This window comes from Narcine bancroftii, unplaced genomic scaffold, assembly GCF_036971445.1.
Source record: "Narcine bancroftii isolate sNarBan1 unplaced genomic scaffold, sNarBan1.hap1 Scaffold_646, whole genome shotgun sequence".
Classification (NCBI taxonomy): Eukaryota; Metazoa; Chordata; class Chondrichthyes; order Torpediniformes; family Narcinidae; genus Narcine; species Narcine bancroftii.
The window spans coordinates 17,735-80,771 of NW_027212165.1; the positions used below are offsets into that span (position 1 = coordinate 17,735).

A 63,037-nucleotide genomic window follows, 5' to 3' on the forward strand; every position below is an offset into this window, starting at 1 on the left:
TGGAGTGGTAAAAACAGAATATTTGGCAAGACTTACATCAGATCATTCACCATGTATTTTTAACTATCACAATAACAGAAAAATAAGAAAGTGTGAATAGATGGTGTCCCAATGCCACACTGTTGAAAGGAAAGATGTTTGTGAGTTTATTAAGAGACAGATAGAACTATTTTGTGAAACTAATCTTCATTTTATTGATAATAGCTTTTTAATATGGGATACACTTAAAGTTTACCTAAGAGGACAAATTATCTCTTATATTAAAAAATCATATGAGAGAACATGCTAGAGAGTTGGATAGTTTACAGAAAGTCATAACGAAACTGGAAAAAGAATATCTAAGAACAGGATTACAAGAAAAATATAGATAATTTGAGAATAAAAAAAATGAGATATAACACATTACAAATGTATAGAACAAAAAAATTATATTAAAAATTAAACACAAATATTATGATTTAGGAGAACGGGCACATAAAGTTTTATCTTGGCAGGTAATGGCAGAGGAGTCATCTAGAATGATAAATACAATAAAAACAGAGGCTTAAATTATAATATATAATCACAAAAAAAATACCTTTAGACAATATTATATGAAACTATATTAGGAGATGAAAATGTTATGGGCAAATTTCTAACAAATATAGAACTTTCAAAATTAGAAGATCAAGGATGGGTGGATTTAGATGCCCCTTTCACAAGAGAAGAAATTGAGAAAGCCTTGGGCGCTTTACAAGCTAACAAGTTTCTGGGGGAGGATGGGTTTCTTCCTGAGTTCTAAAGATAATTTAAAGGTTTATTGATGGCTATTGTTTATTTTTTGGAAAGTTTTATTTTCCATTTGCATCAATAACAACATGATTGATCATACAGCATAATAAAATGATGCAAAAAGAATACATAATTTTATATTCTCTTCCCTCTTACCCTCCCCCTCCCTCCCCAAAAAAGTAGAAAAAAAAATTAAAAAGCCAACCTGAATTTATCATTTATCATTCATTGATTCATTACATTTAAAATTTACAAATATAATCTTAAACCTGAATTAACTAGGGTGAACTGGAGTGGGAGCAGCGAACGCAGTAGACAAACTTTTACCAATAAAATCCATTTCAGGTTTCCAAATCTTATAAAAAATTTCCGGTTGATTCTGCAAATTATACATTATTTTCTCTAATGGTCTACAATTTTGTAATTCCATTTGCCATCTATTCAACCCCACATTATTGTCTAGTTTCCACGCTATGTCTGCACATTTCTTTGCAACTGCTACACTTAGAAACATCCTCTGATAAATATCCCCTAACAAAAATATTTTTGGGTCTTTCAAACTTGTATCTTCATAACTTGTCCCAATAAAATACTCGTATCTTCCCAAATATTTTATACTTTACACACTGACAAACTCTATGTAAAAAGGTTCCCATCTCTTGATTACATCTAAAACATGGATCAAAGCAATTAGAATTAAGTCCGTGTAATTTATGTGGAGTATAAGCATCGAGTCCACACTGCTGAAGATCCAGCTGCGTTGGGTGGGTCACGTCTCCAGAATGGAGGACCATCGCCTTCCCAAGATCGTGTTATATGGTGAGCTCTCCACTGGCCACCGTGACAGAGGTGCACCAAAGAAGAGGTACAAGGACTGCCTAAAGAAATCTCTTGGTGTCTACCACATTGACCACTGCCAGTGGGCTGATATCGCCTCAAACCGTGCATCTTGGCGCCTCACAGTTCAGCGGGCAGCAACCTCCTTTGAAGAAGACCGCAGAGCCCACCTCACTGACAAAAGGCAAAGGAGGAAAAACCCAACACCCAACCCCAACCAACCAATTTTCCCCTGCAACTGCTGCAACCGTGTCTGCCTGTCCCGCATCGGACTTGTCAGCCACAAACGAGCCTGCAGCTGACATGGACATTTACCCTCTCCATAAATCTTCATCCGCGAAGCCAAGCCAAAGAAGAATATTAGTGTAAAAAATTAAATTGAACCATTTGATATCTGACATTAATTATGTTGGTTCACTTTCATAACATAGTTTTGACCAAACTTCTTCTTGGATTTAAATCTCTTTCCCATCTCAATTTGTATTTAAATAGATCTGTTTTCTGTATAGACTCTTGCAATTTTATATACATGTTAGAAATAAATCTTTTAATAAATGTATCAGTTATTAAATATTCAAATTGACTTTGATCCGGTAATCTAAAATTCAATCCTAACTTAGTTGATAATAATTGTATTATTTGGTATATTATATTTATCTTTCAATTGGTCAAAAGTAAAAAAAAACCCAAAAAATAACCCTTTATCCTTTTTATTCCACAGTTATACCAAATATCAAAAAATGAATGATTAACTGTGAAAGGAATTGAAGGATTTTGCTTTATTAACATTTGGGCTGTTTGGTCATCCTTCAATCCTCTTTCCACATGGATTCCATTCCATGTATATGTTTCAGAATTGGTGTATCCATGTTCTCTTTCAACAGTTCTTCAAGCCATTTATACAAAACATGTTCAGAATTATTTTCTCCTATTTGACTCATTTTGATCGGTCCCCATGCTGTCTTTTCACCAGTCTGATAACAGGAAGACAAGAATCTACAAGAATCTAAGTTGAGCCGCTTTGTAATCATTTTTAAAATTGGGCGATCAATGTTGGTACAGAAATTGGTAATGATTGGAATAGGAATTGTATTCTAGGAAAAATATTCATCTTTGCACAATGTATCCTTTCTATTAAAGAAATTAGTAAATCCTTCCATCTTATTAAATCTTCTTTAATTTTCTTCAGTAAAGGTATATAATTTGATTTAAATAAATTATTCCAATTCTTATCAACATTAATTCCTAAATATTTAACTGCCTCCTTCCACCATTTAAATTTTGTAATTTTCTTAGCTTGAGTATAATCAGCCTCAGTCATTGGCATCACTTCACTTTTATCAATTTATTGATGCCTTGGACTGTATTGAACTGGGCAGTGGAGACCCAGACTCTATAATTACAATACCTATTTCAGGCATTACCAATACAATTAACAGAGAAATTTTTCAAGGATTTAAAGAAAATAATAAGGAAATTTTTATGGAAAGGGGGAAACCGAGGATAGCACTAGATAAATTAACAGAATGGTATAAACAAGGAGGCTTACAACTGCCAAACTTTAAAAATTATTATAGAGCCGCACAATTAAGATACCTATCAGATTTTTATCAAACAAGGGAAAAGCCAGATTGGACTAGATTAGAACTAGATAAAATAGGGGAGAAGATACCCAAACATATATTATATAAATGGGATGAAAAATTGGTACTATGTAGAAATTCTCCGGTATTGCATCATCTGCTCAATATTTGGAAGAAGATTCATGTAGAAAGGAATAAAACAAATTACCAACTACCAAAACTAATACTGACGCAAAATTAGCTAATCCCTTTTACAATAGATAACCTTTCCTTTAGAGAATGGGAGAAAAAAGGGATCAAAAGAATAGAGAATTGTTTTTCGGGAAATAAACTATTATCCTTTGAACAATTGAAGGATAAATATAATATAACTGATGATGTTCTTCTTCTTCTTCTTCCTCTGGTTTCCTTGTTTTCTTTTTACTCTCTTCTTTCTTGTTCTCTTTATTTTCTTTGTTCCCTTCCTGTTGTTGTGTTGCAGCTACAATCCTCAGCTGTGGAGATCGACTCCTCAGCTGGTCCCCCCTCCCGTCAGTGTTTTTTTTTTCATGCGCATGCGCGGTTGCGCAGTTTTACTTGGCTCCGCGAGCCATTTTTGTAGTCCCGAGCTCGGGACTCCCACTGACCTTAGGGAGCGGGTTTCTCTCTCCGCAGTGGGCCTCCTCGGACAGGTAAGGCCTTCACCTTCTTCTTCCGACGTTCTTTCTTCTTCTCTTCTTCCCGTTGCTTTCGACTTTTCTTTCTTCGCTGCCATTTTCTTCCCACCTTTACTTTCATTTTGTTTTAATTTTTATGTTTGTGCCTTTGTGTTTTGTGTATTTTTTTTAAACTTTTCCGGAGAGGGCTGGAGTTCCCTGACCGGCCACTACTCCATCACGTGACTCCCCCAACTGAAATCCTACTTGAAGGACAAATTGGGAAACAGTCTGAGGTTACCAGAAGGAAGTAATTTTTAATATGTGATTACAGATACAATATTAATCAAAAAATTTATAACAAACATGTATATTAAACTACAAGAAAAGGAGAATGAGGAAACAAATGGTAAAACCAAACAAAATGGGAACAAGATCTAAGCATAAAGATAAAGAATGAAACATGGGAGAAACTATGCTCCGGAACCATGAGAAATACAATAAACACAATGTTACCTATGATACAATATAAGTGGATACACAGATTATACATTCCACCTCAAAAGTTAAATAAATGGGACCCAACAGTATCAGACAGATGTTTTCACTGTAAAAAGGAAATGGGAACAACAGTTCATGCAATCTGGACATGTGAGAAAGTGAAAAAATTTTGGGAAGATCTAAACCAGATACTAAATAAAATCACAAAAAGCAATATACCAAAAAACCCAGAGATCTTCCTCCTAAGTAATATAAGAAACAAAGAATTTGGACTTGATTTGGATGGAGCACAAAAAAGATTTGTTATGATAGCCCTAGCTGTAGCAAAAAAATGTATTATGTCAACCTGGAAATTAGAAGATAATTTGAGAATACAACAATGGTATATAGAAATGAATAAATGTATTCCATTAGAAAAAATAACATACAATTTAAGAAATAACATTACAATATTTGAACAAATATGGGAGCCATACATGAAACACAATAGAGAAAACCTACTGTGGACATCTACCACCTAAAATGACAGAAGGAGAAGATAATAAAAAAAACTGACTCAGTGGAATTTCTTGTTTGTTTTTATTGAGTGACAACATTGTTTGACGGGTTTAATGTATCTTAGATTCTGAACTTTAAATAAGTGGGAGGAGAGGTGAGGGAGGGAGGGAGGGGAGGAGGGAAGGGGGGAGAAAACGACACTATATATTTGAAAAGGAAAATGTATGTATCTTGATCAATATGGTTTATAGTGTGAAAAATAAAAAATTTTAAAAAAAGATTCTGAACCACAGCAGGTGTCTGGTCCTGACGATCGCAGATAAAAGGTTAGGCACTTGTGTTAATAATTATGATTAGAATATGGCATGAAATAAATGAGTGTATTGAAAAAAAAGCAGGGATTTCACTAAGAGAACCATTATTTTTGATTTTATCAACAAACAATACCAGATTATCATCACAGATAAGTAGTTAAATATGAATCATTAATACATTCCAAATATGACCCCTATCGCCCCTTCCCTTCAAACAAAACCCCTAATGAAGAAGAAAAAAGGTGAAAAGGGGAAAAAAGTAAAAGAAAAAGAAAGAAGGAAACAGGAGAAAGAAAGAAATAAAGAGAGAAGGAGGAGAAAGGGAAAAAGAGAAGGCACGATCTAGATTTGAAATCCAATTAAACAAAGAAGAGGTCCAATTATTTTTTATATCTAAATTTCAGTAAAAAGGAATAAATATAAATAGAATAAGTATTGATTTATTAAGTGTTCAACCCTCCATTTTGTAAGGAAGGGTCCCGTACCTGCAAAATCATGTTGTGTTTATTCCTTAAGTTGTAGATGGTTTTTTATTTGAGTAGGCATAAAACATACTTAAGGGTTGATATGCTTTTGTTGTCGGCCCATATTCAAGGGAAAGTTAGGAAAACTTTCTAACTTCTTGTAGAAGGCATGACCTCTACAAGAAGGATGGGTTACACCTAAACCCAAAAGGGGTCAATATATTGGCAGCTAGGTTTGGTACAGCCGTTGGGTGCGGTTTAAACTAATTTGGCAGGGGGGTGGGAACCTGTATGATAGGGCAAAGGACAGAAAAGATAAAACAGGAAAAGTTAGGTTAGGCAGCGAAAGTAAAAAATCAGAAAGAGCAAGGAGGGTGAAAAAAGCAAATCTGAAGGCTTTATATCTTAATGCAAGAAGCATTTGGAACAAGGTAGATGAATTAGCTGTGGAAATTGAGATAAACAAATATGATTTGATTGGGATTACAGAAACATGGCTGCAGGGTGGGCAAGCCTGGGAACTTAACATCCCGGGGTATACGATATTTAGCAGGGATCGGCAAGAAAGAAAAGGGGGTGGGGTAGTATTGATGGTGAGAGAAGGGACTGACACGATTGACAGAAAGGATATCAACTCGGATGATGCGGAATCTATATGGGTAGAACTGAGGAATAGCAAGGGGCGGAAAACGTTAGTGGGGGTGATATATAGGCCTCCAAATATTAGTGTAGAGGTGAGGGAAGGCATTAAAAGAAAACTTTTTTAGCTACATCTTCCAACACTTCAGAAGTATACAATTTTTCATAAAATGTACAAAACTCATCATTAATTTCCAGAGGTTTATATGTAATTATTGTGTTTATTGTTATTGTTTATTGTTCTAGAAGCTTGCTCCGTCTTTAACTGCCAACCTAAAACTTTATGAGCTCTCTCACCAAACTCATAATATCGCTGCTTAGTTCCCTGCAATAACTTCTCAAACTTATAAGTTTGTAACGTTATGCTGTAGTTTCATATTAACTAAACGTGCTTTCTTAATGTCCGTAGAATCTAGCTGTAAATCCTTTTCCAAAATCTTTATCTCCTTCTGCAATTTACTCATCTCAGCCATATGAACCTATATTTACTTTCAAAAAAACCTGTATTTGACCCCCTATAAATTTACAAAAGTCAGGATTTCTCAACAATAAAGAATTAAATCTCCAACAATAAACATTCTCAATTCTCTCCGAACCGGTACATGTAATTAACACCAAAGAATGATCAGACAAAATCGTACTCTTATATTCAGCCTTCAAATCATGGCCTTGTAATTGTGCTGATACTAAAAATAAATCTATTCTCGAATAAGAGACATGACAGAATGAGTAAAAGGAAAAATCTTTCTCCTTAGGATTTAGCTTTCTCCATATATCTACCAAATTCATATCTTTCATCAACACCATTAGCTGTTTAGCCATTTTGGTTCTAATAACCAAATTGGAAGGTTTATCTAATATTGGGACTAAATAACAATTAAAATCACCTCCTACCATAATTTTGTCATATGCCTGATCTAAATTAAAAGAAGGATCCAACATAATCCTGAATTTAAATAAAGGGAATTATGATGGTATGAGACGGGAGTTGAGTAAGATTGATTGGGTGGTGTTTATGGGGGAGTTGACTGTGGATAGATTATGGAAAGCATTCACAGATCTAATGGAGAAATTGCAAAAATTGTTTATACCGGTTTGGCATAAAAATAAACCAAAAAAGATGACTCAACCGTGGATAACAAGGGAAATTAGAGACAGCATTAGGTCCAAAAAAAAGTACCACAACCGAAGACTGGGAGCAGTTCAAGATGCACCAAAGGGATTAATCAAGAGAGCAAAAATAAATTATGAAAGTAAGCTTGCGGCAAATATAAAAACCGACTGCAAAAGCTTTTATAAATATGTCAAGAGGAAAAGATTGGTGAAATCCAGAGTAGGTCCCTTGCAGTCAGAATCAGGGGAATATATAATGGGGAATAAGGAAATGGCAGACCAATTAAATTCTTACTTTAGTTCTGTTTTTACAAGAGAGGATACAAATAACCTCCCAAGGATGTTGGGAAACATAGAGACTAATGCAAGGGAGGAACTGAAAGAAATCAGTATCTCTAAGGACATGGTCTTGGGGAAATTGATGGGATTGAAGGCAGATAAATCCCAAGGGCCTGATTATCTACATCCTAGGGTACTTAAGGAAGTGGCCATTCAGATAGCAGATGCTTTAAGAATTATTTTCCAGAACTCGATAGACTCAGGATCAGTACCCATGGATTGGAGAGTAGCTAATGTTACCCCACTATTTGAAAAGGGGGGTAGAGAAAAAGCGGGGAATTATAGGCCGGTGAGCCTTACATCAGTAGTGGGCAAAATGATGGAATCCATTATTAAGGATGTAATAGCGGAGCATATGACTAGCAGAGAAGGGATCAGATGGAGTCAACATGGATTTACAAAAGGTAAATCGTGCTTGACAAATCTATTGGAATTCTTTGAGATGGTGACAGGTAAAATAGATGGGGGAGAGCCAGTGGATGTGGTGTACCTGGACTTCCAAAAGGCCTTCGATAAGGTCCCGCATAAACGACTGGCTTCCAAAATCAAGGCTCATGGGATTGGGGGCAAAGTATTGATGTGGATTGAGAACTGGCTGGCAGGTAGAAGACAGAGAGTTGGGATAAATGGCTCATTTTCTGAGTGGCAGGTGGTGAACAGTGGGGTGCCACAGGGATCTGTACTGGGCCCCCAGCTGTTCACAATTTACATTAATGATCTGGATGAGGGGATTGGATGTAATATCTCCAAATTTGCAGATGACACTAAGCTAGGAGGGGTTATGTGCACGGAAGAGGGCGTCAGGAAGCTCCAGTGTGATTTGGATAAATTGAGGGACTGGGCAGATACATGGCAAATGCTCTACAATGTGGATAAATATGAGGTTATCCACTTTGGTAATACAAACCGGAGGGCAGATTACTATTTGAATGGCAATAGATTAAGAGATGGGGAAGTGCAGAGAGACCTAGGGGTACTTGTACACCAGTCTCTGAAGGCGAGCATGCAGGTACAGCAGGCGGTTAAAAAGGCAAATGGTATGTTGGCCTTCATATCAAGAGGGTTTGAGTAAAGGAACAAGGATACCTTACTGCAGCTGTACAGGGCCTTGGTGAGACCCCACCTGGAGTATTGTGTGCAGTTTTGGTCACCTTATCTAAGGAAGGATGTTCTTGCAATGGAGGGAGTGCAGAGGCGATTCACCAGGCTGATACCTGGAATGGCAGGAATTACTTAAGAGGAAAGATTGCGCAAATTGGGATTGTACTCGCCGGAGTTTAGAAGGTTGAGAGGGGATCTCATAGAGACATATAAAATTCTGGCAGGACTGGACAGAATGGATGCAGATGGGATGTTTCCAATGATGGGAAAATCCAGAACCCGGGGCCATGGTTTGAGGATAATAGGCAAACCATTTAGGACCGAGATGAGGAGGAACTTCTTTACCCAGAGGGTGGTGAATCTGTAGAATTCATTGCCACAGAGGGCAGTAGAGGCAGGTTCATTAAATATATTTAAGAGGGAATTAGATATCTTTCTTCAGTATAAGGGTATTAAAGGTTACGGAGAGAAGGCGGGGACGGCGTACTGAACTTTATGATCAGCCATGATCTCGTTGAATGGCGGAGCAGGCTCGAAGGGTCGAATGACCTACTCCTGCTCCTATCTTCTATGTTTCTATGTAAAGCTAGATTACTTATCTGATCATTCACCCCTGTTATTAGCAATAGAACTAGAGGACATCCCACCAAGAACATATAGATGGAGGTTAAACTCCATGCTACTTAAAAGACAGGAAATTAGAGAATTTATTGAACACCAAATTAAAATGTATTTTGAAATAAATATGGAAGCAGTGAAAGACAAATTTATATTATGGGATGCAATGAAAGCCTTCATTAGAGGGCAGATAGTAAGTTATGTAACTAAGATGAAAAAGGACTACAGTCGGGAAATAGAATAGTTGGAAAGGGATATAGTAAGTGCAGAAAAAGAACTAGCAACAAGGGATGATATAACAAAAAGAAGAGAATTGACAGACAAAAAAAAAAGAAACATTATAAACATATAAGGTGGAGAAGAACATAATGAAAATAAAGCAAAAGTATTATGAGCTGGAGAAAAAACACACAAAATATTAGCCTGGCAACTTAAAAGAGAACAAGCTAAAAGAATTGTATTGGCATCAAGGCAAAAGGACAAATAAATAATCCAATGGAGATTAATGAGAACTTTAAGGAATTTTATGAACAATTACACCAAACTGAGAACGAGGGGAAAGATGATAAAATAGAAGCGTTTTTATCTAAAATTGAACTGCCGAAATTACAAGGAGGAGCAAAACAAACTGATAAAACCATTTGAAATAGAGGAAGTACAGGATATATTAAAAAAGCTGCTGAACAATAAAACACCTGGAGAGGATGGATTCCCAATAGAATTCTATAAAACATTTAAAGAGTTATTAATTCCTCCTCTCCTGGAAGTAATGAATCAGATAGAAGAAACACAAAACTTGCCAGATTCATGTAAGACAGCAATAATTACAGTAATACTAAAGACGGGGAAGGATCCACTAACACCAGCATCATATGGCCAATGTCTCTACTTAATTCAGATTATAGGATAATAGCAAAATTATTAGGAAACAGATTGGCCGACTGTGTACCAAAAATAGTAAAACAAGAAAAAAATATCAATAAAAGAATTACATAAGAAATTGAAGGAATATGGAGAAATATCGGGGTACAAGATCAATGTAAATAAAAGTAAAGTGATGCCAATGAGTAATGCAGATTATGCAGAATTTAAAATAGAATCACCATTTAAATGGCAAACATAAGCAATCTGATACCTAGGTATTAGATTAGATAATAATTTAAGCCACCTGTACAAATAAAATTATCAGCCACTAACAAAGAAATTGCAGGAAGACTAAGAACATTGGAAAGAATTACCACTAACATTGATAGGGAGGGTAAATTGCATTAAAATGAATTTTTTTCCCAAAGATACAATACTTATTTCAATCGTTACCAATTCCCTTAACAGAGAAATTCTTTAATGAACTTCTTCTTTCTTTCTTCTTTGGCTTGGCTTCGCGGACAAGATTTATAGAGGGGTATGTCCACGTCTGCTGCAGGCTCGTTGGTGACTGACAAGTCCGATGCGGGACAGGCAGGCATGGTTGCAGCGGTTGCAAGGGAAAATTGGTTGGTTGGGGTTGGGTGTTGGGTTTTTCCTCCTTTGTCTTTTGTCAGTGAGGTGGGCTCTGCGATCTTCTTCAAAGGAGGTTGCTGCCTGCCGAACTGTGAGGAGCCAAGATGCACGGTTGGAGGAGATATCAGCCCACTGGCGGTGGTCAATGTGGCAGGTATCAAGAGATTTCTTTAAGTAGTCCTTCTACTGGTAAAGAGCATAATAAGGACATTTTTATGGAAAGGGGGGAAACCGAGGATAGTGTTAGATAAATTAACAGAGAGGTACAACCAAGGTGGTTTGCAGTTACCAAACTTTAAAAATTATTATAGAGCAGCACAATTAAGGTATTTATCGAATTTTTATCAGACAAGGGAAAAACCAGATTGGATTAAGATAGAGCTAGATAAAATAGGGGAGAAGGTACCGGAACATATATTTTATAAGCGGGATGAAAAGCTGATACGATATAAAAGCTCACCAGTATTGCATCATTTACTCAATATATGGAAGAAGATTCACTTAGAAAGGAAAAAAAAGGGGAGTCACGTGATGGAGTAGTGGCCAGATGGTGAACTCCAGCCCTCTCCAGAAAAGTCAGAAAAAACAAAGGAAAACACAAAGGCACAAAAATAAAAATTAAAGAAAAGTGAGTATAAAGGTGGAAAGAAGATGGCGACGAAAAAAGAAAAATCGAAATCAACAGTAAGAAGAGAGGAAGAGAAGACAACGGAAGAAGAAGGAGAAGGCCTTACCTGTTCGAAGAGGCCCGCGGTGGAGAGAGAAACCCGCTCCCTCAGGTCGGTAGAAAGTGGACTACAAAAATGGCTCGCTGAGCCGAGTAAAAGTGCGCAACCGCGCATACGCGACTCCTCGCACATGCGCGATGCGCATGCAAAAAAACACACCGACGGGAGGGGTGACCAGCTGGGGAGTCGATCTCCACAGCCGGCAATGACAGCTGCAGAACACCTGCAGCAAGAGGGGAACACAGAAGACAACGAAAACAAGAAAGAAGAGAAGAAAAGGGCAACAAACAAACAACAGATGGCCAACCCAGAGGAAGAAGAAGAGGAAGAGGAAGAGTACAGTGAAATAGAAGAAGAAGGGAAAGGCAAGATAAAGGATATACTTTCTCTTATTAAAGAATACATGGAGTCATTTAAAGAATGGCAAGCGCAAGAATTTAATGATTTAAGAAGAAGAATAAACAATACAGAAGAGAAAATTAATAAAATAGATATGACAACAGAAATCAGAAAGAGAATGGACAAGATGGAAGAGCGGGAAGCAGCAGTAGAAATGGAGGTAGAGGACTTAAAAAAGAAATTAGAGGAATCTAATAAAAAAGTTATAGAGACACAAGAACTGTTAGCTCAGAAAATAGATATAATGGAAAATTATAACAGAAGAAATAACATAAATATAGTGGGCCTTAAGGAAGATGAAGAAGGCAAGAATATGAGAGAGTTTATAAAAGATTGGATCCCCAGGATCCTAGGATGTCCAGAACTACAGCAAGAAATGGAAATAGAAAGGGCACATAGAGCAGTGGCCTTTAAACCACAACCACAACAAAAGCCAAGATCTATTTTAGTAAAATTCCTAAGATATACTACAAGAGAAAAGGTACTGGAGAAGACAATGGAAAAAGTAAGAGAGGGCAACAAACCACTGGAGTATAAAGGGCAAAAAATCTTCATTTATCCAGATATAAGTTTTGAACTCCTGAAGAAGAGAAAGGAGTTCAATACAGCAAAGGCGATTTTATGGAAGAAAGGGTATAAATTTATACTAAAGCATCCAGCGGTATTGAAAATATTTATTCCAGGACAACAAAACAGACTATTCTCGGATCCAGAGGAAGCACGAAAATTTGCAGAACAATTACAAAATAGACTGAGGGATGAAGACGTGTAACGAGAGTACAAAAGACTGCGAACTAAAAAGACACATAAGTTTTGAACTCCCGACGAAGAGAAAGGATTTCAATACATCGAAAACGATCTTATGAAAAAAAAACTATTCTCGGATCCAGAGGAAGCAAGGAAATTTGCAGAACAACTACAAAACAACCAGAGAGATGAAGATATGTAATAAGAGTAAAAATGACCACGATTTATATGTATGTGGGTAAAGAGGTATATGTGTGTATATGTATAATGTGCATACATGAATGTATCCGTATTTAGAGGAAAATATAGATAGTATAGACAAGAATTAATAAGGGAATGAAATGGAATAGAGGGAATAAGGAGGGAACTAAAAGAGTGACCTTTGTTACATATGAAAAGTGAAATCTTTTCTGGGGGGGGCTGGGTGGGGAGGAGTTGCGGTCACTGCAAAATCAGCTGACGCTTGCGAGTGAATTCGCAAATCCAAATGGAGAGGGGAGATGTGGTTGTCCGACAAGGGATAAAGGACAACTCAGGAGGGGAAGGGGAGATTGGGGCTAAAGTAGTTTTAAATAGGAGAATAAGGAAAATGTTTGATGTTTTAGGAATGTTGTCTTATAAAGGGTTCAAAACAAGAAAACAGAAATGGATAAGAAGGAAAGGTAATGATGGAGAAACGGAAAGGGAAGATAAACAAAGTATAAAATGGCTACGTTGAACTATATGACTTTAAATATTAATGGACTACATAACCAAATTAAAAGGAAGAAACTGCTAAGTTTACTGAAAAAAGAAAAAATTGATATAGCATTTGTGCAAGAAACACATTTAACTGAATTGGAGCACAAGAAATTAAAGAGAGATTGGGTAGGACGCGTAACAGCAGCATCGTATAATTCAAAAGCAAGAGGAGTAGCTATATTAATTAGTAAAAATGTGCCATTTAAAATAGAAGAGGAAATAATAGATCCAGCAGGGAGATATGTCATGATAAAATGTCAGATATATTCGGAGTTTTCGAATCTACTCAATATATATTCACCTAACGAAGAAGATCAAAAGTTTATGCAAGATATCTTTTTGAAGGTAGCAGATACGCAAGGGAACATATTAATAGGAGGGGATTTCAACTGGGAAAAAAATTAACAGAAAGAACAAAGTAACCAAATTTATAATTAAATCGATGGAAGAAATGCAACTTTTGGATATATGGAGGAAACAACACCCAAAGGAAAAGGAATATTCATATTACTCGGCTAGACATAAAACATACTCAAGAATAGACCTATTTTTGTTATCAGCTCGTATGCAAGATAGAGTAAGAAAAACAGAATATAAAGCTAGAATACTATCGGACCATTCACCCTTAATATTGACAGTAAAGTTAGAGGACATCCCTCCAAGAATGTATAGATGGAGATTAAACCCCATGTTACTAAAAAGGCAGGATTTTAGAGAATTTATTGAAAAACAAATAAAAATGTATTTTGAAATAAATACGGAATCAGTGGAAGATAAGTTTATACTATGGGATGCAATGAAAGCATTCATTAGAAGGCAAATAATAAGTTATGTAACCAAGATGAAGAAGGACTATAATCAGGAAACAGAGCAGTTGGAAAGGGAAATAGTAAATATAGAAAAAGAATTAGCAATGAAGGAAGATACAACTAAACGAAGAGAATTGGCGGATAAAAAAATAAAATATGAAACACTACAAACATATAAGGTGGAGAAGAATATAATGAAGACAAAACAGAAATATTATGAACTAGGTGAAAAAACGCACAAAATCCTAGCATGGCAGCTTAAGACAGAACAAGCTAAGAAAATGGTATTGGCATCAAGGAAAAAAGACAAAGAAATTACATATAATCCAAAGGAGATCAAGGAAAACTTTAGAGAATTCTACGAACAATTATACCGAACTGAAAACGAAGGGAAAGAAGGGAAAATAGATGAATTTCTGACTAAAATTGAACTACCAAAACTACAAATAGAGGAACAAAATAATTTAACAGAGCCATTTGGAATAGTAGAAATACAAGAGATAATAAAAAAATTACCAAATAATAAGACACCAGGAGAGGATGGATTCCCAATAGAATTCTACAAAACATTTAAAGACTTATTTATTCCGCCCCTCCTGGAAGTAATCAACCAGATTGATAAAACACAAAGCTTACCAGATTCATGTAAAACAGCAATAATTACAGTAATACTAAAGCAAGGGAAAGATCCACTCTCACCAGTGTCATATAGACCAATATCTTTACTAAACACAGATTATAAGATAATAGCTAAACTATTAGCAAACAGATTAGCAGAGCATGTACCGAAAATGGTAAATTTAGACCAAACTGGATTTATCAAAAAAAGACGCACAACAGACAATATTTGTAAATTTATTAACTTAATTCATGCAGTAGAAGGAAATAAAGCACCTACAGTAGCAGTTGCTTTAGACGCAAAGAAGGCCTTTGACAGAGTAGAATGGAATTATTTGTTCAAAGTATTGCAAAAATTCAGTTTACCGGAGAAGTATATTAATTGGATTAAAGCATTATATAAGGGACCGTTAGCGAAAGTGACAGTAAATGGACATGTATCAAAGCAATTTAACTTAAGCAGGTCAACACGGCAGGGATGCCCACTATCACCTTTATTGTTTGCGTTAGCTATAGAACCACTAGCAGAATTGATAAGAACAGAAAATAATATAAAAGGAATAAAAATAAAAGACAAGGAATATAAAATCAGTTTATTTGCGGATGATGTTATAGTGTACTTTACAGAACCAGAGCTATCAATAAAAGAATTATATAAGAAATTGAAGGAATATGGAGAAGTGTCGGGTTACAAGATCAACGTAAATAAAAGTGAAGCAATGCCAATGAATAATGCGGATTTCTCAAAATTTAAGAAGGAATCACCATTTAGATGGCAAATGCAAGCAATAAGATACCTAGGTGTACAAATAAACAAAAATCTCGGCCAACTATATAAACTCAATTATTATCCACTAATGAAAAAATTACAGGACGATTTAGAGCATTGGAAAGATTTACCACTAACACTAATAGGAAGGATAAACTGTATTAAAATGAACATTTTTCCAAGGATATTATACTTATTTCAGGCATTGCCAATACAACTGACAGAGAAATTCTTCAAGGAGTTAAAGAAAATAATAAGGAAATTTTTATGGAGAGGGGGGAAACCGAGGATAGCACTAGATAAATTAACAGAATGGTATAAACAAGGAGGCTTACAACTGCCAAACTTTAAAAATTATTATAGAGCCGCACAATTAAGATACATATCAGATTTTTATCAAACAAGGGAAAAGCCAGATTGGACGAGATTAGAATTAGATAAAATAGGGGAAAAGATACCTGAACACATATTATATAAATGGGATGAAAAATTGGTACAACATAGAAGTTCTCCAGTATTACATCATCTCCTCAATATTTGGAAGAAGATTCATGTAGAAAGAAATAAAACAAATTATCAATTACCAAAACTAATATTGACGCAAAACAAGTTACTCCCTTTTACAATAGATAACCTTTCCTTTAGAGAATGGGGAAAAAAAGGGATTAAAAGAATAGAAAATTGTTTTTCAGGAAATAGATTCTTATCCTTTGAACAAATGAAAGAAAAATATAATATAACTCAAGATACAGCACTGGCATATTACCAATTGAGATCCTACTTGAAGGATAAATTAGGAAGCAGTTTGAGTTTGCCAGACGGAAGTAACCTTGAATATGTGATTACAGATACAATGATAATCAAAAGATTTATCACAAATATGTATATTAAACTGCAAGAAAAGGAGAATGAGGAAACAAATGGTAAAACTAAACAAAAATGGGAACAAGATTTAAATATAAAGATAAAAAAGGAAACATGGGAGAAGTTATGCTCCGGAACGATGAGAAATACAATAAATACGAGGTTACGTATGATACAATATAACTGGATACACAGGCTATACATTACACCTCAAAAGTTAAATAAATGGGACCCAACAGTATCTGATAGATGTTTTCGATGTAAAAAAGAAATGGGAACAACAATTCATGCAATCTGGACATGTGAGAAAGTAAAAAAATTTTGGGAAGATCTAAATCAGATATTAAATAAAATAACAGAAAACTATATACCAAAGAATCCAGAGATCTTCCTCCTAAGTAACATAAAAAACAAAGAATTTGGAATTGATTTGGATGGTGCACAAAAAAGATTTGTTAAGATAGCTCTAGGCATAGCAAAAAAATGTATTATGTCAACCTGGAAAATGGAAGATAATTTGAAAACACAACAATGGTATAGAAATGAATAAATGTATTCCATTAGAAAAAATAAAATATAGTTTAAGAAATAATATTGAAATATTCGAACAAATATGGGAGCCTTACATTAAATACAATAGCGAAAACCTACCGGGGACAATCATTACCTAAGTTAACGGAAGGAAAAGGAAATGAAAAGAATGGACTCAGTAGAATTTCTGGTGTATTTTTATTGAATGACAACATTGTCTGACTGGTTTAATGTATCCTAGATTGTATACCTTAAATGGACGGGAGGGGGAAGGTAGGGAGGGTGGGATGGGAGGAGGGGGGGGGGAGAAAATGGCACTGTATATGTGTGAAAAGGAAAAAGTGTGTACCATGGTTAATGTGATTTATGGTGTGAAAAATAAAAATTTTTTTAAAAAAGTAAGGAAAAAAAACAAATGACCAATACCAAAATTATTATTGATGCAAAATCAGCTAATCCCTTTTACAATAGATAACCTTTCCTTTAGAGAATGGGAGAGAAAAGGAATTAAAAGAATAGAAAATTGTTTTTTGGGAAATAATTTATTCACATTTGAACAAATTAAGTACAAATATGGAATAACTCATGGTATAATGTTTGCATACCATCAACTGAAAGCCTACTTAAAGGATAAATTGGGAAACAGACTGAGATTACCAGAAGGAAGCAGCTTTGAATATGTGATTACAAGATTTATAACGAACATGTACATCAAGCTGCAAGAGAAGGAAAATGATGAAATAATCTATAAACCCAAACAAAAGTGGGAAAAGGATTTAAACATAAAGATAAAAAATGAAACATGGGAAAAGTTATGCTCTGGAACTATGAAGAATATAATAAACACAAGGTTACATATGGTACAGTATAATTGGTTACGCAAGTTATATATCACACCCCAAAAGTTAAAAAAATGGGATCCAACATTATCAGACAGATGTTTTCACTGTAAGAAGGAAACGGGAACAACAGTACATGCAATTTGGGCATGTGAGAAAGTGAAAAAGTTTTGGGAAGATCTAAATCAGGTATTAAATAAAATCACAAAAAGCAACATACCAAAAAATCCAGAGATCTTTCTTCTAAGTAATATAAGAAGTAAAGAATTAGGCCTCAAACTGGATGAAGTGCAAAAAAAGATTTATTATGATAGCCTTAATTGTAGCAAAAAAAAGTATAATGTCAACTTGGAAATCAGAAGAGAGCCTGAGAGTACAGCAATGGTACATAGAAATGAATAAACGTATTCCATTGGAAAAAAATAACATATAATTTAAAAAATAAAGTCACATTATTTGAACAAATTTGGGAAACGTACATGGAACATCAACAAGAGAGCTTGCTTTGGACCTCCGCCCCCACTAAAATGATAAGAAGACTAAATGACTTGATCCAGTGTGTAAAAGTAGATGACACATTTTTCTTGTTTATTTTCATTGTGTGATGACATTCTTTAATGGTTTTATTGTATTGTATATGTTGAAAGTTTAATGGGTTTGGAAGAGGTGGGAAGGGGGGAGAGAAGGTAGGGGAAAAAAGGGGAGAAAATGCCACTGTGTATATTTAAGAGGGAAATATTTGTATGTATTTTGATTGATATGGTTCACAGTGTGAAAAATAAAAAAAATTAAATTGTAGGTGGTTTTCTCCAGGGGAAGACCACCATGCCTTTCATTGTTCCAACGGGCTATTTCCAAGAGAGAGTCAGACTTCCAGGGAACTGCAGTACATTTCCTTGCCACTGGCAATGCAACTTCATGAAAGTCTCATTGATATTTGGACACCTTCATCTTAGGTCTTGTGTCTGTAATGTTTTCTAAAAGAAACAATTCTGGACTTTGTTTCCCACTAATTTGATCTCATACATAACGGGCACCATTATGTAAAAATGTGTTGCTGCTATGAATCTGGGTAACAAAATATTGAATTCCCAGTGTGGAGGGGTCTCTTAAGTTTTTGAACAATGAAGAAATAAATATGGAGTAGCTAATGAGACTGTCTTTTGTTTTCTCCAGCTAAGAAAAAGATGGGGACCAAACTTGGCCCCACCTGAAATTAGTGAAATGGGACGAACAATTTGGCAGGGGAACAACCAAGGTGTACTATGCTCTCCAGAATGAAAGCGCAAAACCAGGTTTACAGAGACTGAGAGAGAGATGGGAGTTGGATCTAGGTGTTGCAGTAATGGAAAGATGCTGGCCTGTCTGGTTTTTGGATCACATGACGTCAATTATAAATGTAAGATATGGATTAGTGCAATATAATTTCCTACACCAATTACATTTCACACCTCAGAAGTTGCATGAATCAAAATCGGGAATATCAGAGACGTGTTTTACTGGAATTCACTACCCTCAGGTACCTGAGTTATTTTTTATCAGGGAATTTAGAAGATGCAAGCCCTAAAATGAGGCTGTCAAAGTATCAATTAAAATTTGTTAAAGCTCGCATTAGCAGTGGCCAGGAAATGCCTAGCAATTCCTTGGAAATCTGTTTTAGCCTGATAGCAATGTGTCATTGTGTTCCTCTGGGGAAGATCACCTCGAACCTCAGAAACAGGTGGGTGATGTATTTTCAAGGATATGGAATTCGTACCTAAGGTACATCGGGGTAAATATTTAATGATTCCCCCAGCCCAGTGCTCACTGTGCTGAGGACCCTAGATAAGGCAGGTTATTTGCCCCTTGTTGGGAATGGGGTTTATCCGAGGTGAGGCCAATCTTTCCCTTTCCTTAATCTTTCTCTTCTTCTTGTTTCTTGGGGAGGTAGGAGGGTTCCTCTTCCTTTGTTCTTCTTTCTCTCTATGTTCCTTCGTTCCCTCTGGCTCAACAAGGGCATTGAATTTGCACCTTTATCATAATATTGTGACTTTTTTTCTGTCTATAATAATCGAATAATCTTCAATTTTCTCCAATGTTGACCTGCGGATCGATGTTGGTATTATTTTGTTAATATTGTGGATATCGATGTTTTACTTTTTGATTATTCGACGTTTTGACCACACGTGGGTTGAAAGTTCTCAAAATAAAATATTCCAAAAAAATTAATATTTGTATTTGAGATTTGAGGAAAATCAGAAAGCTTGGACCGAACAAAATGCCTAACTTGTAAATGTCTAAAAATGTCTGCACTGCCCGTTTCTACCTCCTACCCAAGATACTCAAACCCAATTATCCGGGTAGACCCATTGTTTGTTGCAGACACAACAGTCCTTGGCCTCATCAGCAACAATGATGAGTCACACTAGCTTTCAGATTTATTGTCAGAGTGCATCACATGCAACCCTGAGATTCCTTTTTATTTCCCCTGCGGGCGAGGCAGAATTACCACTCTACTCAATGTATGTCATTTGTTCAGATGCCTTGCCGTTCGGTGCGGGTGATCATATCTCTCCAACCAAAACGGTCTCTGGCCCTCCGAATTGCAGTTGCTTCCTCCCCCATTCTCCTTCGGTGAAGGCTCTGTCTTTGAGCTGAAGCCATAGTCATGATTATATGAGGGAAAAATGATGTATTCTCCTCTTGTCTTCTTCAATTGCAGTTTTGTTACATCCTAGACCAGCACCAAGACAATGGTATCTTCAAAACAATATTTTTTATTAATAACCATGAATAATATAAGATCTTATTTAACTCTAAACTTTTCCCCACTGTGTGCAAATGTGTGGGTGTGGGTGGGTGGCAGATCCCAAACCATTACAGCTCGACACAATTCTGAAAAGACAATCTTAAAGTTCAGTCTTGGAAATCTTTTGTGTTGAATGTGAGAATCTTTAAACCATTGTTCAAAACTATTTAGGGAGTAGGTGAGACACCAATTCATCAGACTTCTCAAAACTCACTAATTCTTGGAGAGTTGCTTTCAGAGAAATGTTTCTTCATACGAATGATTTTTTCACAAAATGATCTTGCGTGGGGATTATGGAACTTATGATTTCCATGATGGTTTCACAAACCCAGACAAGGGTTTTAGACAAAGTGGCTATTACAATGACCACAGCAGTACTGCATTTCTAACCTCAGATGAAAACTGGTTGAATACTTGAAATACTACTTCAAGCATGCCTTGGATCACATGACTGCTCTGATCACCACTGGTTCTTTTCCCAAAAAAACTTACGGCAGATGGCCTCCTGCTTGTTTCCACAGGCCATCAAACAAATGGCTGTCTGTTTATACAGGTGTCTTGAAGTTCACTCAGAAACATCCTTCCATGTTTCACTGGAGAACAATTACCAAATTGCTTACTCCTCAGTCGAGCTGTCTCACTGAGCAAACAGGGTTTCAGTGGAACAATCAACAAAAAAGCTTATTGCTCTGTGTGTAAGTGTTCTTGTGGCTCCCTGTTTCCAACCCACAAGCTCCCTCAACTGAAAAGAATACATATTATAATCTCAAGATGAATAATAACATAATTCTTTAACACCGTGTCCATACTGGCCATGGATCAGCCCAGTGGTTTTAGTTTCCACAACCACAAATTCCCCATTTGTAGAATCTGCTTGTTAAAAATAAAAATCATTCACCATCTGCAATCCAGGGCTTCACGTGACCTCGATCAGGAGGCTAAACAGGTTCTATACCAGTGGTTCTCAACCTTCCTCATTCCACTCACAGACCACTTTAAGTCATCCCTCTGCTATCAGTGCTCTGTGATCAGTAAGGGATTGCTTATGGGTGGAAAGAAAAAGTTCAAAAACCACTGTTTTAACCATCCCTCATTGACTCGTGATGTGCCTGATTTCAGAACTCCAAAAGCCAATGACCAAATATTTTAAAGCAAAATATTTCAGTAACAATTGTGTCTAAACCTTCCCTTCGCACTCACAGACCGCCTTAAGCAATCTCTTACTAATCACAATGCACCGCTGGCAGAGGGGTTACTTAAAGTGAGATATGAGTGGAAAGATAAAGGTTGAGAACCACTGATCTACACCTTGCCCTAGGGTGACCTGTAGGCTTTCAGACAGAAGGAACACCTTATACCTCCTTTTGCTGAGCACTTGCGCAGTGCCGACACTGATGTACACTGTAAACAGATAAAGAAATGTAAAACTGACTGTGCAAGTCAGAGAGAGAAACAAAATCAATAAAGTGTACAAGTCAGAGTCCTTAGATGAGTCCCTGATTGACTTTGTTGAGGAGTCTGATGGTGGAGGGGTAGCAGCTGTTCCTGAACCTGGTGGAGTGAGTCTGGCAGCACCTGTACCTCTTTCCTGATGGGAGCAGCAAGAACAGAGCGTGCACCGGGTGGTGTGGGCCCTTGGTGATTGCTGCTGCCCTCCTCAGCAATGTTCCCTGTAGATGTTCTCGACAGTGGGGAGGGTTTTGCCTGTGATGTTCCTGGGCTTTTGCAGGGCTTTTCACTCGGGGGGTGGGGTGGTATTGGTGCCCCCATACCAGACTGCAACGCAGCTGGTCAGCACTCTTTCCACCGCACTGCTGTGGAAATTTGCTTGGGTTGCCCGTTTCAAGCCAAACCTCTGCAAACTCCCAAGGAAGTCAAGGCACTGTTGTGCTTTCTTCATGATACCAATGGGTCCAGGAAAGATCCTCCGAGATAATGGCTTTCAAGAACCTATTCATCCTCTCCACGTCTTTTCTTTCCTTTCAAAATATTTTATTGTTGTTTTACAATATAAACAATTGAACAGTACAATTACATGATGCACTGCAAGATTCAAGAGACAAAAGGTAATTAAAATTTTATACAATATTCTCATAATAAGGCAATCCAGAGCACAGACCAAAATCATCTGTCCATAAAGATAACCTATGTTCAATAGGGCCTCGAAACAATCCTCTAAAATCTTCATTTGTGGGGGGAGCACGTGATTCGGAGCATATAAGGCATGGGGTCTTGACCCTCGCAGGAAAATTTTTTAAAAGAATAATTAAATGAAGTAAAACAAAGTAAAAACATTGTGGGATTAATATGCATTCCACTAAGAGAGAAGTCGCCGCTCGCTCGCCTCCAGGAGTCTCCGGAGAAATTGGAAGGAGGCCTCTGTTGCAGAAGGAGCCTGGACCCAGAGCCACAAAGAAGGTCGAAACGGAGGGAACCGCCTGTGGAGGCCTCCCTCCTGAAGACCGGGGAGAATGGCGTTCGGTAGGAAGGAGAGGTGTAGCTGAGCACGGTCGAGACGACAGGTGAGTAATACATGTAAGAAGTTGGGAGAGTTGCCAGAGTGGAATTGTCAGGACATGAAAGACATTACGATACTGGACAGACAATACAGAACAAGGGAAGGAAATGAGAAGAAGATTATGCTGGTATTTCAGGAGCAAGATAAACGTGGGGCTTTGCAAAGAGTTATCGAGGGATGGAAATGTGAAGAGACTTCACTTGAGGGGGTTGTAAGAGAAACACTGTAACAGATGATGGAAATGAAGGAGGACATATTCTATCTGAGATCTCAAGTAAACTATAGGAATACAAAGTACATGTAAATGGGCAGCTGATAAGGAAAAAGGTAAAATAAATTATATGGTTAATAAGATGGAAGCAAAGGTTGAGAATGTACAGGAGAGCATGGGGAAACCCCAGAATGAAGTCTGTTGAAAGGAAGAAATGTTTTGAAAAAATCGATAATGTGGAAAACTATACAAGAAGAAATCATTGGATTGAAAGAGGGAGAAGAAGTACAAGGTACAACTGGATTTTTGTGAAGATGGATTCCTAAAGTTCTGAGGGTGAATAAATTTGAAAAGTCCTATTGAAATTGAACGGGCACGACCACAACCAGATGAAAAGCCTCACTCTATAGTGGTTAAATGTTCAAAATATCAAGATGAGGACAAATCTTTAGCTTTGGTGTCTGAAGGAATGAGAATAAGGGAAAAAAAAACTCCACTTGAATATCATGGACTAAAGAGTTACTTTTACCGAGGCATTCGTACAGAAGCGCTGGCTAGAAGAAGGGAACACAATTCAGTTAAGAAGACTCTTTCGGAAAAAGGCCTACGAGTTTTCACTTCATTACCCAGCTACTCTGAAGATTTTAATATCTGGCGGTGATAAGAATTTTTTCAAAGATTGTAAACAAGCAGCAGAATTTGTGGAGACATCACCTATTAATGAATCGAAGGAAGGAGTTCAATTTGGTTATGGGAGGAAAAAAGTTATTAGTTTTGATGTTGTCCTGCGATGTTGAAGATGGTTACAAGAAAAAAAATGTAAACAAGTCAAAGAATTTTTGGAGATCTTACTTATTAATGAGTTTAGGGAATGGGATTTGGTTATATTATTGATTGATGTGACTAATTATTAAGCTTGATATTTTGTTTTAAGATAGATACACCTGGGAGGTTAGGGGTATCAAGGTCTGGGAGCTTCTGACCATGGGCTTTTTGTGGTAGACACCGCACCCTGAACAATAGATGGGGCGGGGGGGTGAAGGGGGGCTATATATTAAATAGCACCAGGTAAACAAAATTTTTCTCTTTTACTTATGTTTCGGATTCCAACAGAGATTGGGAGTAACTAAGAGTAAGATTTGATTTATTGAAGGACAGTTTGGTTAGATATAAAGGTATAATATATTGATATATATTAGTAAATGGAAAGCTAGTTTATTATGTTAACCAATTATTCTGTGTTATGAGGAAACAGGTTTGGTAGGTCTTAAAGGCCAGGATCTGGACACAGGTTTCGATAGTAAAAAGTACACATTAGCAACACACACACACACACACACACACACACACAACAACCATGGGAAGGGCAGCATAACAGTGATCAGACACATACAGTTTATTACTTAGCATGGGAACCACTCTTGGTTGGCATTAAGAATTTGATAGTGTGGGAAAAATAATAGCGGCAATGAAACACATGCACACAGCTAATAAACGGGCGTGGGAATAAAGATACACACATGTATACTGTTATGAGCCCAGAGGACCTCAAAACCCAGTAGCAATAGAAATTCACCAAGACAAATGGTTACTTAAACAAAAGTTACTTTTAATTTTCTTTAAATATAAAAACTTTAACTTATAACTATTAACTTACCCTAACCTAACCCTCTTCTAATTCTAAGTGCACATGTATGTAATCTGTGTATAAATTCAGAAAAGATTTTAAATTCACAGTCCAATCTCACTTCTCACTCCTTCAAGTTCACTGGTATAAAGGAATTCTTAAACTGTACACAGAATTTAATATTAAGGAATCTTCACCAGGCTTTGTTGCTTGAAAGGTAAATGGTTACTGCTCAGGAAGGTTCTTGTCGGTTTTCAGAGAGAGATTTGTTGCTCGTTGGACACAAACTGATTTCTTTCAATCAGCTGCATCAGTGTCTTGCTGACGAAACTTGCCCCATCTGGGTTTTCCAGATGATAACCTCTTTCCTCAAGATTACCACAGAGTTCCTTTTTGTTTCCCTTATTTCAAGTGAAACATTAGGCAGCCAGTCCTCTCCTCTTGTATGGACCACAAGGGCTTTGACCAGGCTGAACTAAGAACTCACAGCCCATCTTCAAAATGGGGTTTTTCCACAAGCTTGCCAGTTTATCATGTTCCAGTCCCAGCTGCTACTGCTGAACAGTAGAACTGAATTCTCTCTCTCTCTGAGAAAACCACATGACCCTCTTAGAACAGCTAACGGCACTTAGACAGACTGTGGCACTGGACCCAATCTTCCAAGTCCGTTCATCTGTTGCTTTCCAAAACAATAATCCATTACTCTACAGCATGTCCAATTAACACCTATTTGTAAAGTCCTTATAGGGATTCTTCAAAGTTTTTGCAAAGGCTCTCGGAGTCAGACTGTCTGGCGTGATCAGAGCTCTGGCATTTTAAATGAGATCTGTGTTGAAGTGTTTGTATGTGACCTACACTAAAAAGCCTGCCATAATTTATCTCCTTTTAAAACATATTTATACATTATATAAAATATAACATAATCTGTCACAATACAATCAAGAAAAAAGTAAATTCGTGTCCTGCCACCCTTTAACTCTGGGCGAACATGGCTCTGTGCTAATCTAGGGACACTGATCAATGCTCCCAACCCCAATTAAATGGTACCCTTATCTCACCAGCAGCTTCTCCAGTGCAAGTCCACATTTCTCAGCCCAGGGTGGGGTAGGGGGTCTGTCGAAGATGGCAAGTCAGCGAACAAAGGGCTCATGGCGAGTAGGGAGTCCAACCCAGGTGATTGACGGGAAGGGAGGGGGGCAATGGCCCAGTGCCAGGCAGGATAATCTAATTATGGCAGCCAATGAGCTGATGTCAAGTACAGGCAGGCTGGAGGCTGTAGGGCAGGGCATTAACATGGGCCGAACAGGAAGGTGTGTGCTGATAGGTGGGATGGAACAGGAGCTTGATTGGCACCTGGTATGTTCTCCGACTAGATCAGGAGGAGTGCTGTCATGTGACAGTCATGACCTTTCCCAATACATTCTGTAAGGAATATTAGAAGATGAAGAGATTAATATGTGACTACTATGCAAAAGGGACAAGCTAAATGTTAATTTAGAGACACACACACACACATATATATATATATATATATATATATATATGATTCTACTTAAGGAATTTGATATTGAATTCTGAAGAGTATTTCTGGAGAAATCCCTTTTTAAAATTATATTTATTTTGATTTTTCGATAATAATTTTTTTTGGGGGGTTCCTTAGAGGGGGAAGGGTGTCGGGTCTAGATAGGTTTAAGGGATCAATATGTGATTACTTTATTGAAGAAAAATGTTTCAATTTTTTCTAAAGTTGGTATGTAAGGGGAGTTTCAAGTATATGAGATCTTAATTATTGGAGGATTTCTATTTGATTTATTAATATTTGGAGTCAAAGAGATTAATGTAAGATTACTTATAAGGTACAAAGTTATATTTATAATTAAATATTAATTAGAGATTAAATATTTTTTAAGGATATGTTTATATATGAAATTGTGTTGTTAGTAATATTTTTGAGGAATTTTTTGTGTTTTCTTAAGAGAAGTTGGGAGTAATTTTGAAGTAATATTTTAATTATTAGAAAATAGAGGATGATATTGAATTTTGATGAGTGCTTTTGGACTAACTATTTTATCACACCACCCATCCTTCATCAATTTCTTTTGTTACCTCCTCAAAAAACTCAATTTGGCTCATGAGGCACGACCTTCCCCTCACAAAACCAAACTGACTATCCTGGAGTAGACTGGACTTTTCCCGGTGCTCATATATCCCATCCTTAAGAATCCTCTCCAGTAGTTTGCACCCCACTGATGTAAGACTCACCGGTCTATAATTCTCAGGATTCTCCCTATTACCTTATTGAAACATTTGCCATTCTCCAATCCTCCGTCACCTCCCCTGTGGCCAAAGAGGACTCAAAGATCATCGCTACTGCCCCAGTGATCTCTTCCCTCACTTCTACAGCAGCCTGGGGTATAATTGCGTCTGGCCCTGGGGACTTATCAATCTTGATACAACACTTCTTCTTCCTTAATCTCCACATCATCCAGCACACAGGCCTGTTCTATTCTGACTTCAATCTGATTGAGGTCTTTTTCTCTTTTGAATACTGACGCAACATACTCATTTAGGACAGGGTTTCCCAAACTTTTTCTTTTCACTCACATACCACTTTAGGTAATCCCTTAAAGAGGTATGTGAATGGAAAGAAAATGTTTGGTAAACCCTGATTTAGGACTTCCCCAACCTCCTCTGCCTCCGGACACATTGCCTCCTTTATATTTCAGTAGCCCCACCTTCATTCTCATCATCTTCCTGTTCTTCACATACACATACCAAGATCAACACTTGCCCCCTTCGAGCTCTCCCAAGTCCTTTCTTAAGCTCCTTCCTGGCTACCATGTACTTCTCTTGAGCCCGTCCAGTTTCCTGCTTCCTATATCCTTCGTCCTCTTGACTAGCTGCCCGACCTGTTTTAGTCAAACACTCACGTGGGACTCATTTAAGGACTTTTACCTTTGAACTATTTGGCCACTGGGCGATCCCTGTCATTGGTCCGGGTGGAGTGAAGGTGCTCATCGAAGTGATCTCCCAGTTTGTGCCCAGTCTCACCGATGTAGAGGAGGCCACAAAAGGATGCAGTAGATGACTCCCGCGGGGTGATGGATTGGACAAGTGGATGAAGGGGTCACAGAGGGAGCGGTCCCTGCGGAACCGGAGAGGGGAAGATGTGTCTAGTGGTGGGCTCACATAGTAGGTTACGGAAATTACGAAGTGCCATTTTGTCCGGGTGCCTGCCAACATTTTTCCATACCTTGATAAACGGCTCATTCCAAAATGTCTTTATCTTTGATAGTATAAAGTGCGCTGTTTGACCTGCCGAGTTTCTCCAGCATTCAACTGCGGGTGTCTGCAGACTTTTGTGCTTTAGTTTAATAAAAGTTAATTAAAAAAAAAATCTTTTTCACCACACCGCCCCCCCAACTGCTGACTAACAAAAAAGAAGGGGTGTTTGAGTCCCAATCGTGATCTTCAGGAATTCAACACTATTAATTGATCTATATTATTTAAACCTTTTCGGGGCTGTTAATTATATCCTTAAGCCAGTGAGATTCAAACAAGGCTGCCACAAACACGTCAGATTTCTTTTGAAGATTATCAGTGATCTTTTCCAGGGGGTACAACTTTTCCCAGCAAGTAATAAGTTGGGGGGGGGGGAAGTTGGACTTCCACATAACAGTGAGACATCTCCAGGCTCCCGCTCGTGCAATCTCCATGGATTGTTTTGTGCCATTAACCAGAAGAGTGCTCGATAAACGCAGTCCTGGTTCCTGGGGAAAATCCACTTCTATCATCTTTGTCAAAACTTCTGCCAAGTCAGACCCAAAAGGGTCTTACTCTCATGCAGAGCCAGGTTCCAACCTCTATACCACACCTAAAACCTGAGTCCGTAAGTTTAAATGTTAATTCTTGTGGTGTAAGGGATAATTGGGGGAATAAAATTGTGTGGTACAAATCTATATCCAACATAAATAAACAACGTCATATTATCGGAGCACAATTTTGACCAATATTGTTCTTGAACCCTTTTCCCCAAGTCCATCTCCCATCTTTCCTTCAATTTGTGCATGCCCAGTTTCAGGCTGTTACCCTGGGATAGGAAATCCATCGTAGATATCAATTTACTTGTGATCCTCTTTGGAAGAAGAGCCTCCATGTCACTGCACATTGGCAGGGTCATGGCTGGTCCTAAGCAATCTCTTTTTGAAAAAAATCTTAATTGAAGGTAGCAGAAGAGGAAAAGTTAATTTAATATTTCTCTAACTTCTACATGATACAGCAAACCTGAAATTGTCATTGTCTTCAGCTCGAAGTTCAGAATCAAAATTTATTAAGGAACTTTGTTGCAAATGTTTTGGTCTTGTTCCTCTCTTTCCATTTTTTGGGAAGATATCTTTCGTATCTTATCTTTAGTTCTCAATAGTGAGTATCTGATAACTGATCAACTAAGACAACTGATTTGAATTTGACTCGCTCTCAATCCCATGTCATCTCTTTTGTCTCCCTCATTGCTAGATGAGGCACTCTCCCTCCTCGATGACTAGCTGACATGATGGCATGTCTAACTTTGGGAAAAAAAATCAGATGTTCTTCTACTATAATGGATTTAAATTTTCTATGTTTATGGGGCCCTTTTATCAATTGTTGTTGCAATGTAGATCACTTAGATCTTGTTTTGTGAGTCAGTGGTTTCTTTTAATGGTAGTGAAATTATATAGGGATGAGGTCCAGCACCTGGCTGTGTAGTGTGCTGATAGCAACTTCATGGGCACCAGAAGCCACACCCACGTCCAGATTTACATCAAGGGAGTGGCAGTGGAGCGTTTACCAAACTTTAAATTCCTTGGCATCCATCTCTCAGGAGATCTCAGTTCAATTCGGATTTAAAAGGCACGAGGAAGATAGACCTCTGTCCCAGGATGTTGTTGGACTTCTACGGATGCACAATTACCTAACTTAATTATTTGCCAACATGATTTGGTTGACATTCTTTTTCATTTGAATCCTTCCCATAAAGGTTTAATAGGTAATATTTCCAATAATTTATTAAAATTGCCATCGATCTCTAATGATAAAATTAGAGGAGCTTGGAAATTGGAACTTCAGTTGCTTCTCCGAGAGGAAATTTGGGAAAAGATTCTTGGAATGGTTAAAACCTCTTCATTATGTGCCCAACACTCATTCATTCAGTTTAAAGTGGTAATTTGGGCTCATAGGTTGAAAGGTAAATTGGCCCGTATCTTTCCTAATGTGCGATCGATGTAAATCGCAAGTGGGCCACACTAACACATATGTTCTGGTCTTGCTCTGTATTGGACAAATATTTTCAACACTTTGTCATTTATACACCCTGCTGAGCGAGTATATGAGCGTTCCACTGCACTCCCCCCACCCCTTTAACACGGTAATGCCCCCCTCTAACATTCGTTCTGCCTTCAACCCTGAACAGAGAATGAAACTGGGACACAGGGTCCATTGGAAGAACGGTCAGCACGGTGGTGTCAAATGACCAGGGATTGGCGGCCCCAACCCCTACTCACATCCCAGGTGGTAAAGGGACAGCAGAAGGTCACCCGTTTCTGGTTGAAGGTAGAACACTCCTCCTCCCCAGGGAATGAGTATTCAGTGGAAAAGCAGTCAGTTAAGGGTGGCTCAGTGGAAGCAGCACAAACAGCTTCCTAGCCTGGGACAATTAACTGGGATGCCAGAGGAAAAAAGGGGCTAATGGCAAATCATCATCCAGTAGAGCCGCTGGCAAGCCTTCTTTGTGATTGCATTGACGTGGAGGCTCCCGGACAGACCCTATCTATTGTAGTCCCCAACATTTTCTTTGATCAGGAAGCAAACCTTCTGGAAATGTGTGTTATCATCAGAGGCACATTTGGAGACTACATCTCCCAGCAGCCCCTGCGCGGCCACTCTCGCGAGAGCTGACACAGAGACAGAGAGTGGGAGGCGCGGCCAGAGCCTGAAAGCGAGGCTGCGACGACGGCCGGCTCCGCCATTTTGACGGCCCCCAGCGCCGGCGAGCCATTCCCCTTTCCTCCTCGCTCTTCAGTCACCCCCCCCCCCTCCTCTCTTTCCCCAGGCGGGGACGAAAAAGCAGCGCGGGCGCCGGCGGAGTCGGATTGAGGCCGATGGACGGCGGATGGCGTCGCCTGACCCCATATTTTTGTGAAAAGGCAAAAGCCTAAGGCAGGTAGGCCCCGAGACTCGCCGTCAACCATCTTCCCTCCTCCCCCCACCATCCTCTCCTCATCCTCCCGCCGCCTCTCCGCCCCACCCCGAGGGGGAGCGCAAAGAACGGTGGTGGGGTGGGACGGTGACCTCCTCCGGGGGGCGCGGGACGGCGGATGGACGCTGATTGCATCGCTCGCTTTGCTCCCCCCGCCTCCATCTTTTACCCCCCCTTCCCCACTATCTATCTTGCCCCGCTGGCGACGTGATGACGTCACCTCATTTCCCCCCACGGCTTCTACCTTTGCCCCGCTGGGGACGCAATGACGCCACTCCTGGGCTCTGACGTCATAATGTCCCCTCTCTGCACATGGTGCTTCTGGGGAGCGTATGCTGACTCCTTTTCTCTGCCACCCCCAGAAAAAATAACCTTTCCCTCTATAAAATGAGCTCCAAGGATTTGTAGGGTGGGTGATGATGCATTTTTTTTTCTGTGTGTGGAAACTTTATTTGATAGAATTAAACACAATTGCACGCTTTCTGAAGGACGACCAATACCCTTTCTGGGCATTTAATTCCCTCCCCATTTAAAATTTGCAGCTTTTCTAAAAAAAATATTAAATTTTGTATTTTAAAAACTTTGTGTGTTGTTCTGTGCAGCTAGGTCACCCTTGCCCGCCAAAAAAAAGACCTTTTGAATGGGGAAGTGCATGTTTAAAGTCTGATGGAGATTTTTCTTCTGCTTGCAAGTAGGGTTTGTGTTGCCCTATCGTGTCTCCTATGCATGTTGAGAGAGAGGAAAAAAGCACATTCAGGAGAATTATAGTTGCAAGTAGTAATTTTGGGCCACTTGCTGGTTCAGAAAGCAGCTTCAATGAGAATATTTTTGCAAAGAATTTTCTTGTCTAAATTTTAAGTTTTAGGCCAGTGTTCATGGGAATATTTTTGCAAAGAATTTTGCTGTCTAAATGTTATGCCACTGGCAAGGTCTTTACAGCAAAATATGTTCAATGAAATATTTTTGCAAAGAAATTTCCAGTCTAAATTTTAGACTGTTTGAAAACAAAGTGTACATGGGAATATTTTTGCAAAGAAATTTCCTGTTTGTTTAAATTTTAAGCCACTGGATATGTCTTTAAAACAATGTTCTTTGAAATATTTTTGTTAAGTAATGTTGTTCTGTTTAAATTTTAAAGAAGCTGGTTGTGTTTTAAAGCATGTTCATCAGAATATTTTAGTGAAGAATTTTTGTGTTTGTGTTTTGTAGGATTTTAAAACAAAGTGTGTTCATGAGAATATTTTTGCAAGAAATATCTTGTTTAAATTTTAAGATACTAGATGTGTCTTTACAACAAAGTGTGTTAATGGGAATATTTTTGCAAAGAGTTTTCCTGCCTGTTTTAATTTTAGGTGACTGGTTGTGTGTTTTTTTTTAAAAAGTATATTTGTGTGAATATTTTAGCAAATGATTTTCATGCCACTGGTTATGCTTTAAAAAATGTCATATGAATATTCTTGCAAAGGGTTTGTGAGTATGTTTGTGCTTCAAAAGTTAAAGTATGTTTTACTTTGGCATCTTTTGACTTTAGACCATATGATTTAAAAATAAAAGGGTATATTATGACAGGGATTTTTAAAAAACATTATTAAATTTGTTCTTTGCACGATGTTTTCCCACAGAAATGAACCCTTGAAAAGACAAGAGGCTTTTTGGAAAGAAAGCAAATTTGTGCACTGAATACAGGCAAAACAAATATTTCCAGGCCTGGATTTTTATTTTAAAATTATTTTGTGCATATTTTCATGCAATTTCCAACAACACTCGAAGTTGTTTTCTGTTAATAATCTCTGCAATAATTCCTTTCTTATTCCCCCAAAGAAAAGGCATCTTGCATCAAGCATTTGCTATGCTCATCAGATGTTAGAATTGGGGTTTAAAATCGGTGGGCGGGCTCACGAAGTGAGCCGGTTGTCCAGTCCTTGGCTGCTTTGAGCACTTCACTTTGGCAGCCTCTCCATATAAATATTTTGCATTCCTGTTTTCCTGTTAGCATCTTTGAAAATGTGCAGTTGTTAGAGTCCCAGAAAATTGCACGTGCACCAATCGCCAGCTGGTTTAAAACAGTGTGAATTTTCCAATGTTTACCAGCTTCAGGCAAGTTACATTTGGCCATTTGCACGCGCAAAAAAAAAAGGTTTGCAAAGCTTTATTTTGCCATACAGGTGGCCTCTTCAATCAGTAATTTGCCACACCTGCACTGCAGTCTGCAGTCGACAAAACAGGGTGGATGCAGTTAGTTCTCTCTCCCTCCCTTCTCCCCTTTCCCTCTGTCTCCTTTCACAGAGTCAACATCAATTCTCTTATCACTCAGCACAGACAGGACCTTCACCGCCATCTGTTGTGCCAACCCGTATATTCCCACCACAGTTGGAGTTAGCGCAACGCCTTTATAGCGATCAGGACCGGGGTTCTGATCCTGTGCTGTCTCTAAGGAGTTTGTACGTTCTCCCTGTGTCTGTGGGTTTTCCCCGGGGGCTCTGGTTTTCTCCCACTGTTCAAAACGTTTCAAGGGGTGTGGACTCATGGGCCGAAATGGCCTGTTGCCGTGTTGTATGTCTGTATTTAAATATAAAAAATTAATTCCTTCCTACCTCTTTACCCTCAATTTTTCTTCCGACCACCTGCCTGTCAAGAGTCTTAAATTTCAGGTTTCTTGTCAGTACATGCAGGCATTTTGTGTGATATACTTTTTATCACATAACAATAAATTAAATCTTAACATCACATACAACCCTGAGAGCCAGGCAGAATTACCACTTACTGGTAATGAAAAAATCTCCTCAATGTACACACGTAAAGAAATGTAAACCATGCAACACAGAGAGAATAACAAAAGTGCCCATAATGTTTCAGCCCTGACATCTCCACAAAACTCCTCCTTTCACTTTGTACAGATGTGCTCTGGTGTTTGCTGCTCCCAGGTTGGGAAACGGGCACTGGCTGTCCACCCTATCTATGCCTCTCACAATCTTGTAGATTTCTTTTAAAGTCTTAAGCCAATTAGTATACTAATTTTGTCTGGCCTGATGGAAAAAGGAATCTCAAGGTTGTATGGGATGTCAGGTATGTGATCTGACCATAAATCTGAATATGCCTTGAAATCAAAGTGAAACTCCTTGATCCCTGTGCCCTGGCCTGGCTCCACAGATTGCTATCGTACAGTTCAATACAGAGGTGCACAACTTCCACGGGTATAACTCTGCGGGCAACAAACTGAGTCTGGTCAACTGGATCTGGCAGAGAGGAAGAGGAACCACCACACCAAGGGGGATGCTATTTGTAATGTGAGTGGGATGGGGGAGAGCATCCCGAGTGCCTGTCTAAGAGTCTCTTAAACGTCCCTAAACATTCCATCCTTCTCCACCACCACACCTGGCAAGGCACTTGATGCCTCTCCTGCACTTCCCTCTCTTCACTTTAATTTTTAAAATTTAGACATACAGCATAGTAACAGGCCACTTCAGCCCATGAGTCAATGCAGTCCAATTTATACCCAGTTACCCTACAATTCCTGGTATGTTTTGATCGATGGGTGGAAACTGTTGCCCCCGGGAAACAGCTGCTGGCCGTCCACCCTATCTATGCCTCTCAGAATCTTGTCGACCTCTATCAAGTCTCCTCTCACCCTTCTACGCTCCAAAAAGAAAAGTCCCAGCTCTGCTAACCTTGCCTCAAAAGACTTGTTTCCCAATGCAGGCACCATCCTGGTCAATTTCCTCTGCACCCTGTCCAGAGCTTCCACATCCTTGTAATGAGGGGACCAGAACTGAACACAATATTTCAAGTGTGGTCTCACCGGAGTTGTATAACCCTGCATCATTGCCTCACGACTCCTGAATTCGATCCCCCGACTAATGAAGCCCAGTGTCCCACAGGCCTTTTTAACTATCCTATCAACCTGTGTGGTGACCTTGAGGGATGTATGGATTTGGACTCCAAGGTCCCTCTGTTTTTCCACACTGTTAAGTATTGGACTACGAACCTTTTATTCAGCCTTTAATTTGACCTTTAGAATGCACCACCTCACACTTCTCGGAATGAATTCCATCTGCCACTTTTCCACCCAATTCTGCATCCTGTCCATATCCTGTTGTAACGTACGACAGCCCTTAACACCCTTCCTCCTCCAGTCTCAAGGTCAGGTCACAGCCTGACTGACTGAGAACCCCTGTGGAAATGAGTAGGAGTTGGCCACGAGTTCCCTTTGCCTACCTGCCCGCTCTCCCCACTTCCCTATTTGGAATACAGCACTCCGTTCTGGTCATGACGGGAAGGATGTGCATGCTATAGAGAGGGTGCAGAGGAGATTTATCAGGACGCTGCCAAGATTAGAGAGCACACCTCACAAGGACAGTTTGGGTGAACACAGTCTTTTCTCCTTGAGGTGGCAGAGGATGAGGGGTTACCTGACAGAAGTGGAAAAGGTGATGAGAAGTATTGATTGTGTGGATGGTCAGAGGCTTTTTCTGCAGGGCTGAAATGGCTGACACCAGGGGGCATAGTTTTAAGGTGCTTGGTAGTAAGTACAGAAAGGGGGATGTAAGAAGCAAGTTCAAGTAGGGAGTGGTGGGTGCATGGAATGCGCTGCTGGCCACAAGTGGTAGAGCAGGGACAAGTTGCACAAGACATTGGTGAGGCCGAATTTGGAATGCAGGTTCTCCCCAACTTACAACAGTAATACGGATCGAAAGATCGATTGTATCTCGGAATGGAAGCATCTCGGAATTGCATACTTACCTTGTTAGTCAACGTCCCAGGGTCCGTAAGCTGGGCGTGGCCATTGATTCCTGTGCGCATGCATGGTGGGTTTGCGTATTAGAGTTCAGTTGGCGCATGCGCGAGAGTTAAGCCCCCGAACCGAAGACCAATACATGAACAGGAAGCAAGATGGCTGCACCCAGCCTATGGACCCCAGGACACTGACTAACAAGGCAAGTACATACATTTTGGCTCTGACATAGTCTGTTTCCCTGGTATAGTTAGTCAATTACAAAATTAACTGCGTAAAATTTTGGTCATATGAATGGATGGACACCAGTCGCGTGGGTTGAAAGTTGGGGAGTATCTGTATTGGGTGCAGTTTTGGTCACCTAACTACGAAAAGGTATCAATAAGATAGAAAGAGTGCAAAGAAGATTTACTAGGATATTACAGGGACTTCAGGAACTGAGTTACAGGGAAAGGTAAAAGACATTAGGACTTTATTCTCTGGAATGTAGAAGAATGAGGGGAGATATGATTGAGGTATTTAAAATAATGAGGGGGAGAGACAGAGTAAATGTAGGTTGGTATTTTCCACTGAGGGTGGGTGAGATCCAAACCAGAGGACATAGGTTAAGGATGAAAGGGGAAAAGTTTAGGGGGAACTTCTTCACACAGAGAGCGGTGGGAGTGTGGAACACACCGAGGTGGTGAATGCAGAATCAATTTTAATATTTAAGAAGAATTTGGACAGGTACATGGATGGGAGAGGTGTGGAGGGCTATGGACTGGGTGCAGGTCAGTGGGATGAGCAAGAAAAGTGGTTCGACACAGACTAGAAGGGCTCAATGGGGCTGTTTCAGTGCAGTAAAGTTCTCAGGTTCCAATAGAATTTCTTGAAGAAATGATTAGATGGGTACATGGCGCTGAGAAAAATGGAGGGTGATGTAGTCGGGAAATGGCAGGCAGTTGGGAGAGTAGGTAAGTGGGTTAGCACAACACTGGGTCAAAGGGACTGTACTATGCTGGAGATTTTGATGTACTAAGACAGCTCAGGCTGGGGCCCAACCTGCCTGTTTCTGTACTCCATGCACACTTTTCCTTGTACTGTGCCTGAGTAACCTAACTTGACTCTTGAAAAGCAACTTCTGTCACCACCTCCCAGTGGAGCTGAAGTGCGACAGTGTGGTGTATTATCTGTGACAGTGCTGGGGGGGTGGGGGGGGGGGTCTTTCGGTTACGTGTGGTTCCATCATTAACTGGTATTTTGTCTCTTTATCCCCACCCTCCCACACACAGGGACAGTGTTGCAACTTAAGCCAACACCGTGGAAGGGTACGCAAAAGGAGACGGGGACACTTCACAGCACCCAGGTAGGGGAAGGGGTGGGTGGTGACTGGAGTGGGGAGGGACAGGAAATGATCCTCCAGGCTGCAGAGTTTTGCATTTTCCCTCCCTGGGGGTGCGTGATGAGACGAGGACAGGGGGGTGGGAGAGGGAACTTCACTCTGTGTCCCACCCTGGTGGTGTGTGTTGGGATGGAGGGGAGAGGGAGCTTTACTCTGTGTCCCACCCCAGGAGTGTGTGTTGGGATGAAGGGGAGAGGGAGCTTCACTCTGTGTTCCACCCTGGGGGGGGGGGGGGTGTGTGTTGAGACAGAGGGGAGAGGGGGCTTCACTCTGTCCCACCCTGGGAGTGCCTGATTGGATGGGGTGCAGGGGAGGGTGGGGGGAGTGGGAGCTTCACTCTGCTCCCAACCCAGAAGGTGTGAGATGGAATGTTTGAACCCTCCTCGATCTCTTCTTTTCCCCCCATCTCTTCTCCACCCCCCCCACCCTCCCCTCGCCAGGTGGGGTGTTTCTCAGCTGCCTGAAGCGGAGGCTGGGTCAGCAGGGGCCCCAGTGCGTGGGCAGGGGCAGCTCAGAACACCGAGCCGCCTACCAGGATGTGTCCCTCCCCCAGCATGCCCCGCACCAGGTCCTCGGCCCATGCGACGCTGGGGAGACAGCCCGTCCGCAGTGCAGAGGGGGGCAGAGAGAAGGCAGCATGCATCAGCTGGCCAACCACACTCAGGTACGGGGAGGGGAGAAGTGTACAGAGAGGGCACAAACAGCAGAGACTGATGGAGGGGGAAGGTTCGGCAGTGGGGGAGGGTCTGCATGATGGGGGAGGGGAGGGCCCATGGAGACGGGTTTGGGGAGGGCCAGCGGGGAGAGGGGGCCGGATGATGGGTTTTAATTTTTGGGGAGGTTTGGGATGTGCTCAGGGGCAATCCTTCCACTGACCGTGGTGGCTCCTGCCCGCAGGCTGCTGAGACCGAGGAGAGGATGACGGGCAGCGCCGCCTCCTCCTCAGCCTCCTCCACCACCACCTCCTCTTCGCCCACCTCCAGTGCTGGAACGTCGCCCTCTCACCTGGGCTCGTTGGCCAGCGACTCTCCCGAGAGCCAGGGCTCACCCAATCTCCAGGCCCGGGGACTGATGCCCTCGGGGCCCTGGCCCCTGGATACAGTTCCCTGCAACCAGGGTGGCAAGGGCCAGGCTTGGGACAAGACCCAGGCAGAGATCGCCGAGCAAGCCAAGCACGTGAGTGAGGGGGTTGGGGGTTTTTCTATTGCTTCTCCCTCCTACCCCACCCTTTCCTTGGGATCTTGGTGCTCCCTGTCTCTTTTCCCTCACACAACCACCCCCTGAGATCTGGATATCCTCTGTTCCCCTCCCCACCCACCCTTCCCTCTGGATCTGGGTGTCTCTGTCTCCCTCCCTACCCCCTTCCCTCCGGATCTGGGTACATCTCCCTTCCCACCCCCCTTCCTTCCAGATCTGGGTGCCTCTGTCTCCCTCTCCATCCCCTTCCCTTCAGATCTGGGTGCCCCTCTCTTCTCCCCACCCCCCCACCTTCCCCTCCCTGTATCTATCCTCAACCCCCACCCTTCGCTCAGGATCTTGGAGCCCCCCTGTCTCTCTCTCTCTCCCAGCCTATCTTCCCCCCCCCCCCCCCCCCCATCTTTCCCTTGGGATCTGGGTGATTCATCCCCACCAGTCTCCCTCATTCATTGCTGCCGACCCCTTCACCTGGACCCTGTCTCTGCTCAGCACTCGCTGGTTTCCTCCCCACCCCCAGGAAGCGAAGATAGAGCACAGGATTTCGGGCCTGCGGCGCGAGGGCCTATGGTCCCTGAGGCGACTGAACCGGGTCCCAGAGCCCTTCCGCCCAAAGGCGCAGTGGGACTACTTGTGTGAGGAGATGCAATGGCTGTCAGGCGACTTCTCCCAGGAGAGACGCTGGAAGCGCGGGGTGGCCAGGAAGGTGAGTAAAACTCCCACCCTCCCCCACCAGCCACTCCCCTGCTCTCCATGCCTCCCACCTCACCTGTCTCTCTCCTCCCGGGCAGGTGGCGCGGACAGTGCTGCGCTTCCACGAAGACCTGCGGCAGAAGGAGGAGAGGGCCAAGAGGGAGGAGCAGGTCAAGCTGCGGAGGATTGCTGCATCTGTTGCGAAGGAGGTCAAGCAGTTCTGGGCCAATGTGGAGAAGGTGAGAAGGCAGGGGCTGGGGGCGCTGGGAGAGTCGGGCGGGCGTGGGAAGGAAGGAGATATGTGGGGGAGGGTCAGGTGGAGGGAAATGAGGGTCTGGTTAGGGGAGGGGAAATGGAGGGTCTGGTAAGGGGAGGGGAAAAGGGTCCACTGTGGGTTGGGGGAGGGGAAAGGAGTCTGCTGGGGGGGTTGGGGAGGGGGATGGAGTCCGCTATGGGAGTGGGGAAAGGGTTCGCTGTTGGGGGGAAGGAGCCCACTGGAAAAATTGGGAACTGGTCTCTGGGGGATTGGGAATGGGAAGAGGGCCCTGATGGAGAGGGGAAAGTGGCCTCTGGGGGTAGGGAGTAGGGCAAATGGTGGGAGAAGTTCTTCCCCCTATCCTCTGGGAGAGAGTGCATCTGGGGCAGAGGGTGAGAGGGTAGGGCTCAGGGGCAGATGGAGGAGAGAGGGTTCCTTGGGAAAGGAAGAGGTTGAGACCAGTATTTCCCTGAGTGAAGCTCCCCTGCTGCATCATCCTATCACACACATGGTGCAGTATCTGCGTGCATGCGTATCTGGGGGCAGGTGGGGAGTGTGGGAGTGGGAAGTTTCCATATCAGCCCTGAGAACAGATCACTGTCCTTTCCTGTGGACACTGAGGTTGTCTGGGGTTCAGAGAGATACTCCAGAGCAAGCCGACCCCAGCCATCGGCACTGCTGGGTGTGGTACAAAGCTGGAGACACACGTTCATTGTCTGCTGTCCCCTCAGATATGGGCCCCTGGAGAAAGGATGGGGTAGGGAAGAGGGGAGGAACCGGGTGATGAGGGTGGTATATGGTGAACGGTGGGGCATGTCGTGGATGGAGGGACCTTGGGCTACTTGCTGTCTCTTGCAGGTCGGTGGGGGGAATGGGAGACCTGGCTCTCTATAGTGGTCGCCCCCTGCCATCTCTCACCCCGACAATCACTTGCCCGGCCATGCAGGTTGTCCACTTTAAACAGCAGTCTCGGCTGGAGGAGAAGCGGAAGAAAGCCCTTGACCTGCAGCTGGATTTCATTGTCGGCCAGACAGAAAAATACTCTGACCTGCTCAGCCAGAGCCTCACTGAGTCCCGTCCCGCCAGCAAGCACAGCTCCTCCCTGGCTGGGTCGAGGACCTCCAGCCCCCTGGTGTCTGACTCCGCAGCAGAGGATGAAGGTGGGTGCCTTTCCCGGGGTGAGTCACAGAGTGAAGCTCTTATTCCCCCCCTCCCACTTCTCTGTCCCGTCACACATTCCCGGGTTGGGACACTGAATAAAGTCCGTCCCCCCCCCCCGTCCCACCACCCACCCCCCCCCCCCCCCCCCCCCACCACCTCAGGTCTCATCCCACACTCCTGGAGTGGGAAACAGAGTGAAGCTTCCTCTCCTCCGTCCTGTCACACACTCCCAGGGTGGGGTGCAGAATGAAACTCCACCTTCTTACCCCCCCCCACCCATTCTGTCTCACATACGCATTCTCTTGCACACACACAATTTCTCTGGTCTAGTTTCTACCTGTGTGCTGGTGTGTGTGCGCATGTCTAGGGGAGGGTGGGAATGAACCAGAACAGCCTTCGGAACCGGTCGCTGCCCTTCTCCGTGGGCATTGATAGTGTCTGGGGCTCAAAGGAATTCTCCGGAGCGAGCCAACCCCAGCCATCGTGGTGGGTGTGGTACAAAGCTGGAGACACACATTCCATGTCCACTGTCCCCTCTTAGGTCTGTGCTCAGGAAGGGTGGGGAGTAGGGGGGAGGGGCAGTAAGTGAAATGTTTGGAGGGATATGGGAGTTCCGCCAAGGAATTGGAGCTATAGGGAGGAGAGGGAGCGAATGGCCTGTAGCACCCTGACTGGACACCCCACCCCCCCCTTTGCAGACTTCCATCCACAGGAGGAGGAGGACGATGAGGAGACCATCGAGGTGGAGGAGCAGCAGTCGGGGAATGATGCAGAGACGCGGCGCCAGGAGATTGAGCTGCTGAGACGGGAAAGCCAGCTGCCCCTGGAGGAGGTGTTGCGCTCCCTGCCTTCCCCTCTGAGGGGTGTCCAGGATGGGCTCCGGATCCCTGGGCCACTCAAGGAGGAAGAACACCAGTCTCGTCAAGCCGCACAGGTCAGTGGGCTGCGCCCGTTTCTTCTCCCGGGCCTGCATTTGCCTCTTCTCCCTCCCCTACCCCAGCTCCTTCACCTAGGGCCGCGTCTGTCCCTCCCCCCGGCTCTCTCCCTCCCCAGGCCCCTCTTCCCCGGCTCCCCTTCCCTCTTGAAGCCCTGACACCTCCCCACCCCCCGCTTGCAAATCCCAACCACTCTCTCCCACTCCTGCTCGACATAGACCCTTGACCCCCCACCTAAAAATACCTCTCACCCATCCTCTCTGCGGTCTCTGGGTTTATGGGGTAGCAGTTGGCGACCCACCTCTCAGTCTATACTCTTTGGCTGATGGGTTTTTCCCTCCCCATCGCTCAGAATGCACGGTCTCCCAACCCATGCCTGGAGCGCCGCCCCTCGTCGGAGGAACCAGATGATGAGGAATTCACCGCGGATCATGAGGAAGGTGGGATACGGCAGTCCTGGACTCACCCTCCCTCCCTCTGCCCGCAAGTGGATCACAAGCTGGGATCTGATCCAGGGGTTCGGGGGGTTTATATAAAGAATAATAAATCCCCAGGAGTGGGTCACAGGCTGGGGTCTGGTTTGGGGGTTTATATATTGAATAACAAATCCCTGGGAGTGAATCACAGGCTGTGATCTGATCCAGTGGTTTGGGGGATTTATATATGGAATAACAGATCCCTGGGAGTGGTTTAGAGGCTGGGATGTGATCCAGGGGTTTGGTGGGGTTATAAATAGAATAACAGATCCTCAGAAGTGGGTCACAGGCTGGGATCTGATCTAGGGGTTCGGGGGGGGGGGTGGTTTATATATAGAATGACAGATCCTTGGGAGTGGGTCACAGGCTGGGGTCTGGTTTGGGGGTTTATATATTGAATAACAAATCCCTGCGAGTGAATCACAGGCTGGGATCTGATCCAGGCATTTATTAGAGGTTATATACATTTTTGACCATGTAGAAATTGCAGCACTTTTATCCATAAGTTCACCCATTTCAGGGCACTGGATATTTGGGACATTTTGCTTCGTCGATGGTTATGATTACTCAAGTATGTTGAATTGCTTCATTGGTGCAGGTATAGGAGAGCTAGGCTTGCTTCTAAGCTTTTAATTACCTTTGGAGTCTGAAGTTGCCATCTTTGTGTTTTGCATTGAGGGTCGGTGAACACTGTTTCATCGGCCTGCAAGATAAGCCTGACTTTCTCATGACATCGAGAGTCGTGCCAATGAAAGTCAAAGAAGCCATTAAGAGGCTGAAAACCAAAAATAAAATAGTAAGAGCTGTTGCCCAAACCTTAGGATGACCAAAATCAACTGTGGAACATTATTAAGAAGAAAGAGCATACTAGTGAACTCAAGATTTACAAAGGAGGCTGGAAATCCTCTGATGGCAGAAGAATCCCCAAACACCTGTCACCTCTTCAGGAGGCAGGTGTAGATGTGTCAATGACTGCTGTCCACAGAAGACTTCATGCACAGAAATACAGAAGTTACACTGCAAGACCCAAACCACCAGTGAGCCCAGATTACAAGATCCTGCAGCGTTCTGGCAAAAGGGCTTCTGGATAATGAGGCCAATATTGTTTTTAGACTGCAGTTTTGGGAAAATTGCAGAAAAAAATTCACATAATTACTGCCTGCATGGTCATAGTGCATCAGTCCCACCGGGACTGCAGTTGAGTGGATGACCGTCAATAAATTTTTCTGGTATGATTTACCCTCCCAAAAAGTGGTTGAGGTCCTGCAGGATAAATCACGGGGCTGGAATTGACTCCAAATTCCCGCACATTCCTTTTTAGACTGCCTGTGTAGCGGCAAAATTCCTGGATTGTGCCGTCACATGGCTTCAATCTGAAAACCACACATCAGTGGTTCTCAACCTTTTTCTTTCCACTCACAGATACTTTAAGTAATCCCTCTGCCATTAGTGCTCTGTGATTAGTAAGGGATTGCTTAAGTTGGTCTGCGGGTGGGGAAAAAAGTTTGAAAACCGCTGTTTAAATCGTCCTCATTGACGCGTGATATGCCCGGTTTCATAACTCCAAAGGAAATTTTTCTCAAGCAAAATATTTCAGTCACAATTGGGTCTAGATCAGTGATTCTCAACCTTCCCTTCCCTCACATACAATCCCTTACCAATCACAAAGCACTGATGGCTTTGGGATTACTTAGTGGTCTGTGAGTGGAAAGATAAAGGTTGAGAACCACTGCCAAACCTGATTAACCTGTATCAGAGTGATGGCAAGAGCAAAGTGTGGAGGAACAAAGGATCACATACAACGCTGAGGTTCTTTTTCACTGTGAGCCAGGCAGAATCACCATTTATTGGTAGTGCAAAAAAAAAACTGCACAACGTACACGTATAAACAAAGAAAGAAACATATCCAATGTAAACAAATTGTAATATGGAGAGAATTTAAAAATTCAATAAATTTTTTTTGAATATTTAAAATGTTTCCATACATGTAATTAATAAACTTTTAAATGAACAAATAATGATTGAATTTAAAACTATAATGGTTACCTGCTGGCTTTACCCTGCAGTTGCCCTCCCCTCCCTCCTAATAACCCCCACTCAGAAATTACACAAAGAGAAAAAAAATGTCTGATATATAGTTATATAAAATATAGAAAAGAGAACAATATTATCCTGGATTTCATGAAGGTTCATTTTGCACACTGAGATCCCACAGTGTTTGTACAACCATGTTGGGGAAGAAGATTGTTACAGGTCTTGAGGCCTGAAGAACACTTTTACACATTTACCCCTAAACTTTGCATCTACGGGCTCCAAATTTGCAAAAAAAGGCAGGATATTTATTTCTTAAATTGTATGTCATTTTCTCCAAAGGAATGCAACTTTCTGAGTCTCTGCATTCCATCTCTCCATACCTAAATATGCATCTGATTTCCAGGTCACTGTAATACACTTCCTTGCCACCGCTAAGGCTATTTTAATAAATTTCACTTGATAGAATGATTATTTTTACTTGGGTCTTGTCCCTTCTATATTTCCCAATAAAAATAGGTCTGGATTTTGTGGAAATAAGGTGCCATTAATTTGTTCTTAAAAAAATTCCCTTAGTCCACCCAAAGATTATGACCAAGTAGAGTGTAAAATGTTTCCTATCTCTTCACATCTAAAACATTGATCTGATAAATCTGATTTCATTTTATTCAATTTTTGTGGCATTAAATATAATTGATGTGGATAATTACATTGAACTAATCTATACCTTAAATTGATAATACTCAGTCTCGACTGAGATATGACCATTTTTTCTCACTGAATAATATTTAGATCTGCCTCCCATTTCTGTCTAGATTTGTGAACTCCATTTACTAGTGCCTGCTTGAAATAAAAAGTACATTACAGAGATAAATTTCTTGGTATTACCTTTCCTAATGAGAATTTCCAGCTCATTACAAGCTGGTTTAAAAAAAATCCTTGTTGGACCTAACTTTTCCCACAGATATCCTCTCAGTTGAAGATAGCAAAAAAAGAGTATTCAGAGTTATTGTTGATTGTTGAAATGACATCAATTGACCTTGTTCATAACAATCTCCTATATTTTTAATGCCTTTATGAAACCAAATCTTTAGTGAAAGGTGTGAGATTATTTTGAATGAAAGGTGTCCCAGGTGATGCACTTCCTTTTGTTCCAATTTCATTATTTATCTTGTTCCAAATAATAATCAAATATTTCAACAATGGAGCTTCTTTCATGCCAGTTATTAACTTTGAATCATGTTTGTATATAGATTCCTCTGCTATTTACACTCCTATTGCTGAACCTCCTCAAATAAAAGGAGTAAGAAATTCCCATTTGAGCCACTTGGTAATAAAATTCTTAATGTTCGGAAACTCTAAACCTCCAATTCATACTTTTCTATACAAACTCTTGACATTTTACCTTTCTAAAGACATTTCCTTGTGTTTGTTTAATTATTGAAAAACTTTTATTGTAACAGCATGGGTAAGGTTTGAAAAAGATATTGTGTTTGGTGAAAAATATTCCTCTTAATACAATTAATCCTTCCTACTAAAGTTATTGGCAGGGTCATCCATTTATAAAAAAAATCCTCTTCAACTTTTTTAAGTAATGGTTGATATAAATAGTTTAAATTATTATTTAAAGTTAGAGTCCATAAATGAGCCCCTGATGGAGTTTGTCGAAGAGGAGTCTGATGGTGGGGGGAGGGGTACCAGCTGCTCCTGAACCTGGTGGGGCGAGTCTTGTGGCCCCTAGACTGCTTTCCTAATGGCAGTAGTGAGAACAGAGTGCAGAGTTCTTGATGATTGCTCTCCAACAGATGTGGAGGGATTTGCTTGTGATGTTCCTGGGCTGTGTCTAATACCTTTTGATGGGCTTTACACTGGGTGGGTGGTGGGTGGCATTGGTTTCCCTATACCTCACATTTTCCGCCACACCTCTAGAATTTTGCCAGGGTTTCAAATGTCATGCTGAATGTCTGCATACTCCTCATCTGTGAAATGTGATGGTGGGGGTGTTGTGGCCTGGGCAGGTACGGTGGCCACACTTATCTTCATTGATGATGTAACTGCTGATTGCACCTCAGAATTCATTTTGCTGCTGCATCTGATCTGCTCCAGTTCAAGGAAAAATCTCCAAACTCATTGGACAGTGCTTCATCCTGCAGCAAGACCGTGATTTCAAACATACTGCTAGAGCAACAAAGGAGTTTTTATCCAAAGCGAAAAACTGGAAAATTCTTGAATGGATAAGTCCCACCTGATGTAAATCCATGTGCTGAAGGACCAGCCCCTGAAACTAGCAGGAGCTGAAGGTGACTGCAGAAGAGGCCTGGCAGAGCAGCACCAGAGGAAATACTCAGCACCTGGTCATGCCTATGAATCACAGACTTCAAACAGTCATTGTATGCATGGGATATGAAACAAAACACTGAACATAACTAATATGCATACCATTGCTATGTCCCAAATATTGTGGTGCCTTGAAATGAATGGACTGTTTAAAAAGTGCACAAATAACCTTCAATAAAATCTGCAATGTGCATTTTAATTACATGAATTGTTTGCTTACAAATAAAGGAAAAAAAGTGTCTTTGTCTCAAACATTATGGAGGGCACTGACCAGGAAGTGGATCACAGGCTGGGATCTGATCCAGGGTTTTGGGGTGTTTATATATAGAATAACAGATCCCTGGGAGTGGGTCATAGGCTGGGGTCTGATCCAAGGGTTTGGGTGGGAAGGGGTTATATATAGAATAACATCCCTGGGAGTGGGTCACAGTGGGATCTGATCCAGGGGTTTATATGTAGAATAACAGATCCTGGGATTTGGGCGGGGGGGGGTTAAATATAGTAAAATGTATATACAGGAGTGGATTACACATGGGTCTGATCCAAGGGTTTTTTTGGGGGGGGAGAGGTTTATATGATAGAATAAAAGATCCCTGGGGGTTGGTCACAGGCTGTGGTCTGATTGTGGGGGGGGTTGGTTTATATATAGAATCACAGATCCCCTGGAGTGGGTTTATATATAGAATCGCAGATCCCCGGGAGTGGGTTTATATATAGAATCGCAGATCCCCGGGAGTGGGTTTATATATAGAATCGCAGATCCCCGAGAGTGGGTTTATATATAGAATCGCAGATCCCCGGGAGTGGGTTTATATATAGAATCGCAGATCCCCGGGAGTGGGTTTATATATAGAATCGCAGATCCCCGGGAGTGGGTTTATATATAGAATCGCGGATCCCCGGGAGTGGGTTTATATATAGAATCGCGGATCCCCGGGAGTGGGTTTATATATAGAATCGCGGATCCCCGGGAGTGGGTTTATATATAGAATCGCGGATCCCCGGGAGTGGGTTTATATATAGAATCGCGGATCCCCGGGAGTGGGTTTATATATAGAATCGCGGATCCCCGGAGTGGGTTTATATATAGAATCGCGGATCCCCGGGAGTGGGTTTATATATAGAATCGCGGATCCCCGGGAGTGGGTTTATATATAGAATCGCGGATCCCCGGGAGTGGGTTTATATATAGAATCGCGGATCCCCGGAGTGGGTTTATATATAGAATCGCGGATCCCCGGGAGTGGGTTTATATATAGAATCGCGGATCCCCGGGAGTGGGTTTATATATAGAATCGCGGATCCCCGGGAGTGGGTTTATATATAGAATCGCGGATCCCCGGGAGTGGGTTTATATATAGAATCGCGGATCCCCGGGAGTGGGTTTATATATAGAATCGCGGATCCCCGGGAGTGGGTTTATATATAGAATCGCGGATCCCCGGGAGTGGGTTTATATATAGAATCGCGGATCCCCGGGAGTGGGTTTATATATAGAATCGCGGATCCCCGGGAGTGGGTTTATATATAGAATCGCGGATCCCCGGGAGTGGGTTTATATATAGAATCGCGGATCCCCGGGAGTGGGTTTATATATAGAATCGCGGATCCCCGGGAGTGGGTTTATATATAGAATCGCGGATCCCCGGGAGTGGGTTTATATATAGAATCGCGGATCCCCGGGAGTGGGTTTATATATAGAATCGCGGATCCCCGGGAGTGGGTTTATATATAGAATCGCGGATCCCCGGGAGTGGGTTTATATATAGAATCGCGGATCCCCGGGAGTGGGTTTATATATAGAATCGCGGATCCCCGGGAGTGGGTTTATATATAGAATCGCGGATCCCCGGGAGTGGGTTTATATATAGAATCGCGGATCCCCGGGAGTGGGTTTATATATAGAATCGCGGATCCCCGGGAGTGGGTTTATATATAGAATCGCGGATCCCCGGGAGTGGGTTTATATATAGAATCGCGGATCCCCGGGAGTGGGTTTATATATAGAATCCCGGATCCCCGGGAGTGGGTTTATATATAGAATCCCGGATCCCCGGGAGTGGGTTTATATATAGAATCGCGGATCCCCGGGAGTGGGTTTATATATAGAATCCCGGATCCCCGGGAGTGGGTTTATATATAGAATCCCGGATCCCCGGAGTGGGTTTATATATAGAATCGCGGATCCCCGGGAGTGGGTTTATATATAGAATCGCGGATCCCCGGGAGTGGGTTTATATATAGAATCGCGGATCCCCGGGAGTGGGTTTATATATAGAATCGCGGATCCCCGGGAGTGGGTTTATATATAGAATAGCGGATCCCCGGGAGTGGGTTTATATATAGAATAGCGGATCCCCGGGAGTGGGTTTATATATAGAATAACGGATCCCCGGGAGTGGGTTTATATATAGAATAACGGATCCCCGGGAGTGGGTTTATATATAGAATAACGGATCCCCGGGAGTGGGTTTATATATAGAATAACAGATCCCCAGGAGTGGGTTTATATATAGAATAACAGATCCCCAGGAGTGGGTCACAGGTTGGGGTCTGATCCAAGGGTTGGGGTGGGAAGGGGTTATATATAGAATAACATCCCTGGGAGTAGGTCACAGTGGAATCTGATCCAGGGGTTTATATGTGGAATAACAGATCCTGGCAGTGGGTCACAGTCTGGGATCTTATCAAGGGATTAGAGGGGGGGGATGTTATAAATAGAATAACAGATCCTCAGGAATGGGTCACAGGTTGGGATCTGGTCCTGTGATTTGGAGGGAGGTTGTTAAATATAGTATGTATATCCAGGAGTGGATTACACATGGGTCTGATCCAAGGGTTCAGTGGGGGGAGGGTTATATGATAGAATAAAAGATCCCTGGGGGTGGGTCAAAGGTTGGGATCTGATCCAGGGGTTCAGGAGTGTTCATATATTGCATAATAGATCCCCGGGAATGGGTCACAAGCTGGGGTCTGATCCAGGAGTTTATATATAGAATAACAGACCCCCCCCCGGGAGTGGGTCACTGGTCCAGGGATTCGGGTGTGTTCAAATAAATCCCCGGGAGTGGGTCAAAGGCTGGGGTCTGATCCAGGAAGCTCTGAAGGAGGTGTTGTCCCAACAGATGAAGACGAGGAGGACACCATTGAGGCAGAGGAGGAGCTAGCGGGGGAGGAAGATCACGCTGCAGAGTTGGATGAACTCGCCAGAGAAAGTAAGGATGGCAGTACTCTGTGCTTCACGAATTGTTCATTACTCCCTCGGGGCTGAGCTGAATTTAATCTTTCTCCCCTCTCTGCCCCCACCCCCACACAGATGAGCTGCCTGTGGCCGATCTCCTGCGTCGATACCACCTGGATCGGGGTGCAGCCATCGAGACACCGGACTCTGATTCTGAGTCTTCCTCCTCAGAGGAGGAAGAGGAGGACTCTAGCTCTGTATTTCAAGAGAGCAGCCAGTCTTCAGGTGTGCGAGGGGGTCCAGATTCCCACTGCCTCATGTCGGTCCCGAACAGTCACACCGTCTCCCTCTACCCAAAGTCACTCACCAAACAAATCAGATTATTATTTAAATTGCAAGTGATTGAGGCGTGCTGCCGTGCAGGACTTTGTGGTGCTTGTGCATGAATCGCAAAAGGGTTGGTTTGCAAGGGCAAAAAGGAAAATTTAGGAGCAGGGAGTCCATGCTCAGCTGGACAAGGTACGGGTGAGGCCACATCTGGAATACTGCATGCAGTTCTGGTTTTACTTGAGGAAGGATGGACTGGCTTTGGAGGCAATGCAGAGGAGGTTCACCAGGTCAATTGCAGAAATGAGGGGCAGGGCTATCATAATGGAACCATAGAAGATTGCAGCTTAGAAACAGTCCCTTCAGCCCTTTTGGACTGTGCCAAACTATTATTCTGCCTTATCCCACTGACCTTCACCCAGTTCATTTCCCTCAATTCCCTTCCCATCCAGGTACCTGTCCAAATTCTTAAATGTTAAAAACTGAGCCCACGTTCCCTTCAGCTTGCTCCACACTTCCACCACTCTCCATGTGAAGAAGTTCCCCCTAAACCTTTCCCCTTTAACCCATGTCCTCTGGTTTGCATCTCACCCACCCTCAGTGGGAAAAGCTGACCTACATTTACTTTGTCTGTCCCCCTCCTTCAAATCTTTTCTCGTTCTTCTATGCTCTTTGGAATAAAGTCTGAACGTGTTTAACCTTTCCTGTAACTCATTTCCTGAAGTCCAGGTAACATCTTAGTAAATCTTCTTTGTATTCTTTCTATCTTTTCTGTAGTTAGGTGAACCAAACTGCACATGATGCAGAGATTGAGTCACATGGGTCTGTACTCGCTGGAATTTAGAAGAACGAGAGGGGATATTGTAGGCACAGATAAAATTATGAAAGGCATAGATAAAATTAGTAGGTAAGTTGTTCTCGTTGGTGGGGGAGACGGGAACTAGAGCCTCAAGATTCAGGATAGTAGATTAAAGGCAGAGATGAGGAACTACCCAGAGGGGGCGAATTTGTGGAATTCATTGTCCATTGAAGTAGTGGAGGCAGCCTAAGTGAATGTATTTAAGAGAAAGTTACATAGTCAGGGAATTAAAGAATGTGGGGAAAAGGCAGGTAGGTGGAGATGACCCCATCGTTGGATCAACCATGATCACATTGAATGGTGGAGCAGGCTCGACGGTCGGATGGCCTACTCCCGTTCCTGTTTCTGATGTTCTAATCCCACTGCCCTGTTCTCTTCTCACAGACCCGTGTCAGTCCCCACACTGATCCCACTGCCCCTCTCTCTCCCCACTGCCCTGTGTCAGTCCCCACACTGATCCCACTGCCCTGTCTCTCCCCACAGCCCCGTGTCAGTCCCCACACTGATCCCACTGCCCCTCTCTCTCCCCACAGCCCTGTGTCAGTCCCACACTGATCCCACTGCCCTGGTCTCTCCCCACAGCCCGTGTCAGTCCCCACACTGATCCCACTGCCCCGCTCTCTCCCCACAGACCTTTGTCAGTCCCCACACTGATCCCACTGCCCTGCTCTCTCTGCACAGCCCCATGTCAGTCCCCACACTGATCCCAGTCCCTCTCTCTTCCCACAGCCCCGTGTCAGTTCCCACACTGATACCACTGCCCTGCTCTCTCCCCACAGCCCCGTGTCAGTCCCCCACACTGACCCGCTCTCTCCTCATGGCCCTGTGTCAGCTCCCACACTAATTCCATTGCAACCAAGTTGAGGGGGGACCTGTTCCGTCTGCTGTCAGGGAATGTTTAAGTGGGAATTGATTGGGGTGGGACAGCATGGAGAAGGTGGGCTAGAAAGCCTGCCTCGAGTCTGTCCGACTGAAGCCCGGCTCTCTCTCACATTCCGCCATCAGCTTCGGAGGACTCGACGGAGGAGGAGGAGGACTCGACAGAGGAGGAGGAGGACGAAGAAGAAGAGGAGGAGATTGGTATGGAGTACTTGCTTCAGGATGGGATCCGAGGCAGGGACATCACCCCCTGCCCGGGTCCCAAGAAGGAGATCACGGACATCGCGGCTGCTGCCGAGAGCCTTCAGCCCAAAGGTTATACGCTGGCCACCGCGCAGGTAGGTTTGGGTCTCCTGGACTACCCTCCGGACCTCCTGGTGTATCCTGGACCACCCTCCAGACCCCCCACAGACCCCGGACCGCCCCTGACGGGTTCCCTCTTGACCTCTACCTCGCTTCTCCCCAGGTGAAGACCCCAGTGCCTGCGCTCCTGAGGGGAACCCTGCGAGAGTACCAGCACATCGGTCTGGACTGGCTGGTCACCATGTACGAGAAGAGGCTGAATGGTATCCTGGCCGATGAGATGGGGCTGGGCAAGACCATCCAGACCATCGCCCTGCTGGCCCACCTGGCCGTGGAGAAATGTGAGACCCCTCTACCGGTGTGGAGGTGGAGGGGAGAGAGGGGGTTGGGTGGGAGTAGAGAGGGGGTCAGCGAGTGGGGGGGAAGGGGTCGGGGGGGTGAGAGTGGTCGGGATGGAGAAGGGGGTTGAGGTGGGTGGGGAGAGGTGTTGAGGTGAGGGAGAGGGTCAGGATGGGGAAGGGGTTTGGGTGAGGAGAGGGTCAAGGGGTAGGGAAGGGGTCGGGATGGGAGGGGATTGGGTGAGGAGGGTTCAGGAGTGGGGGGGAGGGTCGGAATGGGGAGAGGTGGTTGGGGTGGAGGAGAGTGGGGGTTTGGGGTGGGAGAAGGGGGTCGGGGTGGAGGAGAATGGGAGTTGGGGTGGGAGATGGGGTCAGTGATGGGGGAAAGGTGGAGTGGGGTTGGGAGAGAAGGTGCCGGTGGTAGGGAAAGAGGGGTGAGGAGAGAGGAGGTTGGGATCGAGAAGGGGTCGGGGTTGGGGAGAGAGGGGAACTGGTGGGAGGAGAGGGAGGCAGGGGGTGTGGGATAGGGCTGGGGGAAGACAGGGTGGGTGGTGGGGGGTTGAGTAATGTGCGGTGGTAGGGAGAGGGGAAAGCGATGGGGATTTGGGAACAAGGGAAGGGGGGTCAGGAGTAGCAAAGGTGGGCACGGAGACGGGAGTGGTGGGGAGAGGGAAGAGAGAAGGATCAGGGAATGGGAGAGGGTATGGGTAGGGAGGAGGAGAAGCGAGGGGTAATTGGGGACAGGGAGGGGTGCAAGGGGAAGTGGTGATAATAATTTTGAAGGGGAGGGGCCCACCTGGTCACTGAGAAAGCTGAAAACTCTTGGGGTGGGGGTAGTGTGGGGGATGGGGAGGGTCAGAATGGGAGATAGAAGCAGAGAGAGTAGGGGTTAGATGGGCAAGGTGGTGGGAGGAGGTATAACTGCCTGCTCTGATCCTCCCTCCCTCCCTCCTCACAAACCCCGACAGGCAACTGGGGCCCCCACCTGATCATCGTGCCCACCAGTGTGATGTTGAACTGGGAGATGGAGTTTAAGCGCTGGTGCCCATCCTTCAAGATCCTCACCTACTACGGGGTGCAGAAGGAGCGCAAACTGAAGAGACAGGTGAGGGGGTGGGGGGAGGTAGGCCCATGTGTTCCTGATCCCTGTCCTCCACCATCCGCCTTTTAACTGTCCAACCTTCAGCCTCCTGCCTTTACGCAGCCCCCCTTGGGGCCCCTCTGCCTTTACCCGGCCCCCTCAGGGCCCCTCTGCCTTTAACCAGCCCTCCTCGGGGGGTCCCACACCTGTAACCTTTCCACCTTGGGCCCCCGCCTGTAAACTTCCCCCAGGCGCCCCGCGTATTTAACTGGCCCTGCTCGTGACCCCCTGTGCCTTTAACCGGCCTCCCTTGAAGCCCCAAGCGCCTTTAACCGCCCCCACTCGGGACCCACTGCGCCTTTAACCGGCCCCTCTGGGGACCCCCTGCACTTTTAACTGGCCCCCCTGCACCTTTAACTGCCCCCCCCCCCCCTCGGGACCCCCTGCGCCTTTAACCATCCCCATATTGGACCCTCTTCGTTTTTTTAACTGGCCCCTTGTCTCCCCCCCTCCACCTTTAACCATCCCTCTCTGCCCTCTCCCTTTTATCGCCATCCTCCCCTCTCAGCTTCCTGCCTTTAATTGTTTCCTCTGACCCCTCCCATAGGGTTGGACCAAGCCTAATGCCTTCCACGTCTGCATCACCTCGTACAAGCTGGTGTTGCAGGACCACCAAGCCTTCCGCCGCAAGAACTGGAGGTACATGATCCTGGACGAGGCGCAGAACATCAAGAACTTCAAGTCCCAGCGCTGGCAGTCCCTGCTCCGCTTCAACAGGTCAGTCTGCTTGTCCCACAGACGCTGCTGCTCCCGGGGTATCGTCTTGAGCCAGTCTTCTCCCCCTCAGAACTAGGCAGGAGAGTGAACAAGTTTAATTGATTGTAGAGGGAGTGGGAAAGGATTTTGGAATATGGCAGATGGGGTGAGGGCAGGGTTGCTGTGGGGATAAGCCATTGATGATCTTGTGTGAAGTCAGGGTTGCAGTGGGGATAAGTTGTTGAAGTCGTGAGGCCAAGCTTGTGCTGGAGATAAGCCATTGACAAAGTTGGGTGAGGGCAGGTTTGTAGCGGGGATACGCTCTCAATAAACTTGGGTGAAAGTTGGGTTTCAGTGAGAATAAGCTGTCAGTGAACTCTGGTGAGGGCAGGGTTGCTGTGGGGATAATCAGTTGATGAAGTTGGGTGAGGCCAGCATTGTGGTGGGGATAAGCTATCGACACTCTCAGGTCAGAGAGATTCGCCTGGGGATTGTCCCAGTGTTGGTCACCGTCCTCTCTCCCCCATCCCACCAACATCCTCCCAAAACCAGGCAGGAGAGTTAATAAGTTACTGGGGAGATGGTGGGAAAGGCATTGCGTTGGACAGGGTGAAGCTGAGGTTGTGATTCGGATAAGCTGTTAACATTCTCGGGTTGCTAATGGAAATGTGGCATTGCTGACTTCTAGTAGGACAGAGAGGTGAGGAGGGTTGTCCCTGTCCCTCGCGGGAGTCTGCAGGCACCCCGATCCTATTCTGGAGCGGGAGAAGAGAGAGATTGCCGGTGTTTACGGTGGAGAGTCGAAGGGGTCGAGAGAGGCAAAGCCGGGGAGAAAAGTTTCCAGCACTTTAGTCTAAACCATTCTTTTACTGTCTGACTCATCTTCTTCCCCCTCCTCCATCCTCCCACCTCACCCACAGCCAGAGGCGCCTGCTTCTCACAGGAACCCCCTGCAGAACAGCCTGATGGAGCTCTGGTCCCTGATGCACTTCCTCATGCCTCACGTCTTCCAGTCCCACCGGGAGTTCAAGGAGTGGTTTTCCAACCCGCTCACTGGGATGATCGAGGGCAGTCAGGAATACAACGAGAACCTGGTCAAACGGTTGCACAAGGTAAGGGAAACCCCTCCCCTTCCTCACCCTGCGCTCTCACCACCAACCCCCCCCCCCCCCACCTAAGGTTTCATCCTCGAGATTCACTATCACCAGGAGCATAGCCCCTCTGTGAGAATCTCTTGCCCTCAGTCCTGGTCCTTCCTCACCCCCTCTCGGAGATGCTCTTCTATTCCCTTCCTGGAAATTTCAGCCCTGTGATTATGTGTCGGTGTTTGCAGGGGGTCGGGGGTGCGTTGGAGTTTATAGGGGTTCCTGCGGAACGTGTTGTGGTTTACAGGGGGTCCCAGGGAGTGTGCCGGTGTTTACAGGGAGTCCCGGGAGTGTATCACAATTTACAAGGGTCCCGGGGAGTGCATCAGGGTTTACAAGGGGTCTTGAGGAATGTGTTATGGTTTACAGGGATCCCAGGGAGGCATCAGGGTTTACAAGAAGTCTCGGAGAGTGTGTCACCGCTTACAGGCGTCCTTTTGAGTATGTCACAGTTTACAGGAGATTCAGGGTTTACCGGGGTCCCAGGAAACATGTCACGATTACATGGGGTCCCAGGGAGGGTGTCGTGGTTTATAGGGGATTCCCGGGGAACGTGTGGGGCTTTACAGGGGATCCCATGGAATGTGTTGGGAGTTTACAGGGGATCCAGGGGAACTTGACATGGTTTAAAGGGGACCCGGGGGAACGTATTTGAGTTTACAGGGGTTCCCGGGGAACATGGGGTGTACACAGGGTCCTGGGGAGTGTGTCATGGTTTACAGGGGTTCCCGGGGAACATGTTGGGGTGTACATGGGGTCCTGTGGGGGTGTGTCATGGTTTTACAGGGGGTTCCGGGGAGCATGTCTGGGTGTAAGGGAGTCCCGGGGAATGTGTCACTGCTTATAGGGTGTCCTGATACCCTCGAGTGTGTGACTCTGAACTTCGGTGATCCCCCAGGTTCTCCGACCGTTCCTCCTCCGCAGGGTGAAAGTTGATGTGGCTAAGCAGATGCCGAAGAAGTACGAGCACGTGGTGCAATGCCGGCTGTCAAACAGGCAGCGCTACCTCTATGATGACTTCATGTCGCAAGCCTCGTGAGTCCACCTCATCTATCCCCTCTCCTTGTCACCTCGACAAGTTAACCTGCCTCCAAACCTCCCAGAGAGAACTTCTTCCTCGGCCCAAAGCCGAGAGTGTGCGACGGGATGAGGGAGAGGGAGCTTCACTCTGTGTCCCATCCTGACAGTGTGAGACAGGATGGGGAGGTGGAGTTTCAGACCCCGGGACAGTGTGACCGGATGGGGGAGAGGGATCTTCATTCTGTCCCACTCTGGGAGTGTGTGATGGGACTGGGGGTGAGGGAGCTTCACTGTCCCATCCTGAGAGTGTGAGACGGGATGGGGAGGTGGAGTTTCGGACCCTGGGAGCACGTGATGGGATGGGGAAGAGGGAGCTTGACTCTGTGCCCCACCCGGCAGTATATGATGGGACGGGGTAGGTGGAGCTTCACTCTGTGTCCCACCCTGGGAGTATGTGACAGGACAGGAGGAAGAGGGAGCTTCACTCTGTCCCATCCTGACAGTGTGAGATGGGACTGGGGGTGAGGGAGCTTCACTGTCCCATCCTGAGAGTGTGAGACGGGATGGGGAGGTGGAGTTTCGGACCCTGGGAGCACATGATGGGATGGGGAAGAGGGAGCTTTACTCTGTGCCCCACCCGGCAGTATATGATGGGACGGGGTAGGTGGAGCTTCAATCTGTGTCCCACCCTGGGACTATGTGACAGGACAGGAGGAAGAGGGAGCTTCACTCTGTCCCATCCTGACAGTGTGAGATGGGACTGGGGGTGAGGGAGCTTCACTGTCCCATCCTGAGAGTGTGAGACGGGATGGGGAGGTGGAGTTTTGGACCCTGGGAGCGTGTGACGGGATGGGGAAGAGGGAGCTTGACTCTGTGCCCCACCCAGCAGTATATGATGGGACGGGGTAGGTGGAGCTTCACTCTGTGTCCCACCCTGGGAGTATGTGACAGGACAGGAGGAAGAGGGAGCTTCACTCTGTCCCATCCTGACAGTGTGAGATGGGACTGGGGGTGAGGGAGCTTCACTGTCCCATCCTGAGAGTGTGAGACGGGATGGGGAGGTGGAGTTTCGGACCCTGGGAGCGCGTGATGGGATGGGGTAGAGGGAGCTTCACTCTGTGTCCTACCCTGGGATTGTGTGACGGGACGTGGGAGAGGGAGTGATGGACCCCTGGAATGTGTGACGGGAAGTGTGAGAGGGAGTTTCACTCTGTGCCCCACCTGGCAGTATATGATGGGACGGTGTAGAGGGAGCTTTACTCTGTGCCCCACCCCAGGATTGTGTGACGGGACGGAGGACAGGAAGTTTCGCACTCCAGGAGTGTGTGATAAGCCCTTGGCTGACCTGTTTTCCCTTTGCTGCCTCTTCCCCATCCCCAGGACGAAGGAGACCTTGGAGAGTGGGCACTTCATGAGTGTCATTAACATCCTGATGCAGCTGAGGAAAGTTTGCAACCACCCCAACCTGTTCGATCCGCGGCCCACCCATTCCCCTTTCATTACCCAGGGCATCTGCTACACCACTGCCTCCCTCGTGCTCCAGGCCCTCAGCCCTCAGCCATTCCAGGTAAGAGAACAAGCCCCCGTCACCTCCCCTTCCTGCATCTTGCAATCCCTTGCCCACCCCCCTTGCCCAATTCTCCTTGTCTCTGGGTCTCTGTCCTCTTTCTCCCACCTCCCCCTCCTGGGTCCCCGTCCTCCCCCCACCCCCCCTGACCACTGGGTTCCAGTCCTCTCTCTCCACCCTCCCCCCTTCTCCTCCCCTCCTGCTCTCACCTCTGGGGTCTCATCCTCTCCCTCTCCACCCCCACCCCCACCCCCCTTCTCACCTCTAGGTTCCAGTTCTTTATCTCCCCTCCTCCCATCCTGCTCTCACCTCTGGGACCCAGTCCTCTCTTCCCCCCCCTCCCCTCCCATTTCCCCTTTGCCCCCTTCCTCCTGACTCTGGGTCTCCATCCTCTCTCCAGCAGGTGGACCTGAACCTGTTTGACCTGATCAACGTGGAGGGCAAGCTGTCGAGGCACGAGGCTGAAGAGTTTCTGCCGGCCCGTCAGGTCTCCCTGAAACTCATTGAGGAGATCGCCGACTCGCCAGAGCCCCCACCCAGACCCCGCCCAGTCCGGATGAAGGTGAACAGGTGGGTGCAACTTGTCCCTACCCTGGAGACCATCCTCTCCCGGTCCCCCGGCCAGTCCGGATGAAGGTGAACATGGGGTGCAGCTCATCTCTCCCCTGGAGCCTATCCTTCTCCCTCTCCTGGTCCTCTGCCCAGACCCCGCTCCGTCCAGATGAAGATGAATATGTGGGTGCAGCTCATCCTCCCTCTCCCAGCCCCCAGCCCAGACCCCATCCCAGCCGGATGAAGGTAAACAGGTGGGTGCAACCTGTCCCCACTCCCTCTCCAGGAGACTGATCACTCTCCCGGACCCCATCCCCCTCCCTCTCCAGCCCCCTGCCCAAACCCCATCCTGTCCCAGATGAATGTAAACAGGTGGGTGCAGCCTGTCCCCCACTCCCTCTCCAGGAGACCAATCACTCTCCCGGACTTTGTCCCCTCCTTCTCCCAGACCCCATTCCATTGAGATGAAGTTGAACAGGAGGGTGCAGCCTGTTACCCAAACCTGGCCTGTCCCCTTCCCTCTGCCTGAGCCCCCACACCCACTTCTCCCAGAGCTCGTCCTTGACACCATCCCCTCCCCCTCCCTCTCCCGGAACCTGAGCCTGTCCTCCACTTTGTCCCCTCACCCATCGTCTCCCAGTACCCCTGTCCAGTCCCAACTCTGTCCTCAATCCCATCCCCCTCTAGGAATCCATCCTCCACCCCATCCTGTGGCTGCCCCCGCCCCACCCACCTCCCACCTCACGGAGCTCCCAAAACTCGCCTCCTTCTCCACATTGGCTGCTTGTCTCTCCACCTCCTTTAATTTTAATCTTCCCATTGTCAGTGACCACCCCTTCACGGAGCCCGCTTCCTACCTCACAGAACCCTTCTCACCTCCGCTCCCTCTGCCTCCAGGATGCTACAATCCACCCAGAAACCGGATGGCCGCACAGTGCTCCTGGTCAACAGTACCCGGCCGCCTCTCCTGGTGCCCCAGAGCCAACCGCAGACACAGGGCCCGGCACGGACACTCCTCACCACACCCACTGAGTTGCTCCACCCTGTACAGACAACCGCGGCTCTCCAAGCTGTCGTCAGCACTGCCTCGCAGGCCGCCAGCGTCATGCACGGTAAGGACACTTCCCCCTCCCCCTGCCTCAGGAATGAGTGTACATTGAGCGCTATTTCTCCATCTCTCTCTCTGTGCCTCTATACTGACCAGTATCTCTCCATCTCCCTCGGTGCCTGTACACTGACCGGTTTCTCTCCATCTCCCTCGGTGCCTGTACACTGACCGGTGTCTCTCCATCTCCCTCGGTGGCTGTACACTGACTGGTGTGTCTCCATCTCCCTCGCTGCCTGTACACTGACCGGTGTGTCTCCATCTCCCTCGCTGCCTGTACACTGACTGGTATCTCTCCATCTCCCTCAGTGCCTGTACACTGATGGGTGTCTCTTCATCTCTCTCAGGGGGATATCTGTACAGTCACTTTCTCTTTCCCCCTCTCTTGGCGGATACCTATACATTGAACAGTAATCTTGCCATCCATCTCCCAGAGGGGTTGGTGTGGAATATCTCTAAACTGACCAGTGCCTCTCTATCTTTCTCCCTCAGGAGGATATCTGTACACTGACAGGTGTCTCACCATACCTCTCTCAGAGGGATATCTATACACTGACCAGTGTATAGACATGGTAGGGTATCTATACCCTGACCCGTGTCCCCCACCCCCCCCTGCTCCCCCGTGATGAGACACCAATCCTGTCCCATCCTAATCTCTGCACTTTTTCTCTCTCCATTGCAGGTCTGCCACCTCCCCTTCCTCTCCCTCAGGTCACCGGGACCCCACGCACCATCCTGGCTGCCCCTCGGAACCCAGTCCTGGGTAGCAGTGTCCAGGCCTCCCCCTCAGTCAGCCTGGGACTGAGGCCTGTCTCCCTCTCGGCCCTGCGGGTGAGCCCAAGCCCAGGAGCCCCTCCTCACACCCTGGCCAGTTACACCTTGCCTGGGGCAGCCGGCAGCCCCTTGGCCCAGCGCTTGATCCTGAGCCCGGACACGCAGGCCCGCCTGCCCAGTAAGTGGAGGGGGGAAGAGGTGGGGGTGGGGATGGGGAGGGGGAAGTGATAGGTAGGGGGAGGAGGAAAAAGGACAGGCAAGGGAGGGGGAAGGGGACTGAGTGTGGGGAGGAAAGGGGACAAACGGGGGAGTGGGGGAAGGCGACGATGGGGTGAGTGGGAAAGGGGACGGACGGGTTTGTGGGGAAGGGACGGACGGGGTTGTGGGGAAAGGGGATGGACGGGAGTGGAGAAAGGGGGCATATGGGGGAGTGAAGAAAGGGGGCAGATGGGGGAGTGAAGAAAGGGGGCAGATGGGGAGGGAAAGGGGACAGATGGGGGAGTGAAGAAAGGGGGCAGATGGGGAGGGGAAAGGGGACAGATGGGGGAAGGGGAATGGATGGGCAGGGGGAAGGGGACGGATGGGGAGGGATGAACGGGAGGGGAGAGAAGCATGAGTGTGAGTGGTGGGGGTTAGGGCGGGGGAAAGGGTGGAGAGGAACATGATTTTAGGATGACGGAGGTGAGGAGTGTTTTGGGCGGAGGGAGAGGATGTTTGGGTGAAAACGTTTTTCTGGGATGAGGTTCTGAGAGGGAGTATTTCAAGACGGGAAGTTTTTGGGATAAGGATTAATTGAAGGAGTGTTTCAGCGAAGGTCAGGGAGAGGGACATTTGGGGAGGGGATGAAGTGAGGGAACTTTGGGAGCTGAACTGTCAGTGTACAGGGATAGTGGGATCGGAGTGACCTGTCTTCTGCCCTCTCTCACTCCGCCCCCTCGCCCCTCCAGCGGGAGAGGTGGTCAGTATTGGACAACTGGCCTCACTGACTGGACGGCAGGCACCGACACCATCTCAAGGCAGCAAACCTGTCACCTTCCAGATCCAGGGGAACAAGCTGACCTTGGCTGGGCCACAGCTAAGGCCCATGAGCTCTGGAACCCCCCGGCAGGTGCAAGGTGAGTGCACACTTCCTTCCCTTCTCTTCCCCCCTTCCCTTCCTTTCCCTTTCCCCCTTCCCCTCTCTTCCCCTTCCCTTCTTTTCCCCCTCCCTTCTCTTCCCCCCCTTCGCTTCATTCCCCCCCCCTTCTCCCTTCCCTTTCCCTTCCCCTTCCCTTCTCTCCCTTTCCCTTCTCTCCCCTTCCCTTCTCTCCCCTTCCCTTCTCTCCCCTTCCCTTCTCTCCCCTTCCCTTCTCTCCCCTTCCCTCTCTCCCCTTCCCTTCTCTCCCCTTCCCTTCTCTTCCCTTCCTTTCTCTCCCCTTCCCTTCTCTCCCCTTTCCTTCTTTCCCCCTTCCCTTCTCCCCCCTTCCCCTCTCTTCCCTCTCCTTCTCCCCCCTTCCCTCTCTTCCCTCTCCCTTCTCTTCCCCCTTCCCTCTCTTCCCTCTCCTTTCTCTTCCCCCTTCCCCCGCCCCTCTCCCATCCCCCACCTGAACACCTCTCCTAACCCCACAGGAACGTGGTCCATCTGGTGTCGAGCGGGAGTCCCCACCTCCTGGGGCAGCCCACCCAACTGGCGCTGATCCAGGCCGTGTCCCAGCAGAACAGCCCCACCTGCCTGCAGACCCTGCCGTCGGAGCCCGCTGCCCCCCGGCCGCCTCACCGTGCCCCTCACTGCCACACCAGGTAAGTCTGATACCTGGGGTTTGGGGGGGTGGGGGAGTGGTTTAGAGAGGGATGGATGGTGGACGGTTGGGGAAGTGGGGGGAAGGGGGAGTGAGGAGAGGTTTAGAGGGGTGACGGTGAGAAGGATGGGGAGTGGGGTGTGAGGGAGGGATGGGGAATGGGGGGAGGAGGGGGGTTTGTGGGGAGTGGGAGTGGTGGGAGATTAAGAGGGGTGACAGGGGATGGGGAAGTGGAGGGTTAGGGTTAGAGGGGGAGGAGGGAGGGTCAGGGAAGGGAGATGGAGACATGAGGGGGATGGTTGGGAATGTGTGTGGAGCTGATTCCAGCAACTAACTTCCCCTCTCTCCCCACCAACCCCCTCACCCAGTTCCAGGCTCTGTGGTGACCAGTTCAGGAGTGGTGAAAATCGTGGTGCGCCAGGCCCCCAAGGAGTGCCTCCCAATGCCCGTCGGCCCCCAGCCCCGGCCCCTGGCTGTGGTCTCGTCCTCGGGCCCACGGCTGCAGCTCGCCGGCGGGACCCTGGCCCTCGGCAGCCCCTCCCTGAGCCCCATCTCCCGCCCAGTGCTTCGCGTGGTCCAAGCATCCCCGGTGTCCACAGCTGCCACCCTGCAGGGTAATGGAGGGGACTGGTGGTGGGTGGGCAGGATGATGGGATGGGGAAGGTGGAGGTGGGATCTGGGGAGGTGGGGGGAATGGGTAAGGGTGGTGGGAGGTGGGGGGAATGGGGAGTGGTGGGAGGGGATGGGGAGGGAGAGAGTGGTGGGTTGGACATAGGATGTGTGTGCAAGGCTGGGGGCGGGGAGGGGTGGGGAGATAGTGATGTGTAAGTGGGGTTCTA

At 45.1% G+C, this 63,037-nt stretch overlaps 1 protein-coding gene across 1 annotated transcript; it reads left to right on the top strand.

Moving 5' to 3' along the window:
- Positions 1-31,080: 31,080 nt before the first annotated feature.
- Positions 31,081-60,287, top strand: LOC138751073 (helicase SRCAP-like). The gene is given in 22 exon segments (XM_069913154.1): positions 31,081-31,301; positions 37,341-37,414; positions 37,891-38,114; positions 38,348-38,626; positions 39,165-39,350; positions 39,436-39,576; positions 40,540-40,753; positions 41,453-41,688; positions 42,042-42,129; positions 49,659-49,748; positions 49,850-49,999; positions 51,906-52,117; positions 52,246-52,423; positions 53,389-53,525; positions 54,109-54,278; positions 55,178-55,206; positions 55,209-55,369; positions 56,301-56,437; positions 57,803-57,989; positions 58,390-58,559; positions 59,439-59,653; positions 60,139-60,287. Coding segments are annotated over 20 exon segments (3,141 nt in total). The 5' UTR covers positions 31,081-31,301; positions 37,341-37,414; positions 37,891-38,087; the 3' UTR covers positions 60,273-60,287.
- Positions 60,288-63,037: the final 2,750 nt, after the last annotated feature.